At 39.5% G+C, this 72,089-nt stretch overlaps 2 protein-coding genes across 4 annotated transcripts in view; both read right to left on the bottom strand.

Moving 5' to 3' along the window:
- The window catches only part of DLGAP4 (DLG associated protein 4), a 230,203-nt gene extending 227,299 nt beyond the window's left edge, over nt 1-2,904 (bottom strand). The window contains exon 1 of one of the 3 annotated variants that reach the window (XM_051979244.1): nt 2,676-2,904. The gene's annotated coding sequence lies outside the window, so the exon portion shown is untranslated. The remainder of the gene's footprint in view (nt 1-2,675) is intronic. The other 2 variants (XM_051979243.1, XM_051979242.1) reach the window with 2 other exon arrangements.
- A 40,201-nt stretch (nt 2,905-43,105) lies between these two features.
- Nucleotides 43,106-58,846, bottom strand: AAR2 (AAR2 splicing factor). The gene is made up of 3 exons (XM_051979241.1): nt 57,725-58,846; nt 55,610-55,839; nt 43,106-44,622 (listed from the first exon to the last, which is right to left on the bottom strand). The coding sequence occupies exons 1-3, from the start codon at nt 58,470-58,472 to the stop codon at nt 44,446-44,448; spliced, it is 1,155 nt and encodes a 384-aa protein (XP_051835201.1). The 5' UTR covers nt 58,473-58,846; the 3' UTR covers nt 43,106-44,445.
- Nucleotides 58,847-72,089: the final 13,243 nt, after the last annotated feature.

The raw sequence follows: 72,089 nt of genomic DNA, 5'->3' as shown, positions 1-72,089 counted from the left end.
GCTGGTCTTTATAACTATCACCATCACCATTTCAGATGTATCTCTCCCTCCCTCCCCTTTTCACACACAGCCACAAAAACATACAGAAAAGCATATAGAGAATAGACATACAGCACATACGCACTTAGGGATATAAAAGCATATATGTAAAGACACTTAGATACGGTTAAAGATACACAGAGATATATGCAGAAGCATGCAGAAACACACACTAAGAGATGCACACTACATAAGTCCCGATACATGCATAAATCTACCACCACATACACTTATAGAGATATACTGTGTCCAAATCTCTAGTATTTCCAGCACCTGCTGGAAACAGATTGATCAGCCCCTCAGTGGCTGCTCAGGATAGGTCCCTAGGGCTATTTTGCCACCTGTGGAGCAACCAGACCCTTAACCCCACATCTCTCCTTAAGTTCTAATGATAGCAACAGGCCCCACATTCAAGAGAATTGATTTCTTTTGCTATGTCATTTCTTTGCCATCCAAAGGGATCCAGCAGATTCAGCTCTGCCCTGTCCATGGTATCTATAGACCACACCCCCTTGCCATCCCTCTTCCATAGTCTGCAACCCCCTTTGATACTAGAATGGCCCCAGGCTCTAGAAATATTCTTAGGGTTCAGAAAGAGATTCATCTACTCCTCTTCCCTTTACACATCACTCAGTCCCTTCCTTGGAATCTTGTCAGGTCTGGGCAGCAAACAGCATTGGGTTTTCTGAGTCAGTCAACCTAAAGGAGAGAGACTAGTTTCCAAAAAGGGGGAGTCAGGATGGAGAGAGCAGTCTTTTTCTAAGCTCCTCCAATATTGTACCCTCTTTGGCCAGCCAGGTCTAGGAAATCTTCCTTGGGGTCTCCAGTTTCCTCTCAGACCTGGAGCTTTAGGCCTATTCATCAGCAGACATCTCTGGCCAGACCTAGCTAAGTGGTGGTGGTGGTCACCCTTGTCTAGGATATCCCAGGGTCTAATCTTGGTAGAGTGGCAGCAGTAGAAGAAGGAGGGGAACTAACCATCCAATCCTTCCCATGGACCTAGGCCCATGGAGCTTTGGTTGGTGTGGGGGTGAAGGAGAAGGGGAGACCCTGTGCTTATATTCTTTCTCTCTCTGTAGCTTTTAAGCTGTGAGCTTAATTAGACAGGAAGGGGATAACTAGAGTCATGGAGAGAAAGAAAGAGAGGAGCTTCTCCTTAGCCTTTTTCCAACCTCCCTCAGGGGATATAGCAAAACCTGCCCCTATTGTGGAGAGGGGTGCCCAGATTGAAAGACTCAACATTCTGATGAATGGGTAAGCCTGGCCTGGAGGAAGAAGCTGGAAGGAGAAGCTACAGGGGACCCTTCTACATCGATACCTTTTTCAGAGCCCAGTGCTCATTATCCTCCTCTTGTCCCATTTTCCTTAAGAAAGAGAGGACAACTTTCCTAGTGTGGTTGAATGCCCCCCATATTAGCCAGTGAAACTCAATTTCTCCAGCCTCTTTATCACCCTTCATTCAAGTGTTCCCCTCTCCAATCCAATCTCTCTTCATATTAAATATTAGTATTATACAGTCTCTCTTTTTTGTTTTTAAAGCCCAACATAACAGAGAAAGCCAAGATAGATGAAGAGAAAGGCATAGGACATAGAGGCTGAAGCCCCACACAGCGAGTCACATGTCCAGGTAACACACGTCCCCCTCCCCCCCAGGAACACAGAAGCCTCCGGCACATCTGGACACATCTGGACATGCAGCACCGGGGCCTGTACCTCCTCCCCCCTTAGTCCAATCCTGCCTTTGAGGAGGGACCCAGGCGTCCAAGAAAGCCCTCTCAGGCCACGTGAGCCCCCCCCATCCGTCCCTCCCGGAAAGGCGCCCCCACCACCAGGGCCCGTCCACGTGCATTTCGCAGTAAATTCCTCCATCAGAGGCCCCTGCCCCCCATCCCCATCCACATTGGTCAGAGTCCTATGTGCAGCCTGCACTAGGGGCCTTGGCTATGACCCACCCCCAATCCCCTATCCAGGGAGTGTCCCCCCCCAGCTTTCTCCCCAGCACCTTTCCCCATAGCCACCAGGGGAAGGACCGGGACGCTGGTGGCTGGATAGTCCGAATCCCCCTAAGGTTCTTAGAATCTACGAAGAGGGGGCGGGCCGGGCCCGGTTCTTCCCGGTCCTGCCAGGATTGAGGAGAAGACTGTCGGGCCCCAGTCTTCCCCGGCATACATATGCACCCCATCAGGACTGAAGAAGAGGCTAACCAGGACCCCAGTGTTTCACTATCTCCCCTCCCTGGGAATGAGGAAGAAACTGTCCGGGGCTAAAAGACTGTCACCACCCCTGTGGGGCTACTGTGAATCTATACCCTGGCACAGTGACCCTTTCTCCCGGGATGAGGAAGTGGCTGCCAGGGGCCGCAGTGCGCTCCCCCCCGTCTCCAGGCTCTGTGAATTTATGAGGAAAGGGCTGCCCCAGCACAGTGACATCCTCCTTCCAGACGAGAGGGAGCTGCTCTGGTCCCTATCTTCCCCACCCCCCGCGCCCCCGCCCATGGATAAAGAGTGGACTGACCAGGCTGAGGCTGCTCCTCTGGAATGAGGAGGGGGATGCCCCGCTGCAGTGAAGCCGGCCTCCCCTACCTCACCCCTGCTACCCCTCATCCTGGTGCCTTACCCAGCCCCGGCCCGGCTCACCTGAGCTCTGCTCCCCCGGCTGCCTCCCCGGGCCATGCAGCGCACACGTCTCCGCGGTCCCGGCTCGGCTGCTGCGCTCCTGGTCCGGCTCCTGGTCCAGCTCCGGCTCCGGCTCTGGTTCTGGTTCCGGATCCTGCTTCTGTTCCTGGTCGGGCTCCAGCTCCGGCTCCGGCTCCGTTCCGACTCCGACTCCGGCTTCGGCACCGGCCCCTAAGCAGAAACAACGGTGGCTCCGGCCCCCGCCCGCAGCGCCCCGCACGGCCCCATGCCCAGAGATGCTGCAGGAGCCGCGGCCGCCGAGATCCCCCGAGAATACGGCAGGAGCGGCCGGGAGGGGCAGGTGGGGGAGAGCAGGGAGGGGATGAGAGGGGAGGGAGCGAAGCGCCGACCGGCTGCTCCCAAAACCAGGCACGGACCCAGGAGGGTGGGACTAAGTGTGTAGGGGCGGAGGCGGGGGCGGGGGGCGGCCACAGAGGAAACTGGGAAAGGGGGGGGGAACGCAGAAAACTGGGGCAGTGTGCGCCAGGCGGGAGGGGCCGCCAAGCGCTTAGTGGTGCAGCCACCTAGAGCCAGGCTGTCCTGCCCAGGCGCTGAGGGGAAGGAAAATGAGCACCAAGTTCCGACCATCAGCCGAATGGATCAAGAACCCGTCAGAGAAGGAAGAGAGACAAAGTTAAGAATCACTCGGGGGAGCTTATATGCAATGGTACTCAGTCTAGGTATGAATTCAGGCGCCTAGAGGGTCAGTCTGTTGCCAAAATACAGGGTCAAGGCTCAGTCTCGAGTAGGGATTCCTAACCTGTGGACCATGGATGTGAAGTTGAATGAATAAAAAAATACATCTTTATTTCAACATAATTAATTGGTTTCCTTTGTAATTCTCTGTATTTTATTAATTTAAAAATATTATTCTGAGAAACAGGCCATTGATTTGACCAGTCTGTCCAAGGGGTCCATGACACAGAAAAGATTAATCTCTTGTCCAGGACCAGAGTAAGGACTCAGGCAGGAACTTGGGGTTTGAAGAGTCTGCAGGTAGTTACATCCTTAAGATTAACTTATGTTACAGATCAGTCAGATCTCGGGCAACTGCTTCAAACTCTGTGAACATAACATATTTCTTTGGTCTCCCTCTAAGCGTTAACTGGTTGTGAAGATCCCTGTCCAGGGATATTGGGTCCCATTGCTTCCACTTCATTTGGAGAGAAGTCTGGTGGAGAAATAATCAGAGAACTGCTGGCAGTGCTTGGTACATAACTCTGGATAGAAGAGGCTCATAGATCTAGAATATGAACTCCAGGCATCCCTCCTCCCCTCTGATAATGGAATGCTTAGTTTCCTTCAATGCTAATCTCAAATTAACTCCTACAGGAAGTCTATTCTGATTCCCCCACATACCCTCTTCAGCTACTAGTGATCTCCTTCTGGAAATTATTTTGCATATATTGTGTATTTCATTTTCTAATGTACATGTTGTCTCTCCCAACTCACAATAGAATATAAGCTCCTTGAAGAAAGAAGCTAGTTAATTTATCTTTGTAAACCTCAAATGCAAGCATAGTGTCTGGCAGAGAGTAAGTAGTGCTTAATAGTTTACTGAATAAATGGATGAATCTTTTTTTCCCCCAGAGCTATTTCTTACCACACTTAATAAGTACTTACATAATACTTAATAAATATTTGGAATGATAAGGTCATAGATTTAGAGCTGAATGAGACCCTAAAGATGGAGTCAGATCCTCTCATTTACTGATGGAAAACAGCCCTCAGGACTTGTCCAAGGTCACAGAGATAGTAAGAGTCAGAGACTGAATTTTAACCTACATTTAGAAGTCTGAGTTTTCACCTTGACTTTGCTGCTAACTCACTGTGTATTTTGCTGAAATCTCTTCCAATTTTCTGTCTCAGTTTTCTTCTCTTTAGGATAAAGGGATTGACTCAGTCAAATTCATATTCTGAGGTTACATAAACATATAGATAGACAACCAAGTTTGTAAAAACAGGTTTACTGGGAGCTCTCCGTGGTCCTGACCAGTCCTCAGTAGCATCACCTCCTTGCTTTGACCCTTTGAGACTAGAATCAACATGACCATTTTCTCAATTTTGCACTTCAGTTCGATAATGTCAGGTTCCTTCATCTCCCCTCCCCTTGAACAAAAAATACTCCCCCTTTTCTGAAGCTTCTGCTTATCCTGCTGACCCACAGCACAAGCCTACTTTTCAACATAAAATATTATTTTCTGTATTCCTGCTCCCCAGCATATGCTAATTCTGTTCTTCCCATTCTTTACCTTCTCTCTCTGATCTCTTCACAACCTGGAAATCTCCCATAGACTTATATATTTTAGAGCCAGAAGGAACCTGAAGGACTATTAGTCTCTTTTATACAGTGAGAAATTGAGGACAAAAGAAAGGAAGAGACTTGCTTGGAGGGGGTCATACAATAAGTTAGTAACTTAGCCAAGTCTTCTGAGACCAACACTTTCATTCTCCACAGAATGTACTTATTGAAACTAAGCATTGTTTTAAAAAAAACCCACATCCAATTTCACCACCTTCTTGGAGTTTTCCCAGACCAAGATGATCTGAGCTATAAGAGATAGTGAGTATGACAATACCATTCACCTGGCCTTGAGTAACCTCAGTCTGATGTTCTTAATCTTCTTGTATGTGGACATTTTTATCTGATGTAGAGTGCAAGGTTGGGAACTAGGGATTACTTGTCACTAAATCTCTAGACTTATATCAGGGCTCTTGATATGGATGAAAGGTGCTCAGGAAATATTGAATTCAATCTAGTTTAGGACAAGGAATGTTTGAGTTTATGTTTTCTAAGCCTAGAACAATGTTTGGCACATAGCAGGTTCTCAGTACATGCTTTATTAATTGTTGTTTCATTGGTGAATTGGAAAGAGTTCTAGCTCTGGAATCAGAGGAGTTGGGTTAAATTCCCTACTCTGATGCTTACAACCTTAGTGAACTGTCATTTGATCTCCTTGGGCTTCATTTTCTTCATTTGTAAAATAAAGGTATTAGACTCAGTGAGTTATTCTTAATCATTTGTGATATTGTGAAACTCTGGCAACTTGGTCAAGCCAATGGACTTCTTTTCAGAATGTTTTAAAATGCAGAAAATATATGGAATTACAAAGGAAAGCAACAGTGCTGAAAAACAGCAATCAAAAATGTTTATTTAAATTTTTATGGGCCCCATGTTAAGAATCCTTAGATTAGATAGACTCTGAATCTCTTTTATATCTAAATCCACAATCCTATGATTGTCCAGCTCAAAGATTCAGGTGTCTGACTAATTATTCATCTAGGCCTGGAGAATGAAACTATAAAAGGCTTAGGAATTGGAATGAAGGACTAAGTCCCAGAAGTTCCTTGGTAGTTTTTCCTCCTTTTACTAAACTCCTGATTTCTTTTGACTGATATCTTCTGACTACCACTTTTCCTCAAAGGAAATTGGGAAGAAAACAGAAAGAGATAAAGCTCATAATTGGAAAAATTATAGCGGTCACCTGGTTTGATTTCCCAGGAATCTTCTCTACTAATGGTCATCCAGCCTCTGCTCAAATGGGCTCAAGGCAACTCACTACTGGATAGGTTTGATTGTCAGGAAATATCTTGTAACAAACTGAAATATGTCTCCAGAAAGACTCCTTGTCTTTCCCTATCCACTATCCTAGGTCTTACTTTCACCCTCTAAAGTCCAGACAGAACAATGTTGATCTCTCTTTCCATAAAGATCTTGAAGTTAGATGAAGTAAGCTACAATTCTTGCTAATAGCAGGCTCTGATTTTATGGTTCCCAGTCATAGGACTATAGGCATCACATTGGTCAAAAGCATTGGCCAGCATTGGAAAGTCATGGAATAAAGCTCTACATAAGATGTAGAGCTGAAAGTGACCTTAAAGATTACATAATTCAATTTTCCTCACTTTATAGTTAGGAAAACTGAAGTCCATAGAGGTTTAAAAAAAAACTTGACTAAAGTAGAGTAACTGGGGAGGAGTAGGAGATCTTGATCTGAGTCAGAAGTTGTCATTTTCCCCCTCTGTAAACATCCGATTAGAATTGGTGCAACTTTGCTGTTTATTCTATATTGTGAACAAGTGAATTTGCCTGGGTGCTTTAGTTTCTTCTTCTCTAAAAGAAGTATGATAATATTCATATTTCCTAGCTCTTAAGGCACGTGGCAAACTTTGAAGGGTTATGGAAAGGGAGGTATTGTTATTACTATTTTCATTAATAATTTATGAATAATAAAAATAACAAAAATGATAATGATGATGATGTTATCTATTTTCTTTCCCTGGTGTTAATGAGTAAAACTGAGCTCCAAGTCCTACTCTGCAATCTGTTTTCTTCAGTCTTTAATTATCAACAATAATTGCCTAAGGTCAAAGTTTATAGAGCACATTAATATGTATCATCTCATTTTATCACTACAATAGCACTATCAAATAAGCAGATTGTTTCCATAATCTTTTACTTTATATCTGAAGAAACTGAGGCTCAGACAAGGAAAGTGACTTGATAGTGAATTAGTGGCAGATCAGGAACAAGAGAAAAAGGAGACAAGATGGCAAAATAGTACTAAAAAGTACAGCTGAATTGTTGGTGTTGTGAATGAATCCAACCATTCTGGAGAGCAATCTGCCCAAAAAGTCATCAAATTGTGCATACCCTTTGATCCAGCAGTGCTACTACTGGGCTTATATCCCAAAGAAATACTAAAGAAGGGAAAGGGACCTATATGTGCAAAAATGTTTGTGGCAGCCCTCTTTGTAGTGGCCAGAAACTGGAAACTGAGTGGATGCCCATCAAATGGAGAATGGCTGGGTAAATTGTGGTATCTGAATGTTATAGAATATTATTGTTCTGTAAGAAATGACCAGCAGGATGAATACAGAGAGGCTTGGAGAGACTTACATGAACTGATGCTGAGTGAAATGAGCAGAACCAGGAGATCATTATGTACTTCAACAACATTATGTACTGTATGAGGATGTATTCTGATGGAAATGGATATCTTAGACAAAGAGAAGATCTAATTCAGTTCCAATTGATCAATGATGGACAGAATCAATTACACCCATAGAAGGAACACTGGGAAATGAGTGTGAACTATTTGCATTTTTGTTTTTCTTCCCAGGTTATTTTTACCTTCTGAATCCAATTATTCCTGTGCAACAAGAGAACTGTACAGTTCTGTACACATATATTGTATCTAGGATATACTATAACATATTTAATATATATAAGATTGCTTGCCATCTAGGGGAGAGGGTGGAAGAGGGAAGGAAAAAAGTTGGAACAGAAGTGAGTACAAGGGATAATGTTGTAAAAAAAAATTACCCATGCATATGTACTGTCAATAAAAAGTTATAATTATTTTTTAAAAATAAATAAATAAAGTACAGCTGAGCTGCTTTGAAAAGATCTAGAAAATGCAGCAGTATGAATTCTGATGGTAAAAATCAGTGAGTCATTTTTTTCCAGTTCAGGTCAGCACAGGGAGAAAAATAAAGAGTTCTGTGGACACATAAATTTCCATTCAAATCCAACTTTAAAAAATAGAATTAAAATAGAAAAAACCCTCTGGCAAATTCCTTATCAATTGTATAAAATCTTTGATTATATCTTATACAATGGGGATAAAAAAATTAAAACTAAAAAAAAAATCAGGACAGCTAGATGGTGCAGTAGATAGAGCACTGACTCTGGAATCAGGAGGATCTGAGTTCAAATCCAACTTCAGACATTTAACATATACTACCTGTGTGACCCTAGAAAAGTCACTTACCAATTGCCTCTTAAAATCAATAAATAACAAAAATCAAGCTATTCAGGCCACAGGAACAGATGCCATCTGACAGTTTTGTCACTCACTTCCTAATTCCAAGCCACAGACCCAGGATGGACTGAGGATGGTACCTTTACCTTGGGTAAAATTCGGGAGTAAGGAGTGGTAACAGTCCCTGGGTTGTATACTGAGAGGAACAAGTTCAGAGCAAGCAGCAATATTGTGACTAGGACCCCAAGAACAGAACAGGGTTTCATTTCCAGCTGCCGGCCCAGTCTGAATCCTGCAAAGGAATAACTTGGGTGGTAATCCCAAACTAAAACGAAGTTTTCAGTTTTGTCACTCAGAACTGGCAGAGCTTCCTTCCTAGCTGCTTGACAGTAGTAGTTCAGTCCAGCAAAAGTCTGTTTTTGCTTAGACTTAAACCCAAGCCAAAGCCCAAATCAGTTGTTTTTGCTATAAGATGGCTTAGAGTTTCTTCTATTTTTCAGTCATTTTATATTAACATTCTATTTGTATTAATATTTCTTGTTGTCTCATGGATTTGCTGGTTTCTATTTGATCAATTCTAATTTTCATGGAATTATGAAAATAATCTCAGCCTAAAGGGGAAACAATCTGACCTTGCACTGGATGGACCACTTTCAGAATTCTGAAAACTTATAGGTCCCCAGCTTGAGCTGTTTCTGAGATCTTGGAATAACAAAACACACAACACCTCCAAGAAGTCAGCAAAAAACCAAAAACCAAAAAGTAATCCCCCTCAAAAAAACATCCAAACAAACAAAATAAAAAAACAGCCTAAATCTTCTTTAGCAAAGTGCATAGAGTTTGACCCTAACATCAAGTCCAAAGTCAGGAAGTTGACAGGAAGAAAGATAAAGCAAGCAAAAAAAAGAATCCCAGCTAAAATGTTATGATGGTGACAGGGATGATCAAGAACCAAACTTAGAAGAGAAGAGAATACCTCCAAAACTGTTACAACAAACATAGCTTGGGCAAAAATTCAATTAGAATTTCTGGGAGAGATGAAACAAAAATTTAAAGAAGTTTAAAATATGTTTCTATACATAAAGTGAGAGTACTTTACAAAAATTTTGGAAAAGTCATGAGAGCTATGGAAGAAAGAATTGGAAAGGCAATAAAAAGCTTGGCACAAGAGGTATAATACCCAAGTGATAAATTCCATGAAAATTAGAATTGATCAAATAGAAACCAGCAAATCCATGAGACAACAAGAAATATTAATACAAATAGAATGTTAATATAAAATGACTGAAAAATAGAAGAAACTCTAAGCCATCTTATAGCAAAAACAACTGATCTGGAAAACAGATTGAGAAGAAAAATTTTTAGAATCACTGGACTACCTGCATATTATTACAAAAAAGAGAAGGGAGACCACAGATATTATATTTTAAGAATCATAAAAGAAAACCAGACCTTTTAAAACCAAAATGAATACTTCTAGGAACATCTTAACCCAAACCAAAATTTGAGCCTTTAAGTCAAAGAAAAAATATTTCAAAGAATCTGGTGGAAAATTCAAGCCCTGAAAAAGCCAATAGTAAGAACTGCACATTATTTAGCTGTCTCCACTATGAAGAAAAAGAAGAGCTTGGAATATGATAGTCCAGAAGGCAAAGAATATAGATTTATAGTCAAGAAAAAGTTTCCCAACAAACTGAGTATAATCCTGCTGAGGAAAAAAATTGAATTTGTAATTAAATAGAGCATTTCCAAGTATTCATTATGAAAAGAAGAAAGCAAGATAAAAACTTTGGAATTAAAAACATGTGTCAAGAAAAACAAAAAAGTCAAACATGGATGAACAATCATAGAAGAGTAAACAAGGATAAACTGCTTATGTTCAAATATGGGGAAATGATATATGTAGCCACTCTGAACCTTATGAACTCGGGGATCATAAAGGTACAAGACTTGGGAATAATTTCATTGTCTCTTGATGATCTTAAGAGAAGAATGAAAAGAAAAGGGAAGAGGAATAAATTAGGAGGTGAAGGGAAAAGTTTAGGGAAAATCATCTCATATAAAGTGAATATAAAAGTAGGCATCCATACAAACAAGGAGGTGGTGAGGAGATATGGGGAAGGAAAAGTTCAAGATACTTGAACTTCACTCTCATTTAGTCAAAGGAGGGAAAGCTATGCATACAATATAGTATAGAAATGCATTTCATTCAAGAATTAGCAGAAAGGGGAGATGAGAGAATTAGAAGGAAGGTAGACTAAATGAAGAAATACTTTTTTTTTAAAAAATAGCTTTTTATTTTCAAAGTATATACAAAGATAGTTTTCAACATTCACTTCTGCAAAACCTTTTTTACAAATTTTTCTCCCTCCCTTCTTCCTGCTCCCCTGGACAACAAGTAATTCAATATATGTTAAACATGTGCAGTTCTTCTATACATATTTCCACATTCATCATGCTGTAGAAAAATCAGATCAAAAAGGAAAAAAAAAAAGATAAAGAAAACAACAACAAAAAAACCCAAGCAAACAATCCAAAAAAGTGAAAGTACTATGTTATAATCCACATTCAATCACCATAGTTCTATCCTCCTTCTAGATGCAGATAGCTCTCTCTATCACAAGTCTATTAGAATTGGCCTGAATCACCTCTTTGCTGAAAAGAGCCATGCCCATCAGAATTGATCATTGCACAATCTTGTTATTGCTGGGTATAATGGTCTCCTGGCTCCACTCATAAAGGAATACTCTTAAGCAAAACAAATTTTTTAAGCTTTTTATTTTCAAAACATATGCACAGATAATTTTTCTTGCATAACCTTGTATTTCAGATTTCCTCCTACTTCCCTTCCCCACCTCCTCTAGATGACAAGCAATCCATTGTATATTATACATGTTAAAATATATGTTAAATCCAATATGTGTAAACATTTATACAATTTATTTATACAAGTTTTATACAATTTATTTATTGTTTTATTTATACAATTCTCTTGCTGCACAAGAAAAATCAGATCAAAAAGGAAAGAAAATGAGTAAGAAAACAAAATGTAAGTGAACAACAACACAAAGAGTGAGAATGTTATGTTGTAATCAACATTCACTTCCCACAGTCTTCTCTCTGGGTAAAACAAACTTTGTTTAAGAATACAAAGGAACCTGGAGGCGTGCCCATCGATTAGGAAACAGATGGAAAATTATGCTATATAGGTAATAGAATATTATTGTACTGAAATTATAAAAGAAGAACAATTTATACAATGACAACAATATAGTAGAGACAAACAACTTTGAAAGAATTAGAAATTATGACCAACATTATGATCAACCATGATTTGAGAAGACTCATGATAAAACATTCTACCCACTTCTTGATAGAAAGATTCCAGAATGCAAAATGAAACATTTTTTACATGACAATGCAAGTATTTGTTTTGCTTGACCATGCGTGTTTGTAATGGTAATTTTATTTTTTCTTTCATTCTCAATTGGGCAAGGAGAGGGCTGGGATAAGAAGAGAAAGTGGATTTTTGCTGATAAAAAAAAGAAATATAATTTTATTTTTAATAGCATTTTATTTTTCCAACTACATGTATAGATAGTTTTCAACATTCATTTTGTAAAACTTTGGGTTCCAAATTTTTCTCCCTCCCTAACCCCTCCCCAAGACAGCAAGCAATCTGATATAGGTTAAATATGTGCAATTCTTTAAATATATTTCCATATTTGTCAAGTTGTATAAGAAAAATTAGATCAAAGGGGAAAAAACACAAGAGAAAACCAAACAACACCCAAACTAAACATGTGAAAATACTATAGTTCAAGATAGCCAGCAATGGCCCAAGATGAGGTGGATGACCTTGGTGTCTTCAATGTCTGACCAAGCTCTAAATGCTCTACAGCATCTATTTCAGCCATCACTAGAACAAATTGTTCTCATCTGCTTTATTCTACTGAGAAATGCTTGGGATAGACTCCCCCTCTAATTCACCTATAGGTTTGAGGTCTATTGGTTACCTCTAACCTTGTTTAGCTTATCCACTGAAACAGTCTTATTAGAGTATGGCTGCTGCACTTGTTACAGCTTCTTGGGGCCACAGGTGAGAGTTGGGTAAAGGTGGACACAAAGGTGAACTAAGAGCTCTGAAAAGGCCTCCCACCAGAGGTGGTAGTCCTGGAGCATAAAGAAATAATCGGATTTGAATGGATCAATAGATTGACTTAGTTGTTTTTCTAAGCTACCTAAATGAAACCAAAGTAGTTATTGGGATTCTCCAAGGAAGATTGTTATCTATGAGGCATGTACCATATACACTAGCAATACAATTAGTGATTAACATGTTGTCCCATTTATCATTATAGCCTTATGGGAGATGCAGGGTGGGATTATTATCTCTTATAATGAAAGAAGTGAGTTCTGGGGAAACAATATGCGCAAGGTCACAATGATGAGGCGGTGGTAGAAAAGCAGGACTCAAAACCAAGGCTTCTGATTGTAAGTCCAGGCCTATTTCTATTGCATCACACTTGCCTCCTCTACTCATAAAAGAATCAATTAACCAATAAGAATTTACTAAATATTACTATGCACCAAGCCCTGGGCTAAGTCCTAGAAATACAAACACAAAAGTAAACAGTCCCTCCTCAAGAATCTTATGAGGGAAAGACAGAAACAGAGACAGAGAGAGACATAGGAGAGACAGCGATATGGGATGGCGGAGGGAGGGAGAGAAAAAAAGAGGGGGGAGAGAGAAGAAGGGAGAGTGAGAGAGAAGGAGAGAGGGGAGAGAGACAGAGACAGAGTCAGAGAATGAGATAGAGACAGAGACAGAGAGAGGAGGTCCTTTGGGAAGGAGGCATTGGGAAAGGCTTCATATAGGTGCCAATTAAGCTGAGCTTTGAGGAAAAGCAGGGATTCAAAAAGATACAAAATTCCATCATGGGAGATAGTCAAAGCAAACCCAGAGGAACTGTCAGAACCCAAGCAAGCCTGTAGATCAGTGTCACTAAGTGCATGGGTGAGAAGAAGGAGACTAGTGTAAGGAGACTGGAAGGGAAACTAAGGTCCAGGTTATAAGGAACAGGTGTTTATAATTAATTTATAATTAATAATAATATATTATATTATAATTAATTATTGGAACCCAAGAAATAAGGAAATTATTGACTAGGGAAAGGATCACAGACCTGGACTTTAAGAAAAATCCCTTTTGCAGCTTATGGAGAAGAGATTGGAATGAGGAGAGGCTTGAGGAAGGCAGGACAATCGGGAGGCCACTGAACTAGTCCAAGTGAGAGATGATGAGGATCTGTAGTAGGGTGGTAGCTGTGCACGTCGGGGAGAAGACAGAGACAAAAGATTTGGGAAGAGAAGACCTGACAGCTGATGGGACATAATGAGAGGGAAGAGTTGAGAAGATATGAATGATACTGAGTTTGTGAACCTGGGGGACTGGGAGGATGATGGTGCCCTCAACAGTAACAGGGAAGCTTGGTTGAGGAGTAAACTTTGGTTGGGAGTGGGAAAGGGAACATAATGAGCTTTCTTTTGTGAGTGAAGAGAAGGTAATGTAGAGAAGAATGAAGTGAAAGGGATGATGAGGCTTGACAATTGATGGGATTCAGGGTTAGAGAAAATTGAGAAATTGAAGATGACACTAAAGTTGTGAACCCAGTTTGAAGGGATAGAGGTGATTTTAAGAGTGATATTGGTACACAAGCATTTATTAGGCACCTACTGTGTAGCTGGCATTGTGCTAGATAATATGAGCACAAAGAATCTAACAAACTCCACTTGGGAGGAGATTACATTCTAATAGGGGAGTCAGGTACATATGTACAATATAAATATCAAGTGAATAAATGTAGATATAACAAAGTAGTTAAATACAATGTAAGTTAGGAGGAAGGACACTAGCTGTTTTTCTTTTTGAAAAAGATAAGTGACATCAAAGATGATGTCTTGGCTGGCACATGAATTGGATTTAAGTGAGGCAATGTGGTATAAAGTCATCAGGCCTCAGTCTTTCTTCCTGAGTCATTGAAGCAGCAGAAAAGGCACTGACGCAGGATGCAGTGAAAACTTTGGCTACTGGGGGATAGGGAAGTTCAGAAGAGGGGTGGTTTAGAGGATGAGATAAACCCTTTTTGGGACATGTTGGGATTGAAACACCTATGAGATTTCTAGCTCAAAATATCCAATAGATAATGCAGGATAAGAGCTCAGGAGAGAGACTGGGACTAAATATACAGGTCTAGGAGTCATCTGCAAAAGGAGGATAATTAAGCTTGTGGATAGTAATGAAGTCACCAATCTGCTAGAGAAGACAGGAAGGAATGGGATCAAAGTTACACATAAAGGAATTGACCTGGGCAAGGAAAAACAGCCATCTCACTGTCAGATTCTATAGTAAAAAAAAAAAAAGTAAAATATAAAGAATCATATCAGGTTTTTGAGATGTAGAGAAAGGAAGAAAACAGTTTAAAGATGAATGGCTTTTTTTCTTAATAAAGGATAAGGTGAAATACTCAGCTGAGAAACATCAGATATGCAAGAATTGATGTAGAGTGAAGAAAGATGAGCCAAATAGAATAGTACATACCATGACCACAATGATATAAATGAAAACAACATGAAAACCCATCCAAATTCAGATTAAATGCAATGACCAATTGATTCCAGGAAATGATGAAATGGGGCATATTTCTGTAGTATAGACAATGGATGTAGAATATTGTCAGGTACAGTTGTAAAGACTTTTGCTTAGCTCTGTGTTCTGTGTCTCCCATAGTTGGGTTGCTCTCCTTCCTTTTCTCTATTCATAGAAATCTTTGACTTTCTTAAAGTCTCAGTTCAAACACCTCATGAAAAAAGTCCTTCAGTCATTTCAGTCATGTCCCTTGTTTTGCAACCCCATTTGAAGTTTTCTTGTTAAAGACATTAGACTGGTTTGCCATTTTTTACTACAGCTCATTTTACTGCTCAAGGAACTGAGGCAAACAGGGTGAAGTGACTTGCCCAGTGTCACACACTAGTGAGCATCTAAGGCCAAACTTGTACTCAGGTCTGCTTGACTCCACGACTACCACTCTATTCACTCTGCTACCTCACTGCCCTCTCAGTTCAGTGTACCCTGTCCTTTATATGTGTTTGTTTGATGCATATATATATATATATATATATATATATATATATATATGTTGTGTTTCCCTATATAAACTCCTCAAGGACAGGAACTGTTTCGCTCTTCCCTTTGTATCACTAGTGTTTAGCAAAGTACCTAGCTGGTACATAGCTGGTGATTAATAAATGCTTGCTAATTGGTGAGACAACTTAGCTACTTTTCTTTGTCACAAAGGGTGCTTTTTTGAAGGAGGAAGTTTGGAAGAGTGCCATTAAGTGTAAAAAAAAAAGTTTGATACATTTTTAAAATTAAATGCAGCTTTTAAACAGTGAGCATAGTGACTTATCTCTGTGATCTTGCTCCACTGCCCTGGAGGCTGAGGCTGGTGGGTTCCTTGAGCTCCAGAGTTCTGAACTGCAGTATTAGGCATCTATAAGAGCAGCACCAACATGAGGAGCTGTTTGGACCAAAAGACCACTAACTTGGTCATGGAAGGAAGTGATGAAATGACCTAGATTAGGTACAACAAGTCAAACTTCGTGTCAATAATAGTTGGCCTTAGTTTTGAATGGAACTCATGGAGACTTACATGAACTGATGCTAAGTGAAGTGAGAACACTGTACACTGCAACAACAAGATTATATGATGATCAATTCTGATGGACATGGCTCTTTTCAACAATGAAGAGAGCCATCTGCGCCCAGATAGAGGACTGTGGGAACTGAGTATGGATCACAACATAACATTTTCACTCTTTTTGTTATTTGCTCGCTTATTTTTCTTTCTCATTTTTTCCCCTTTTTGAGTTGATTTTTCTTGTGCAGCATGATAAATGTGGAAAGGTGTTTAGAAAAATTGCACATGTTTAACATACATTGGATTATTTGCTATCTAGGAAAAGGGGAGTGAGGAGAAGGGAGTGAGAAGAATTTGGAACACAAGTTTCTGCAAGAATGAATGTTGAAAATCATCTTTACGTTATTTTGAAAATAAAAAGCTATTATTGAGTGGAACTCATGATCACATAAATGAGGGATATATAAGGAAATATGAATATTCACTCCAAGAGAAGATTACATAGACTGAGAAAAATCTGAAAAGGAAATCTTTCTGAAAATTAAACCATTCGCTCATATCTGACAAACTGAAAATGGGATCCTATATTGGGTGAACTGGCCCACAGTGCCTCATCCCTGCCCTATTTTATGTTTCAATTACATTCCCACTAATTGAGACTAAAAGATCAAAGATGGTCTGACCTTCAATCTCTTCTTGTAACACATCGTTGTTAATCCTTCACATCCACACAGAGATACTTTGCAATTTATGAAGTAGCTTCCTATCCCAACAACTGATTATAATAAATCTGGCATTCAAAGCCCTTCACAATATGGCTCCAAGCTACCTTTCCAGTTTTATCTATTAATCCCTTTTCCCTTCACACACACCAAGTTCAATCAAACTGAATTGTTTTCTGTCCCAGTTTCCTATCCTACCCTTTCCCAGTCTGTGTTTCTGAGCACATTGCCTCTCCTCACCACCATGCATAGAATACAATCTGCAATTTTTTATTAAGCATTTACTATGTACATTGGAAATATGAAGACAAGATGGAAACCAATCAAAGAGCTAACATTCCACTAAGGAGGTTCTCAAATGTTAAAATATATTTACCTGATTATTTCAGGAGGATGAGAAAACACTAACAATTTAACGGGATTAGGGCAGGATTCTCCCAGGAATTAGCATGAAGCAAACCTTGAAAGAGGCAGAGAGGAAAAGAAAGTGTATCACAGGTGCAAAGGTGCAAACAGGAGATGAAATGCTAAGGTCAGGAATAGTAGATAGGACAATTAGGATGGAATGCAGAGTTTATGAAGGAAAATAATTATAAATAAACCTCCAAAATTAGGTTGGAACCAGGCTTGATTAGAAAAGGCTTGAAATGTCAACAGTTTATCTGAGAGCAGAAGATCCTAACCAGGGCTCTGTGGACTTTTTGAGAATTATATTTCAATATAATTTGTTTCCTTTGTAATAATATGTATTTTGTTTTATTCAAAATCTTTATTTGGAGAAGGGGTCCATAGGCTTTATCAGACTGCTAAGGGGAATGGGGAAGTCCATGATTCAACAAAGGTTGAGACTTTGCAAGAGACAATATGGAATTACTGAAAGTGAGCCTCCAATGCCATCTTGTTCCTCCCATCCATTGTCACTTTTTCTTTTTTAAAATTTCTTCAGTTTCAAGTTCTCTCTCTCCTCCAGAAGGCAAGAAAAACAAAGCTCATTGTAAATATGCATAATTATACAAAGTGAATTCCCTCATTAGCCACCTCAAAGAGAAAAGGAAAAGAAAGAAAAGATGCTCCAATCTGCACTCTAGACCATTAGCTCTCTATCTGGAGGTGGATAGCATGTTTCATCACAAATCCTGCCACTTTTGTCACCCATTTTTAAAGTCAATTTCTTCCTTTGAGGTCCAGCTCAAATGTCACTTCTTCTATGAACCTTCATTGATCCTCCTCTCCCTTCCCCCATGAAAGTGATCGTTTCCTCAATGCCCTTTTTCTCTTGCGCCACTCCCTCCCCATTAGATTATAGATTGTTTGAAAGTGGGGTCTATGCCATATCTATTTCTGTACCTAATGTCCAGATCAGGTTCTTAGAAAGTGATCAATGCTGATGGAAAAAGTGAGTGAATGAATAAAGTATTTTTTTTCATCCATTATTTCATTTGATCCTTCACAACAACATTTGATCTTCTTGTGAAGAAGGGAGAGAGGGGAAGATTGATAACCAAACAAAAGATAGAGATAATAAAAGACAAAAAGGACAATTTAAGTTATATAAAATTAAAAAGCTCTTATACAAACAAAATAAATGCAGCTAAAACAAAAAGCTGTTAAACAGGAAAAAATCTTTGCATCAAATGTTTTTGATAAAAGTTTGGTAACCAAAATATATAAGAAATTGAAATAAATATATAAGATCCAAGAATAATAACCCAACATATAAGTGATAAAATTATAAGAAGAAAATTTCAAAGGAAGGATTGCAAATTACCAACAATCATATGAAATATTGCTTTAATTAACTACTAACAATAGCAGTACATAATGCCCATAAAATTGGCAAAGATAATAAAAGATAGGAATAGTCAATAGAGCTCTGGGAAGATAAGCCCATAAATATATTGTTGATAGTGATATGAATTTTTCTAACCATTCTAGAAAACATTTGGAATTATGTGAGAAAAATCACAGAATTCTTCATACCCTTTGACTCACCCTACTAAACATAAATTCCAAAAAAATTAAAGGTAGAAATAAAAGATCTCATATGAACCAAAATATTCATAACAGTACTTTTTGTAATAGCCAAAAAGGGGAATAAAGTGGGTGCTCATCAACGGGGGAATGGTTCAACAAATTAATATATGAATATAATGAAATAATATTGTGCCATAACGGATGACAAATATCTTTGAGAATCTCAATAAGATTTCTGTGAGCTTATGCCAAGAGAAATAAGCAGAAATAGGATATACATCCATATATATGTATGTATCTATAAATGTATACACACAAAAATATGAACATAATACATATGTGCATATATAAACATACACATATATACATACAGATACTCTATTACTCTCTCTCCCTCCCCTTCTTTATATATGTATAATTACTATGGTAATGTAAGTTCAAAGAACACTAAAAGGAAGCTAACTTCTGAGTAATTATAAAGACTGATTTTAGTCCTGAGAATAGATCATGAGACTTAACTTTCTCCTCTCAGTAAAGAGATAAAAGATGGCAAAGACAGAATGTTGCATAAAACTGGCACCTACATTGTTTTCATTTATTTTGTTTATTATTTTATTTTTATACAAGAAAAGTTTCAATGACAAAGAGAAATAAAGAAACAACTGAGGGGAATGGGGAGAGTAACAAGCAGAAAATACTATGATGTACAAGACAAAAAGTATCAATAACATTTTTTAACGTCAAGGCAAGTATTATTATCCCAGTTTTATAGACGAAGAAATTAAATTCCAGGGAGTCTACGACTAGACTACATATGACCATAAAATGTCAAAACTGGAAGGGAACTTAGACATTATCCTGTCCAGTGCCATGATTTCAGAGAAGAAGAATCTGTAAAAGTAGAAAATGATGTCACATAGTGAGAGAGGTACAATTGGGACAGATAGGCAAATTCAATAAACAAATTCAATTCTGGCAGTTTCTGAATGCCTATAATGCACAAAGCTCCACAGTGGTTTCACATGTGAATGGTCCACCTCACTCCCTTCAATGTTCCCTTTATTGCCAGGCCTGGTGATATTTTCTTTCCTAAGCATGAGTCTTCTCATCAGCCCTTTTAACTTTTATCTCCACCAGGTTTGATCTCTGAGTGACCAAAGCTGTTCGTGTTTGTTTGGCCCCTCAGGCTCTCATTCCATGAGGGACTTGAATGGTACCTGTCACTTCTCTTTTCCCTCTGAAGGCCAGGCAGCCAGAGGTTTGTCTCATTGCCCATGATCTGTTTAATCAACACCAGTCTGCCTATATGTCTCATATTCATGGACTTGTGTCTAGCAGTTGGTTCCTTTTATCCACAAGCTTGCATTAGCCATTTTTTGGGGGGAGGGGTTCCATCAGGATGTTTATCCCTTGGATGGAGATCAGGAGACATAGTAGGGACCATATCTCCTGCCATCTCCAGACAGACAAACAGACAGGACAGGAGATTAGAAGACTATAGGGTCAGAGACTCTTCAATTCTTGGATGCGGTTGCTCCCTGACCCTGGTCCCAGGGAGAAGCTGGGATCTCAACATCCAGCTCCAAGATCTCAGCATCCTCAGATCAGCCTTGAATCTGACTTGAATCAGTCACCAGCTGATTCTTTTGCCCCTCCCAAAGCCCAGGCTCCATCCCCCAGCTCCAGTGGCCACCCTGAAACCCAGTGCTGGATTATAGGAAGTAGAGGATTGGCCTTGATTCCGCTCGGAACCAAGTAGATAAGGAAAGGCTTCCCTTTAAGGAATGAAGTTTTAGCTGGCCTTGCTGAGCGTGGTATAAATCTGATCCTAGTGGCCCAATGGCTACTTCTCACACTATTTTCTCCTCCTAATGCTTGAAACTTCTAGGAAGCTTCTTAATGTACAGGTCTGACCTGTTACTTCTTGGTTTAGTGGCTCCAGATTGCCCAGAGAGCAAAATAGAAATTCCTTAGTGTGGTGATAAACACCCACTGTGATTTGCTGCAATTTGCCAGCCTAGTTTCCCTTTTCATAGCTTCTTTTCAAATATTCTATGTTTAGACAAATTAGAACTCATTGTCACCCCTTTTCTTCCTGCCTTCTCCTATCACTCATAGTGTTCCCTAGGTGCCTGAATTATTCTCCCTCTTTATCTCAGCCTTTTGAAATGCCTCTTTCTGCCCATTGATTAGGGAATGGCTAGAAAATTGTGAAAGGCAAGTATCTTGAAATGTTATTATGACTGAAATGATGAATATGTAGAACACAAAGAAGTATAGAAAGTCTTGTGTGAATTGATACAAAGTAAGATAAGAAGAACCAGAAAAACAATAAGCACAGTGGTTAAAACAGTAGAAGTAAGAAAAATTGCAACCAAATGTTATGTACTTATTTTTAATCACATTTTATTTTTTCCAATTAATCAAAATTCATTTTCTTTTCCTCTAATTTTCCCCACCCCAAAAGAAAAAGAAAAAAAAGCCCTTTTAACCAGTATGCATATGCAAACAAAACAAATCCAGCATTGGGCATATATAGGTATACACTGAAATAAATGCATACATATATGTATACATGTACAACTATATTTGTATGTGTATCAATAGATAATAGATAGATGGAAAAATAAATAGACAGACAGAGCTACAGTTTGAATTACATCACCTCTCTGTTAGGATGTAAGCAGCATGTGTCATCAGAAATCCTCTGGAATTGGGGTTATCATTTCACTGATCAGATTTCTTATATTTTTCAAAGTTGTTCATTTGGTTTTAAAATATATATATTATTGTTATATAAATTGTTCTTCTAGTACTGCTTACTTCACTCTGCAACTGTCCCCTTCACCATTTTTTTTTCAGCACAGGCCTATTCTATCATATTCATATATCACGATTTTTCAAGTCATCCCTTAATTGATGGGCACCACAAAAATACCTGCTATAAATATTTTTGTACATTTGGGTTCCTTTCTTCCTTTTTTGATCTCTTTAGGATACAAATCTTGTGGTGGTATCACTGAGTCAAAGGGTATGTTGATGGTTTGAGAACTTTGGAGGCATAGTTCCAAATTGTTTCCCAGAATGTTTGGACTAGTTCACAATTCCATTAATTATGCATTAGTGAACCTGCTTTCCCAAATCTCCTCCAGCATGTCATTTTCTATTTTTGTCATCTGTGCCAATCTGATGGACATGAGGTAGAAACTCAGAGCTGTTTTAATTTTCATTTCTTCAATTATTATTAATTCAGAGTACTTTTTCAAATGATATTTGATAACTTGAATTTCTTGCTTTGAAGACTACTTAATATATTCTGTGACCACTAATCAGTTGGAAAATTGCTCTTATTCTTATACATTTGAATTAGTTTCTCATATTTTTAGAAATTTTTATCAGAGAAAATTGAAATAAAAATTTCCCCACATTCACTTGTTTCTCTTCTTATTTTATGTGTATTGGTTTCATTTGTGCAAAATCTTTTTAATTTTATATAATTAAAACTGTCCATTATATCTTTTGTGATCCTCTTTATTTCTTGTTTAATCATGCACTCCTTCCCTATCCATAAACCTGACAGGTAATTTCTTTCTGTTTATGATATCATTTTTATGGCTAAATTATGTACTCATTTGGAGCTTATCTTGGTATAGAGGGTGAGATGTTGATCTATACCTAATTTCTGCCCACCTGCTTTCCAGTTTCCTTAAGTTTCGTTTTTTTAAATTAAACAGTGAGTTCTTGCCCAAATAGTTTTTGGTATATCCAACATTAGGTTACTGTGTTTATTTACTTTTGTATATTGTGTACTTAAACTCTTCCACTGATCAACCTTTCTATTTTTTTACCCACTACCAAATTGTTTTGATGATTACTGCTTTGTAGTATTATTTGAGACCTGGTGTTGCTATGCCCCCTTTTTCCTCACTTTTTTTTCACTATTTCTCAAGATTTTTGATCTTTTCTTCCTCCAAATGCATTTTATTATTTTTTTCCTAGCTCTGTAAGTAATCCCTTAGTAGTTTAGTTGGTATGACATTGAAAAAGTGAATTAATTTAAGTGAAAGGCCATGTACTTATGATGATCAAGCCTATCCCTAAAAAAGAAAGGGGAAAATATGCTTTTCTCCCTTCTTTTCAGGGAATGGGCAACTACCATGGCTGTAAAACACTGTACATGTCATGAGAATTAGTTTATGTGTTGGTTAAATTTGATAGACTTCCCCTCTCTTTCCTTTCTTTCTTTTTACTTTCTTTCAAGGGATGTTTGTTACATCCCTTGATGTTACAAGGGATGGCTTTTCAGAGAAGGGAGGAAGAAGAACATATTTGGAAAAGAAAATGTCAACAAAATATATCAAAAACAGTCTTAAACATTTATTTTTCCTCAAATTTCGATTCAGAGGCTATTTCCTCCAGGAAACCTCCTCTTAACTTGTCTCCTTATTCTGATCTTTGTTCCCCACTCCAAAGTGATATCTACATTTTGCAGAATTCTCTCTTCTATCATAGCTATTAACAATCCTGCTTTGCCTCCCCTGCTAAACTAGGAACTTCCTGAAGCCTTGGCCTAGATCTTATTCTACTTTACATTTCTCTCACTATCTTCTCTAATGGATACTTAATAAATATCTTAATGGTTAACAAACACTAATTGATGTGATACTTCTCAATCAACTCCATTTGTTCCTTTCTTATGTTCTGATCTAAGATCACCATCCTTGTAAAGACTTCTACAACACTTAGGAAACACGACAATGGCTTGAGATCCTGTTTTTATTGAAATATTTTGTGATATCTGGAATGAGAAAGGTCTGGGAGGGAGGGGGAGGAGAAGGGGGGAGGGCAAGGAATAGAGAGTAGAACAAGCCTCACTGAAGCCCTCTGACTCTTGGCTTTTGCTGTACTTCCTTTCACTTTCCAGCCTCCCCTCTCCTCTGCTCCCAGATCATTAGAATGGGTGTATTTTTATGTAATTTTTGAGGAAACCCGCCCTCCCCCACCTCACCCCATACACACTGTGTCTTGAGGAGTAGAGAGTATGTAATATAGAGTGCTGGCTGGGAGCAGCTAGATGGCAAAGTGGATAGAGCACAGGCCCCAGAGAACCTGAGTTCAAATTTGACCTTAGACACTTAACACTTACTAGCTGTGTGATCCTGAGCACTTAATTGTCTCTCAAAAAAAAAAAAAAAAAAAGCACTGGCTCTCTAGTCGAATAATTTGGGTTCGAATTTCCTCTCTGATGTTTGCTACGGGTGCGATGTTGGGTGGATCATTTATCTTCCTTGTATCTTAGTTTCCTCATCTATAAAATGACTGTGCCTCAGAGTTCACTTGCAGGTATAGTCCTATGAATCTATGTCAAATGAAGATCAGTTGAAAGAAATGATGCTTAGCCTACAAAAGAGAAGACCCACAGGACATATAACTGGTCTCATGAATATCTGAAGAGTTGTCACATGGAAGGAGTATGTGCTTTGTTCCTCTTGGTCCTAGGTGGCTCTAGGAGATGTGGTGTGGAAAGGGACAATTAAGGAGAGGTGTATTTCTGCTCAATAAGAGGAGTCTCCTAGTAATCGAATTTAGGAAAAGCAAGATTTATGAGCTACCTCAGGAGATAAAGAGTTCTAAAGATCTTCAAGAACCACCACTTACTTGTCATAGAGATAGTAGAGAAGATTCTTGTACAGGGATAGTCTAGACCAGGGGTTCTCAAACTTTCGTTCTCAGTATTTTCATATTGTTAAAAAACTATTGAGGATCTGTTCAAAGAGTTTTTGTTCACATGGGTTATATTTATAGCTATTTACTATATTAGAAATAAAAAATAATTTTGAATCTGTAGACCCTCTAAAAGGGTTTCAGAGATCCCGACAATTCTTTGGACTACACTTTGAGAACCACTGATCTAGACAAAGTAATCTCTGAGGTCCCTTTCAGCTCTGAGGTTCTGCATTTCCAAGATCCAAGGGCCCTAGCAGGGAGCACAGTGTCCAATTCATTGTAACTAGCAGGCAATTAATAAACATTTGTTGAATTGAGTGTAGTTAATAGGAACCTTTCCAAAGCAACACTGATAAAAAATGAATTACTTGACTCTTTTTACTTCCCTCTTCCTCATCCATTGTAATAATTAAAATCATTAGGAAGTTTTTCCTTATATCTAGCCTAATTCTGCCTCTTTCTCTCCACCACTTCTAATTCTGCCATCTGGAATCAAATTGAATAATTCCATGTATACACATGTACCTATATACACATGCAGGCAAGTATATATCAAGCAAATGCAGAAATTCACACAAGGGCTATATATACCAGTACATCTAATTCCCACCAAGGTGTCTTATTATCCTGCTTTTGGAAGGATATTCAGCCACTAGTTCCAATAGAGTCAGGATATCTTAAGTGGGTGCCATGGTAAGGAAAGATTTTATTGCCAGCGGGGTCCATGATGCTCAGAAGGATTCTCTCCAGAAGCTGATTGCCCAAGTTAGGTCTGAAACTTGGCCCTCAGCTGGGCTCTCAACTCACTGGGAAATCACTGTTTTGCCCTTGGAGGCCTCATTATAGTGGCATCTCCTGGCATCTGTTTGGGCTTAATTACAGGTTAATTAGGAAACACGGGACTGTGCTTTCTTCCTTTCTTCCAGCAATTTGGAATAAATTAACTGTGTCTTCTAGGGTTTGTGTTCTGGGAAACAGAGATAGAGGCGCAGAGAAGAGACTTACAAAAAGTTAAGACAAAAATAGAGAAACGGAGAGATCCATAAAAACTGAGACAAAGAAATACAGAGGAAATTAGTGAGATAAAAAGAGAGGAGGTGACCTTTGAACGAAATCCGGAAGGATATCGCCAGGCAGAATTTTGTGGTCGGGATCCGAGGGGAGGAAGGGTATCAGAACAAAGCTATGGAGGCAGGAAAGCTTTCTACATGTGCAGGAAATGGTGAGTTTTCCAAATTTGCTTGGCCCGCTGGGAGATTATGACTGAGTGAGCAAATGGATTTACATGTAGGAGGACCTTGAATGCCAAGCTAAGTAATTAAGTCTTTCTGCTGCCAGGCAGTGAGAAACCACGGCAGGTTCTTGAACACGAGAGTGATGTTCTTAGAGCTGTGGATGAGGAAGGTAAGTCTGAGTGCCCGTAGGAGGAGAGACTAGAGGGATATTTGTCAGCGCGGTTGTGGTTTCCATTAACCAAACCGCTGCCCTCTCTTCTAGTCTTACCTTCTCCCTCTCCCCCCTCTCCCGCCCCATAGACCCAGGCAATCGGGAAGCTGCCGAAAATCAATACTCGATACTGAAGGGAGCCGGGCCCTGAGGCTCCGAGGCCTCGGCTGTGAGCTCTCCTCAGTGCTTCAGGCTGGGGTTGCTCACTGCCCTGCTGACCAGCTTGCATCACCAATGGTCGGTCCCCAGCCTGGCTTTCCATTGAGCCTCCTCACAGGGATGAATGAAAGAGCTCATGAATATTCAGACTTGGCAGGGCAGATCCCTTTCAGCGAAATCCCATCACGGGGCTGGCTGGGAGGGAGGGAGAGACTCACTAAAAAGAATGCACCGAGGAACGCGATGTGCGGCGCTGGAAAACGGGGGCTCCGCCAGAAGCTGACACCACACACACGCACAGCCCCAAATAAAGTTCCTTTCACTGGGGAAATAATGAGGGGACGTGGATCCCACCCGAGGGTTCCTATAGCAACGGCACCGCGGTGTCGGAGGAGGAGAAGGCCTGGGAGAGATAAGAGCTGCGTAGGGTCTAAGAATAGAGGCAGAGGACAGGGATGAGCAGGGCGGGGCTGGCTCTGTTTAATGAGACCCGTCAAACTTGAAGCCCGAAGGGACCAAGGGGAGCAGGAGGCGGAGCTTGCGGAAAGAGGAGCCCGGGGCTGAGCTGTTGCTGGGGCGGAGTTTGCCATCACTATTTCGCGTCACTACCCAACGCTCTCTCCAAATGCACCCATTCCCCACCCTGGGCTGTGGCATTCCGCTCTCCTTCCCCCCACCCATCGTCTTGCGCCCCCCAGAGGCCGCCCACCAAGGCCCCTCGAGAACCTTTTGGAGATCCCGGAAAGATCAAGCTCGGAGGCTCTTTGGAATCTCCTTCATTTTAGGGGAAACAGGTCTAGAGAGAGGATAGGACTTACTGACTGTGCTGAGAATAGAACCCAAGATTCCTGTCTCTCAGACCAGGGTTCTGAACTCTGGACCAGCAACATCCTTTCCTCTCTCTCTCTCTACCGCCCTCTTCTACTTTTTTTTTTTTTTTTTTTCTGTTGTCGAGTGTTAAATCTAGGGGAGTGTGTGAGAGCACAGGGATTGTTTCTATCCCGTTTGTCCCTATCTCGGCCTCTCTGGGACATTGATGGGCAAGGATGGAGATGGAGAGGAGGGGGAGTGTGACTTGGTTCCTTTCAGGACTTGGGAGAACAAATCCTGCCGACTGAAAGTCCTGCTGACTGAGGGGAAATTTTCAAACTCCTTTCTGATGCTTACTAACACTGGACAGGACCTTTTCTCTTTTTAGGCCTCAAGTTTCCTTATCTATGAAATGAGAAAAGCTGGACTGGCTGACTGCTGAAGTCCTTTCCAGCACTAAATTTGTGATCTTGTGATTACATAGTCAACAATGTTTTTTGTTTTTTGTTTCCAGGACAACTGCCTTCATTTACTAGGTTCTGACGGAGGGACAAGCCTTTCTTTCCCTCTCCAGGCCTTTAGACTATCCATCCATCCAACTGGCTGGCCTACTCTGAGAGTAAAGTGAATCTAGATTCCTTGCTCTCCTTTCTCCATGGTTCCCTAGCCTAGATTCTGACTGAGGGGTTGAGTCCTCCCAGAAGGCCATTTGAAAATGCAAGAAAAAAGCAATTTACTGGTCCTCCTCTGGATCTTTTAAGGGAAGAAGATCCTATTTCCTTATTGCTCCCTTTCCATCATCTTTATCCTTCTAGCTTATAATAGAAAAAAAACAACTGTTCTACTTCATTCTCACTGCCCACCTAAAACCCACTTAAATACTTGCTGAATGAATGCCACCCACCATTCGCTGGGACCATGGTCCTTAACCAGCTACTACATTCATTTAGCATGCATATATTAGGCAGAATTCTGTGTTGGGCTCAGAGAAAAAATGTTTAGGCAACATTAAACACCCTGCCACTGTAGACCTTCCAGTTTACTGGGGGATAAGATACAAAAAATAGTGAAAACATATAATATTAGATAACAAATGTATTAAGGAGCTATAAGGCTCACAGACTCTCAATGTTAGAAGGGATGTTGGAGACTATACAGACTAGGAACTTCTTTTTTTGGAGGTAGGAAAGAATTCAAACTCAGATATGAGATGTAATTTGTCTAAGATGGCACGGGTTATCAGTGCCAGACCCAGGAAGAGAACCCAGGTCTTGGGATCCAATGCTCCTCCTTCATTTTCTCTCACTAGTTTAATAAAACTGCTCATCTTCAATATTGTCTTCTAATTACAATGTCCACTTCTGTCGTTATCACCCTTTCTTTCTAATGAACAGACCATTAGCATACAGAACTGGCCCTGCAGCTACTTTCCAAGCTGCCTCAGCCTTTAGTAAAAAGGGATTTGGATTTGGTTGTTATTGTTGCTTCAATTTTTAGACTCATTTTTAACTATTTGTTTGTAGGAAATACTCTCCTCATAAATACTTACTTGGTTATTGTTACGACCTTTTCCGATACTGAAATAAAGATGGGACCAATCATCACTGTGTCTCCTCCAGCTGCAGAGAGGAATCCCGTAAGGGCCAAGTAATACACAGCCTCCAGGATCAGATCTGCAAATACCGTCGCAATGTTGACAGGTAAGGAAAACCATGAAGAGCAGAGTAGATGTGCCTTATATGTCAGGACCTTCGTCCACCACGGAGACTGAAAAGCAGAAGCCCACAGCTGCCCCGGTGCCCAATAAAAAGACCATTGTGTATGTTCTCCCTTCTGGACTGTGAGGCAAATGCAGAGTACCACAGAGGTTAAGTCAGCACATTCATTCACTTACTCATTCATTCAACAAGCATTCGTTATCAACACACAAACATGGAATAAGTACCTACTGTGTGCCAGATACGTGCTAGGTGCTAGGGACACAAAGACAAAACGAGAAAGTCTTTGCCCCGCTTCCCCTTTCTTTTTTGGGGGGAAACAACGTAAACAGATCAATACGGTTCCCTTCACGCGGTCCCCAGACCTGCCCCTCCCACCCCTCCCGCCAGGCCCCGCCCCCTCCGGGACTCTGGGGCCAGCAGCTGGAGAAGCTGGGGACCTCGAGCTCCGGGTGCTTCTGGGGCTGCCAGCAGCCGCCTTTACAGCCAGTGCTCTGGGAATTAAATTTGCATAATGCGAATTTATGTAAAGCAAGAGCTGTCTGCAAATATGAAATGTATACAAACACATAAAAAGTAATTTAGGGAGGCATTAGCTAATGAGGGAATCAGGATGGGCTTCATGTAGGAGAAAGCACTCAAAATGAGATTTGGAGAAAAGAGGGAGTGAGGAGAAAGTGCACTCCAAGCATAGGAGAGTGCCTGTGAAAAGGTAAGGAGGCAGGAGGTGAGTTGTTCTGTGTGGGACGAATCAAATGGACCAGTTTGACTTGAACACATAGTACATGAAGGAATATAACGTGCAAGAAATTTGGAAAAGTAAGTCAAGGCATTTTTAAGAACTTTAAAATTCAAAGGAGTTTGTAGTTTATCCTAGAAAAACAAACAAAACAAAGAAAAAACCCATCACTAGCGTTTCTTAAGCAGACAAGTTACTCTGCTATTTAGAAATAGCATAATTATGGGCATTTGTCACGCAACCAGATAATAGGCAAAAAAAACTTGAAGGATGATAGATGGACTATCTCATTTACCAGCTGGATACTATAGGTTCACGAATAGTGAACTAAAAACCTCAAAAGTTGGTGGGATAAGCCAATTGTTCAGATAAAAGAGAATGCCTTATCTTGGGTTCTGGTATCCAGCAGATCTGAACTTATGCTAATGTAGAGATAAAATGTGTATATTGAATGAACAGTGTCTCTAACTCAAGTGAATGCCAATTGATAGGTCATCACAAGAGGGTCTTTACCCAGAGAAATCTTAAAACATACGACTTGCTTCCACAACTAAATGTCCTCTACAAAAATGTAACTTTGTACCTTAAAATTGCATAGAGGTGTAAACTCATTCTGTTGACGCAATGCTTCCCTCTTTGAAGCTACTGAGCAGGTGTGGGACAAAAATCTTGTTTCTTTTTGCAGTTTCTTGGTCTCTTCTTCTATAAATACCCCCATGTCTCCCCCATTCCTCTCCCTAGATCTTAGCTTCCTGGCTACTTTCTATCTCTGCTTCCTTTCTTAGCCAAACTTCTTGAAAAAGCCATTTCTCTTTGGTACTTTCTTTTTCTCTACTCTCTCCATTGTTTAAAGCCTTTGCAATGAGATTTCTGACTTTTTTGAGAAATCACCAAGGATATTTTCATTGCCAAATCCAATGGCCTCTTCTTAAACTTTATTCTTCTTGACCTCTCTGCAGTCTTGGACACTGCTGACCACTCACTCTTGAATACTCTCTCCTCTGGGTTTTCATAACACTGCTCATTCCTGGTTCTCCTGCTTCCTTTTCTATGTCCTTCACTCATTCATCATTCATATTACACTCACCAAGTGAATTCTAAAGTTGTCTTGGGCCTTCTTTTCTTTTCTCCATTGTCAATCAATCAATTAACATTTATTAAGTATCTATCAGACACTGTGCTAAGCTTTCTTTCACATATTAACCTCATCAGATTCCATAGATTCAATGATCATCCCTATGCAAGTGATTCCCAGTCTATATGTCCACACTTATATTCTCATTTGAGCTTTTTATCATCAGTACTTATTGGACATTTTGATAGTATTTTTTCAATGACATATAAAGACAATTTTAAATATTAATTTTATAAGATTTTGAGTTCCAAATTTTTCTTCCTTCTCCCTCATCCTTAAGACATTAAGCAATTTGATATATATATATATATTTAATTATATAAAATATATTTCCATATCAGTCATCTTGTAAAATAAATAACCGAATGAAAGGAAAAACTACCAAAACAGTAAAGTGAAAATAATATGCATCGATTTGTATTCAGACTCCATAGTTCTTTTTCTGGATGTAGATAGCATTTTCTATCATGTCTTTTGGAACTGTCTTGGATCATCATATGCTGAGAAGAGCTAAGTCTTATTCGACACTTTGAACTAGATTTTATATAGGCAGCTCAAACTCAATATGTCCAAAAGAGAACTCATTATGTCCCTCTTCCCCCCAATCAAAACTCACCCCTCTATCTCTCTTACTGTTAAGGAAACCACCATCCTCCCATCCTTCCGGTTCACAGCCTTGGTGTCATTCTTTAACTTCTGAACTCCTGTTATGTCCTATCCGCTGCCAGGTCTTGTCTTTCCAGTATTCCTTGTCTCTGTCTCCTCCTTCCCACTCCTAGAGCTACTACCACATCATCTCTCATCTGGACTAATTCAATAGCCTCCTATTTGACCTCCCTTACTCAAGTCTCTCCTTCCAATCCATCCTCCATACAGCTACTAAAGGAATTTTCCCAAAATTCTAGGTCTGATCATATCCCCTTCTCCCTATTCAATAAACTCCCTATTATCTCCAAGATTACTTACAAACTTTTTGCCAAGCCTCACTCTGCTTTTCCCATTTTTCTTCTAGCTCCCTTGTGAGAGCCTTTTTAATTTCCTCCATGAGATTCATCTGTGCTGAGGAACATATGATCTCCTCCTTTGGGGATTCACCTGGGGACTGTTTGTTTTTAGTCTCATCAGGATTTAGAGTCTGCTCTCTATCTGTATAGAAGCTGTCAAGGGTTAAAGTCCTCTTCAGTTTCTTACTCATTCTGTCTAATAATCAAAGACAAACTAGCCAAGAAACAGAAGAAAAAAACCCTTGAATGGAGCTGCTTTCTTTGGGGGAGGGGCAGGGTAACAGTGAGGCACTAGCAGGACTGTGCTGCGCCTGCGCTCTGAGATCCGAGAGCATGCTGAGACACTGTGGGGGAGGGGTGGCCAGGTCCCGAGAGACTCCAGCTGTTTGGGGTTGTATTCTTCAGCCCTGGTGTTTTTAGCTTCTCTGCTGGGCTGCTGACTTGCTGCCAGGGCAAAGTATCCAGTCCTGTAGCAAAGCTCTCCCTGCAGAGACGGCTGCGATCACGCCCCACCCCCTCTCCACTCTGCTCGGCTCAGAGCCGCTTTCCGTGCTCTCGCTGTCGCTGCTGCCCGCAGGCTGCTTCTGATCTAAAAACCGTCCCCGCCTTCGCGCAAAAACAGACCTTTCCTGACGAGTCTCAAGGATGGTTTCTCTTGGTAACTAGTTGTATGTTTTTTTTCAGTCGAGCATTAATTCAGAGGCATGAAATGAAATGGATAGTGAGAGAAAACGCGGAGCTATACAGCTGTGTGCCTCCTCTCCGCCATGTTGGCCGGAAGTCCCAATTACTTACAAACTTGATGCAATGGATAGAGTGCCAGGCCTTGAGTCAAAAAGATTCATCTTCTTTAGTTCAAATCCAGCTTCAGATACTAACTAGTTATGTGATCCTGGGCAAGTCTTTACCCCTGTTTACCTCAGTTTCCTCATCTACAAAAGGAGCTGGATGGAAATGGCAAAGGACTCCAGTGTCTTCACCAAGAAAACCCCACCTGGGATCACAAAGAGTGGGACATGATTGAAATGACGAAAGAACAACAACAAATTTTAAATCCCTGCCTTTGGTATTTAAAGCTCCTCAGAGTTTGGACCAGTTTCTCTTTCAGTCTCCTTATACCCCACTCCCCTTCACTCCCATGCACTCAGTGATCCTGGCCCATTGACCTGCTTGTATTCAATATCTCTGGACCTTCTGCCTTGGCTCTGGCTATCTCCTATGGTGGAATTCTCTTACCTCTTCATCTCTACCTTTTGGAATCCTTGCTTTCCTTCAAGATTCAGCTTATTTGATACCTTCTATATGAAGTTTTTCCTTATTCTCCCCCCCCCCCAGCTACTTGTGTTCTTTCTCCCCAAGAGACCTTGTATATCTCCTCTCTTCCTTCCTCCTGTCTTTCCTCTGTCTCTGTTTCTCTCTGTGTCTTCTATGCTTCCATTCCATCCCCACAAGCTCCTTGAGGGAAGGAATTGTTTTATTTTTGTTATTGCATCTCTAGCACTTAGAACTATGTTTTGTACATAGTAGGTGCTTAATATATGCTTGCTATTTAAATGGTTCTTTTACAAGTAGAGGAAACAAATGTGCTATAGTAGAAATAGAATTGGACTTGAGTTAGAAGGTTTGACTGAATCTTGGCTCCATCTACCACTGCCTTATTGTTGTGCTGTATGTTGCTTCCCCTAAGCCTCAGTTCCTTCTGTAAAATGGGCACAATAATCTCACTATGTTTTCCTCATTAGGACATTGTGAAGTGCATACATGATGATAGATGGGACATTGTATAGATCACCATAAAACACTGTGGCACAGGCATCATAGACTTTTTCCTAAAGTGCAAGTCTGATAATGTGAGCTTTCTACTCAGTCAATACTAGGGACTCCCTATCACCTCCAGTATCAAATACAAAATCCTCAAAGCCCTTTATAACCTAACTTTTCTCCAGCTTGTACCACCCGCCCCCCCACCCCCGCAGTTTTTCTAGTCATCTTATACCTTATCATATATGCTTCCAACCAGTGCTCCTTGCCTTCTGGTTGTTCCACAAACAAGACACTAGATTTTTCAGCTCTAGGTGCTTTCTCTAGCTATCCCTCCTGCCAAGAATTCTCTCCTTCCTCATCTCTACCTTCTGGCTTTCCTGGCTTCCTTCTAGTCATCTTCTATAGGAATCTCTTCCCAACCCCATTTAATTCCAGTGCCTCCCTTGTTAATTATTTCCTACTTATAGTTTGTTGGGATTTTTGTTTTTTGCTTGTTGTCTCCATTAGACTGTGAGCCCTTTGAGGGAAGGGTTGGCTTTTCCCTCTTTTGGTATCCCCATTCCTTAGCACAGTGCCTGGCATATAGTATATTCCTAATAAATATTTATTGACTGTCAAAACTCTTCCTTGAAGAGACCACATAGCTCTTTTGCTTTCATTTATGTAACTGCTCCATATATCAATGATTGGTATTACCTGACTGCCTAACTTTGGCCTTTGGATCCCCAAGGGTAGAATCTTCTCTGTTCAGACACTGTTCCTTTCTTACTAAATAATTCCTAACAAAGTCTCATTTTGTCTTTTCATTATTTCTCTATTTTCCTTCTCCAGTCAGAATAAAATAAAGTTTAGAGACAACCACTAGCCTTCTTTCCCCTATGCCACTCTCTGTAGCAAGCCCTTCAGGGCAGAAATCGGTTGTCTTAATTATTTTATCTCACTCACAGTGCTTACTTACCACAGGGCACAACACATAAATCCTTAATAATACTTGTGGATTTGACTGCTTTGGAGATAGCTGTGTAATGGAAAACTAGCCTAGGAGACAGAAGACCTGGGTTCTAATCTCAGCTCTGCCCCTAAATCACTTCAGGAACTTTGAGCAAATCCTCTCCTCCCATCTTCATATTTCTTCAGTTACTGATCTTTCAATAAAATGTGGCTGCGAGGATGGATAATTCCCTCTCAGCATTGACAGGCTACATAGCCTGTGTTCCACAAGTCCTTCCAGAAGTAATACTATGTCTTTCCATCCTAAATCACTGTAACTATTCCAAATCTCAGGTTTTATTGTTCCCAGTCCCTTATGAATCTCCACCTCTCATCACACCCCATTCTCTCTAGAGAGAGCTTTGTGAGACAGGAGGGGAAGGTATTGATTTTCCCTTTATGGTTTGATTCTTGGATTTCTCTGAGACAGTTGCAATAGACAATACCTTGAATTCTTATCCTCCTTTTCTAGGAAGACTCAAGTTGCCTCAGTGATACATTCTAATTTATTCTCCTAACTGCCAATGGAAAGATTCAGGTTCTGGGATCATTGTATTTAGTTTCACCAGTAAAGAATTGAGAACACAGCAGGTATCTTGTCCAAGATCACACAAGTGAGTCAGTAGTGGGAGAAAGTATTTTAGAGAATGAGTAAAGATTTGGTGTTCAATCGTTTGGGCGATTTTAAAGCCTCCTGACCCCAAATGTGGTTTTCTTGGCATAGATACTGGGGTGGTTTACCATTTCCCTTTCCAGCTCATTTTATAGATAAAGCACTAAAGCAAAAAGGTTAAGTGATTTGCCCAGAGTCACAAAGCTAGTAAGTGCCTGAGGCCAGATTTGAACTCAGGAAGACTCATCTTCTTGACTTCAGACTGGGCACTTTATCCAATGTGTCACCCAGCTGCCCCTAGTAAAGATTAGCTAATATGTATAAGGATTTGCAGAACTTGGGTCCCTGATGTGAAATAGCTACAGAAAAGCAAAACATACTTTTCTGGTTAGAATTCTTAAGCAGAGTTAAAGACAAAGACAAAGAGCCTTAATCAATTAGACTTGAAAACAGAATGGCAAACAGAAACACAATTTGTGAATTTATGCCCAGGTAAAGAATTAAAAATAAGATAAATCGGGGAAATGGTAAGATTGAGTTGTCTAAGGAACATCAACTCGCCTACCTCCAGCATGGTGGGGAGATGGAGGAAATGCAATTTGAAGTCTTAAGTAGTTATTGAGGATGTGACATCTGGGCTGTGTGGGTGAGCTGCAACCACAACATGGGAATGTCGGCTGCCGTGATGAGTATAGGAAGTGTTGGGAAAATCCATATGGGGGAAAGTAGGGGGGAAAGATTCAGAGATAGAAAGTAGGAATAGAAAGGGAGGAAAGTAGTTAAAGGAAAATAAGGGGGGAGATGAAGAGAGAAAGTGTAGATGAGAAAAAATATGGAAAAGGAAGGGGTAGGAGAAAAGGAAAGATGGGGATGGAGGAAGAAAGGGAATAGGGAAAAGGATGGTTGGAGAAGGGAGAAACAGAGGAAGCAACAGGAAGGGAAAATCTCATCCTCTTGGAATTAGTTATAAATCATGTAAATTAGAAAGGGAAAGGATAAGCGTTTATATAGCACATGAGCCAGGTACTATGCTAAGAGCTTGTCAAATAACATTTGATCATCACAATAACCTGATGAACACCAATCCTGTGAAGTAGGTGGTGTTATTATTCCCATTTTGCAATTAAGAAAACTGAGACCAAGGGAGGTTAAATGAAAGCCCAGGTTCACACAACTAGTAAGGTTGGATTTGAACTTGGGTCTTCCTGACTCCAGGTCCAGTTCTCTCCATTGCTCCACCTAGCTGCTGCAGTCCAAAAACAGAGGTAGAGGAAAAAAAATGTTGAATGTATAGTTGCAGAGGCAGGGTTCGAGTCTCAGCTTCTGCTCTTTGCTTTTTTGGGCAAGTCAGGCTCCCTTCATGGAATTCAGATCTGGAAGGTGCCTTCTTCAGCTTTAAATCCAAGTGTGTAATAATATTAAATAAAATCCTGGGCCAGCCTTGTCCATTCCTCAAAGTCTCTGAGCATTTCTGTCCTTCTAGGATTTCTGTTAGTCCTGTTATCAAGTTATTCTCTACCAAGGGCTCTGAAGCCAAGTCCAGTGAAATGTGTACTCTCATGGATGATGTGAACTGAACTGAAGAACTGAAGAAAGCTTCATTGACAGGTATGTCTGTTCCTGTCAAAAGTCTTTGTGCTGTCTAGTCCCAGAATATTACAGATCATCTGTAGGATCAGAACTGTCCAAATTACAGTAAAAGAAACTGAGGCAGATTCCCAAGCCATGTTGTTTGTCCTTCCTTCTTGAAAACCATGACCTCAGGGAGGTGAGGTCAGGACTTGCAAGTGAATTGGATTTAAGGCAGGGAGGACTGTGCAAGATCACCTGCCTCGCTTTCCCCTGCGGAGCCTCTGGCTCCAGTGACCAGATACAGATCAGGATGACTGGAGATGGCCCTGGATGCAATGGGAAAACTTGGCCTTTTAAGTTCAGGTCTTTAGCAAGTCTCAGTTTGACTGAGGCAAGGCCCATTCAGTAATTAAAGCTAGGTAAAAATTGAAGCAAAAAATGGCCTCTTTTACCTAACCAAAAAAAAAAAATCAAATGTCAATAATACTTTATTAAAGAGTGTGCCCTCGGATCTTCCTCACTCTCTGAGATGTTGCCTTTCCCCAGGGGTTGACTTTTATAGGGCTTGATACCCAGCCACTCAGAAGAGGCAAAGTGAAATGCAGTCTTATTAGTTGATAGAATAATAAGGTCTACCTGACCAGGAGGGTCAGAAATGATGCCTCAGCATAGGCAGTCACAGAATGGGAAAGAGGGTGGTCCAGAGATACAAAATTAATTTGGAGGACTTTCTGTAGCTTTAGTACAATCCATTCACACTGGGCTTGGTCATGCACTTCTTACCCAAAAGGATGGAAGTCCTCTGGTCTTCATTTTTGTAATTTAGGCAAGTGAACTTTATAACAGGTTAGTGAACAGTAAACTCAAAGCTTGTTTAAAGTTTGTGGTCTACTATAAGAAAGAATATATCTTATCTAATTATTCCAAAATATATGTAAAATATATATTATTATATTTCTATATGATATTAGTTAACTAGACTGACTAAATGCATATTACTAGATGAATATATCATTAATATTTGCTAAGAATCATTACCCCTATGGCATCACACTTTAACTAATTAATACTAATTGGAACAAGGGTCCAATAAATCATTCTTTTCACTCCAAGTTCAGCAGGTCCAACCTTCATTCTACAGCTGTGAAAACTAAGGTTCAGATAAGGTGACTTGTTCAAAATCACAATTAGTGGCAATGTGGGCAAAGAACCCACGGTTTCCAATTCCCAAGGTCAGACATACTATTACACCTTAAAGAATAGCTAATCAGTTCTCTTAATAAGCATTTTCAAATGATAGGGTCTCTCCACAGCTGCATCACTTAATTTTTCTCTTTTCCAAGGTAACAGCCCTCTATTTCCTTGGATTTTTTCGTATATATTCTGATAGGTTTTAACCCATGTATTGTTTAGTTCTTATACAACTTCTCTCTAACAACTACTAAGGCAAGTACTGAAGTAATTAATTTTGTTTTTTGTTTGTTTTTTCAGTTAAGAAAACCAAGACATAGAAAGGCCAAGAGACTTTTTTAAGGTTACCCAAAAAAGTGAATGACAGAATTTCATGGGCTCCTTCCATAAAACCAGCCTGACCATTCTTCCCTTCCAAGGTCTCAAGTAGACTTAAGGAAAGACTTCACGTCCAAAAGCCAAAATGGCCTTCCACCTGACCTGAGAGAAAGTTTCTGGCCTTCATCTTGTATGGTAGGAGCCCAACAGAAAAGGTGGGAAGAGAACAGCAGAATCAGGCTGGTCTGGAGGTTAGAAAGGCACTGAAGGTCAAAGTCACAGCTGGGCTCCCAGCTCAAGTATGGAATTACAAAAGGCAGCCTTAAATACACACGTGGTGCTGAATAAATTTGCATCCTAAACCACTGATATAAACTAAAATAACCTAGATGGATGGGGCAGGTGGCCTGGGAGACAGCTTAAAATGATCACTGTGAGCTCATCCAAGATGAGCAGAGAAAGGACAGATATATTCTCTTCACACCATTGTCCTGAATAGTCAGATAACATGCATGGACACATACAGACAATTAACATGTGCACATACAAACTATTTAAATGTATTAGAATATTATAAATCATCAGAATGTCAGAGCTGGAATAGACCTTAAAGACACCTCAGCTGAAATTGAACCCCTGAGGAGGCCAGTGCCATAAAACAAATTAGCATACAAAGTTAAAATTAAAATCTCCAAACAGTTTGTGAGAGGAAGTCCAGTGGAGAGGACTCAGATCTCTTTGGGTCTTATCCTGAAAATTGCCCCCCTAAACCTTAACTCACTGCTTGCCTCTGTTTCCCCTCAAAAGAAAAAAGAAAGAAAAGACATATTTGCTACCCTTCTGACTTTAATGAATATGTCAAGGCTGGACTTGTTTCTATCACAGGGGACAGATTTAATGATGACTCACTAGCAGACATGTGGTAACCAATCATTGTCCTTCCCATTCATTCAGACTGGGCATTGCTCCACGTGGTCTGTGCTCACATTCAAACACAGTAACTATTCTACAGCCAGACTATTGATTCATCCCTTTTCTGGTTTGTAGGGATCCGGTCTATTAGTTGGACAATTCACCTATTGCCCATGACAACCAAACATAATAGCATGAGATAGGCTGACTCTAGTCTCCCTGCTTTCCATTTTGTGGGGACCTCTTGTTTTGGCCTTTCTGGGGATTCTCAGCTGAAATAGAAAAATGGAATCAGTTTCAAGCAGTGTAGCTTATTCTCAGATTACTCCCCTGCTCTGGAACTAACAAGTGCTCCCCATTGCCTGAGAGATCAGAGATCGATATGGGGAGACCCCGTAAGCCTGTTTCTCAATAGCTTACTTCTCTAACATATCCAAAGACTTCCATTTGACGGATGCTTAAAGGGATTCAGTGGCAGAATCTATGCTTTCCCATCAAGGAAGAAACCTGGCACCATTATATCCTCTTGTATATATCATTAAGGTCATTAAGTCTGAAGGTCTAGATATATCCTACAGGTTAGAGACAGGATTTAATTCACTAGCTAGTGAAAATAAAACAATGAAGAGGTTGGACAAGGCAGACAACAAACATCCCTTGAGGAGCCAAAAGACCTAAACCTAGGATTGGGTACGGGCACTTTCCCAGAATGCCTTGTACATCCTTGAGAGAGACACTTAACCTCAGGTACTTATTTATAAAATGTATAAGTACTTTCTCTGCCTCAACAGGGATGCTGAGAGATAAATAAGATGATTATTTTCTCCATTGAAAAGACATGAGACAAGAGGAAAAACAAATCGATATTAAGTCAAATTAAAAACTGAAGGGACACAATCTGTATCAAAATTAATTTCAGCCTTCATCATTTCAAGGCGCTTTGCAGTTTGAGCCTTTTAAAACCTAACAATGTTGTGCTAATGCAGCAACTTCCAACTCTGGCTCCCTCCATAACTAAGCGGACAGAAAGCCCAAAAGGGAGGTTGCATCATACTCCTGATTAGGCCTGCTAAGGAGAACAGAATAAATAAATGAACACAACCATTTGGCACCATTGACTATGGAGATGATATACAAGGCAAAGCCTGCCCCACTGGGAGCCTGATAATGAAATAAGCCTCTTAAAGCCCCACAGTGACAACACACCCATGACTGGGCAAATCTTTCAAGATGTCTCTGTGGGACTATACATTGAAAGTTATTTTTAAAAGCCTAAGACAACTATCATCAGCCTCACACATATGAATTTTGGTTCACAGTGGTAGGAAATACAACTCTTGCCTGTCTGGTAGAATGGGCTAGGGCACAACCAGAGCTGCCACCATGCAAGTCTGATTATATTCAATAACCATTTATTGGCAATGTACTCTGCAGTGGTCGTTATACCTGGAATTGTATTCAGTTCTGATACCAAATTTTAGAAAGAACATTATCAAGTTGGAGCATGAGCAAAGAAAGGCTATTGGGAAGCTTAATTTAAAAAGAACCAGGGATCTTTTTCTATAGTTGCTACTAAAACTACAGAGGCACCATAGTGACAACTATTTATTATTACCTCATAGCTATAGCCTCAAAAACGGCCCCAAAGCACCAAGAATGTTTTGAAGCTTCAAAACTGCCAGTGGATGTGCTTGACCAAGCACAAAGTTTGTGGGGAAAAAAATTATTTAGGATGTGTATGAGTTTGCCCCTTATAAGATTGTTAAGGTTCTTTAAGATAAAAGAAATCTTAAGTTTGTTTAAAAAAGAAAAAGGATGTGAATTTTAATAGCTCAGCAGCTTTGGACCTCAGCAATGTCTTGCCTACCATGAGAAAGGCTGTTGCAAAAGATTAACACTCTACCCTGTGTCTCTTTCCTACCTAATTAACAAAGACTTAACAAAAAAAATAAATTAAGTAATTTTTAAAAATAAAAGAATTGGAGATGTTTGTCTAGTGGGGAGAGCCATTAGTCAAGGTATGAAGGGTATTGCTACCATAGAATACTTCATAGTTCAGTCCACAGTCCAAGAAACCAACTCTGTACTATAGTGAAGAATCCTGGTTTTTAAGTCAAAGGATGTAGATTCAAATCCCAGCTCTGCTAGATGTGTTACTTGGCACAAGCTTTTTGCCCTCTGGACTTCAGTCTCCTCATCTTCAAAATGAAGGACATAGATTCAACTGCCACTAAAAAATTTTCCAGCTCTAAACCTTATGATCTTTAACTATCAGAGACTTACAGAATTCTACCTTTGGGAGAAAACAGAGAGGTTTATTGTTCATTCAAGAGCTTGTTTGATGGATGAATCTACTCTATATATCAAGTTCTCAACCTTCTGAGATCCCTTCCAACTCTGAATAGCTATGATTCATTTTATGCTTGGCCCACCACATACACACCAAAAAAAAAGAATGGTCACTGTTAAAATTCACATTATCTTCAGCCCAATAAGCAGTCTATAATGAGGTACTGAAACTCTCACTACCTGCTTGACACACTATTACTTCCAATTTTCAGAGTTAAAAAGTGGTACAAATAGAAGGACCTCGAACTTGTAAGCCCTGGATACAGGAAATAAAGGTGAATTTGGTTCTGTGTAAGCAGATGTGAGATTGGGACTCTTGGGAACCTCCACACACCCTTCTCCCTTTGGTGAGACCAAAGATGTTTATCCCCCTCACCCAGGACTATGAAGTTTCTTTATTTAAAGGCCCACAAAACAAAGTTTTTGTTTTTACTATAGTCTGTATCTAAGGGATAGTGAACTGGTCTCCTATTTAAAAAGTTTGAGGACCCCTGCTCTAGGATGTCACTGAGCAATTATTCCTTATTTTGGACTATTCCAACCAGCACCCAACATAAAAGCAAGCACACAGTGGAGTGAAAAAGGCTACAAATTGGATTTATCAAGCTAAATAAGAGAGTTCAATGGGAAGGAAGTATTCAAAAGATGAATGACTCCAAAGACAGGATCTCTCAAAGCAGATATAAACTAAAGGAAAAGCTTCTGAGACTCTCTGGATACTTAGGGGAAGGTTTTCATACCATCTTTCCAGCCAGAACCACCATCTACCAAGGCAGGCAATCCTAACCATCCTTCTTTCCTTTAAAGCCTACACTACCTGATGTGATTTGTTTTCAGTATACCCACTACACATCTACTCTGCATTTTCTCCCCATGATGCAGTAGGGGCCAGAATCTATTTGACCAGAATCTGATAAACTAAAGAGAGCACAGCAGACTGCTGAGCTTGAGGAACATTAAATAATGTTTACAACAGAAAGATGTTGGGAAAATCGTTGCTCATAGGTAGGAGAAATCAGTTGCAGGAGAGCCATTCTGTTGGCCAAATGTTATTAAATTCACTTTAATAAGGCTTGGGAACAGTCATCATTTGTCACAAGGCAGCTGAGTGGGTCAGAAAAACAGTCCTTCTGTTGATTGTGCTAAAAACATAAACAAGCCAGCTTTACAAATACATCCACAGGATGTTAGTTTTGTGAATTTCTTTTCAAAGCATTATTTACTCACTAGTTTCACTCCTGTAATAATACAGGAGTAATACAAAAGGGAAAAAAGCAAATGCTCATAAGTTAAAGTATTATTTAGAAATGCAAGGCAGGGAATATAATTCTATTGGATATATTTCTAACTTAGCTCCTGATGTATGTGCTCTTTGCCATCCATAAAATGAGTTGGAATAATAGATCCTAGCTTTTTAAACTATTTTTTTAAGATCCCATATGAGATCTCATAACTGAATGTGGGGGTCATGAAATAATGATTTGTAATGTTTGATTTGTACACCTTTTTATATACTTATATACCTGGGGTTTCGAAGAAACTCTGGAATAGATCACCTCTAAGATTGCAGGCAGTTCTAAAAACTTCATGTCACTTATCTGTGCTCTGCCTCAGTTTTCCCACTGGTAATGTGAAGGAAAGGAAATTTTGGTTGCTATCTTGGGCCGAGTAGGGCTAGGAATAAGGGACTCTCTTTAAGTGCTGCAATAATAGAAATGCCAAACCAGACAATGGTCTAGTCTGAAGCAATGACATTACGTATGTAGAGACTCACACGAAACAATTTTATTCTCAAAGAAAAGATTTAATACATCCAACCTTCTTATATAGCAATCTCCAAGGAAACAAGTGGAACTAAAAGTTCTATCCAGTCAGGATTCTCATTCAAAAGCTGAAGCACCAGAATGTGTGTTAAAGAAAATGGTAGCGGGGGCTTGTTCTGTTGTACAACAAGACAAGGTGAACAGTTCAGGACAGTTTCCCTTTAAGTACAACATTTTGCTTCCAGGTTATTGGCACAATCTTTGAGTTCCACTTTATGTGGATGTTTCAGTTAATCAGAAAGAAGCAAGAGGAAGGGGAAGAGGCAAGAAAAAAGGGCACTAAGGTCTAGGAAAGTTAGGTAAAAATTGTAAACTGTTCAGAGGTCCCAACATGGGCCACAAAGCTTCCATAACATATGGAAACAATTACTGGGGGAAGGAGGAAGTTTGCTGCTTCTTTTTTGCTGTTGAATTACAGCAACACCAAAAACCATCATGAGAGTCTTCCTTCACCAGGTAGTTCCAGCGAAGCTCATCAGTTCATGTGACTGGGGTTCTTATTCCAGAAGGATCAGAAAAGGATATTTCCAAGGGCTGCATCAGGAAATGCAGGTGGCCGTTTCAGGTCAAGCCTCCCATGGTAACTGTCCCACCAGGCCCACTGAAATTAGATGATCTGACCCCAGAACTAGTGGAATGTAATATAAGTAGAGAGTGAAAATTACTCTAGACCTCAAACACTGCTGAATTTTCTTCCATACCTCATATACATCTGGGTTTCCTTAAGAGACGTCTCATTTCTGAACGTGAAACAACAAAATTAAAATTTAACAGGCCTAGTAATCTTCTCACCTGTCACTACTACCCCTCTTCTACCTGCCCCAACTTGAACAACTTCTAGGGAAAATAACAATATCAAATACTAACAAAAGTAGTGTTTGCAGTTTCTGATTTTTTAAGTTTATTAGTTTTTTAGTTTTATATTTTTTAGAAAACAAACACCTCAAAACAAATGACTCCAAGGAAAACCTGCCAGTTCAATTTCGTTGTTCCTTTAGAAAAAGTTAAGTTGTTGCTCAAGCAGCTTTGAAGGTCTTACATAAGATTTAGTTTGGGTGAGCGTCAATCAGGCCAATAAAATACCAGACTTTGGCAGGAAGTGGGAAGGGGCCACATCAGAAACCCCAGGGACCCAGGTTATTAGACATGGGCACCTTATTCCAAACTTATGAAATGGAATCAAGAGATAACAGATCTTTGGCTCCCCCTCCCAGTTTAAAAGGACACCCACAGAAAGGAGCTTCAAATGCAAGATGATTGGTCTCTTGGGAAGAGGGTAATTATTTGCTTAGTCTCAGAGCTAGCCTGTCACTTCCAAGTTAACACCTTCTGGAAGTTCCACTACTACTGGGGCACAGTCATCTGGCTCAGTCTCAAAGTCCCATTTGAATTTCTTAGTCAGATGAGCCTTGAACTTCTCTGCCTTCCGCCTCAGTGTCTCATCAACAGTGGTGCTGCAGATGTAGGAAAAGAAAACCTGAAGGGAATAAAAGAAAAAAAAGTCATTCCTTAGAAATGAGATCAAGCAGAATGGGGATGTGGAATTTTCCCTGCTGGGCTGATCTCTCCCTGTAACTGGTGGATTAGCTGCTACTGGCTGTTGTCCAGAATACCTGCTGTGTTCTATCCAATGAAAAAGAAGAGAAAGGAGAGGAGGAGAAAAAGGACCATAATTTGGATAGATGTCCAAGACAGAGCCGCCCCATACTAAAGTGAGAAGGTCTCACCTTTGTGCTTTTTAGTGGCACATCCAAATTAAAGATGCTTGCTACTAAACGGACAATGTCTTTGGAGGAAAAGCATATGGCAAAGGCCTGGAGCCACACACACACAACACCCCCCCCCCAAACCCAATCAGTAGTGCAGTTACAGGAAAGCAGATTTTGGATCAATATAAGGAAGAATTCCCTAACAACAGAACTGCCCTATGAAGTAAGTGAGGGTTCAAGCAGAATCTGGGACATCTCACTTAGGGATGTTACAGAGAGGATTCTTGTTTTCAGGGTAAGGCTTGAACTAGATAAACTAGGTACCTTGCAACTTGAAAATTATCAACTTCCTTTCCCAATTATTAATGCAACTAGTGATAATCTTTCTTTTCCTTCTTTATTTCAATATATACAGGGTTTGTTTGTTTGGTTTTTTTTTTTTTTTTGCTTGTTTGTTTTAGGGAATGAGAAAAAAACGTTTTATGAATTTTCCTAGCTCCTTAGCCTTCTTTCTATTAACTGTCCTATGTACCAGGTAAAGTATCATAGGCCCGAATAAACATTCCCCCTTCCATTACTCCTAATCAACAAATCCTCTTTATATCTCATTCCTGAGTCCCTTTCTCCTTTACCAGCAGACATAACAACAGAATCAAAGTAAAGGTCGACTGGTCTTTGCTTTAAATGATTTCATTCTGAGGAAGCTAGGCCAAAGGTTACAGAGAGAGGGGGAATCATAGAGAATTAAAGGCAAGAGCATAAAGAGCAGCCAAAACAAATGCCAGATCAATAATGAATTGGGGGGGGGAGGAGGGAAGGAGGGGAAGATTTGAAAAGGAAGGGGGAGTATGGTTCTCAGAGCCATAGGGCAATAGGGAGACTGAGCTGCTAATCTGAAGGCACCTAATGGAATTGAGTGTCATACTCGAGTCTCCTTTTACAAGCATCTCTGTTTACAGGGACTCACCTTGGGTTCCTCCTGAGCTCCCAGAGGGACAATAGCTCACTCTTACATAGCAAATGAAAATTCAGTGGTAATGCTGGAGAGATTGAGACAATAATAGTTCTGAGGACAGCAAATGTTGGGCAAAATGTGGAGTGGGGGGAGGGGCCTAAAGTACCCTACAGAGTAAAATCATGAGCCTGAATCTGGTAGCAATTAGTAACAAGCAAGTGGAACAAACTGGATCCCTATCCACCTGCCCCCAAGGCAACATTAACTAGAGGCTGGAAGAAAATACAAGCCAAACACATCCTTCTGTTCTAATGCCAACAATCCTAGATAATTAAAAATCATTTCATCTTCCCTTTTCTCATTTGATCCTCAAAACAAATCTTTAAGGCCAGGCAAGAGAAGAGTTACCATATTCATTTAACAGATGAGGAAACTGAAGCTCAGAGTAGTTAGTTAAGCAATTTAGGAAGGTCATACAACCAGTTAAGCAACAGAACTGAGACTAATGAGTTTTACTTAAGCTACTAAAGAAAACAATATAATACTATTACAAATTTTTTGAAAATTTTGAAGATAATATGTTGAAAAACAATATCCTTCCCACCTTTTGCCAGGAAAGTAATCGAAATTGGGAAACATAAATATATGCAACATTTTCAAATGTCTTTTGCAGATCTAAAATCACTTTTTAAATTTAGAAACATAAATATATATTCTATGTAATTTGATTTATTGTCAAAGTTTGGCATAGTTAGGGATGTGAACAGAAAAGGAGGGGCCTCTGAGGAGAATACAGTGATTAGAACAGAGAGTTCCTTATTAGAACTTGATTTTCTTGGTATGGGAACTTCCTCCACCAAAAGATTTATAGCCTTTGGATAGTTACCTGAGACCTATAAGAGATAAAAGACTTGTAGGTTTGTTACAAAGCTTGAGTCAGATATGGAACTGAAATTCAGTCAATCTTACTCCCAGCCCAGAACTCTTCACTGTATCATAATATTCTCTTTGGTCACTGACCCACACACATCTCCATACTCATAGTTCCCTAACTTGGCAAATAAGGGGTGAGGAAAATGGTTTCTCAAATTTCTTCTTAGGGGCCAAATTTAGTTATAATTTCATGCCAGAGCATTCAGCTTCAACTACTTTGTTATTGTTTCTCTATTTACATAGTTGTAGTCACTGTACACACTGTTTTTCCTGCTTCTGTTTACTTTGCTCTGCATTAATTCACATAAATCTTTCCATGCTTCTCTGCATTAATTATATTCATTGTTTCTTAAACACAGTAATATTACACTTATGTATCATAATTTGTTTAGCTATTCCCCAAATGAGAGACATCAACTTTAAGACTTTATTATAAAGAGTGTTGCTATGTGGGACAGTGAATAGAGCACCAGCCCTTAAGTCAGGTGGACCTGAGATCAAACTTGACCTCAAACACTTAACACTTCCTAGCTGTGTGACCCTCGATAAATCACTTAACCCCAATTGCCTCAGGGGGTTTTCATAGCAAAAAAAGTTTTGCTCCAAATCGGTGTATATTTGTTTTTTTGTTGTTACTGACCTCCCAGGAGCATATGCTATCAGTAGTATTTTTGAGTCAAAGGATGTGATCACTTTCTTTGCATAATTTCAAGTTATTTTCCCAAAATGGTTTGAATCTTGTACATTAACATGATGCATTAGTGCGCCAGTCTTTCTACAACCTCTCTGACAATGACTACTTCAGTCTTTTGTCATTATTATACCAATACAAACTTTAGGTTCAATGTCTGGTTATTAGGCACAAGCAAAACAAAGCTGTGGAGTGAGGAGATCAGGAAAGGCCTCTTGGAGGAGGCACCATTTGGAATGCACTTTGAATATAATGATTATAAATCAAAGTATAGTGGTTTAAGCCTGACTTGGTTATGAAATTTTTAGTAAATCAAACTTTTTCTGCAAATAAGAACAATAATAACCTTCTGGAAAAATCATTTTTAATATTCCACCAACGATTTTTCATCTATTTTGTAAGTATTTATATGTACACATATTGTACTGTCTGACAGAATCAAAGTTCCTTCAGGGTAGAAATTTTTTCCTATTTGTCTTTATATTCCTAATACCTATCACAGTGTTTGTACACAAGCAGGCTTTTAATAAATGCTTGCTACTTGATTAAGCAATAGGAAAGCCAAGTGACTAAGGCAATACAAAGTAATTCTTTAGTAGACTTTTGACTAAGCTCCATTCTCCCTACTGCTAGATAACCCAGCTTTGATTGTTAAGAGTTCCTAGCTAAATTCCACAGGGGCATTAAATGTGAATTTAGTGCTCCAGGAGTTAACAACTTATAGACAAGATTAAATTTGATAAGAATGTATTTGAGTTCAATTTAAACTCTAATTTAAATCCTAAATCACAAAGACTAATTTTATTAATGTTTTAATGTATTCTTAAGATATAACCCTGAGAAAGGGACCTGTATGTGCCAAAATGTTTGTGGCAGCCCTGTTTGTATTGGCTAGAAGCTGGAAAATGAAAGGATGCCCATCAATTGGAGAATGGTTGAGTAAATTGTGGTATATGAATGTTATGGAATATTATTGTTCTGTAAAAAATGACCAGCAGGATGAATACAGAGAGGACTGGCGAAACTTAGATGAACTGATGCTAAGTGAAATGAGCAGAACCAGGAGATCATTATATACCTCAACAATGATACTGTATGAGGATGTATTCTGATGGAAGTGGATCTCTTCGATAAAGAGAGCTAATTCAGTTTCAATTGATCAAGGATGGACAGAAGCAGCTACACCCAAAGAAAGAACACTGGGAAATGAATATAAACTGCTTGCATTTTTGTTTTTCTTCCCGGGTTATTTATACCTTCTGAATCCAATTCTCCCTGTGCAATAGGAGAACTGTTCGGTTCTGCACATATATATTGTATCTAGGATATACTGTAACCTATTTAACATGTAAAGGACTGATTGCCATCTGGGGGAGGGGGTGGAGGGAGGGAGGGGAAAAATCGGAACAGAAGTGAATGCAGGGGATAATGTTGTAAAAAATTACCCTGACATGGGTTCTGTCAATAAAAAGTTATTTAAAAACAAACTAATTAATTAATTAATTTAAAAAAAGATATAATCCTGAAAGGCCCTTAGTATTTGTGTTTTTACTATTCAGATAAAGATGTGCATATTTAAAACAATAATTTATCCTAAATTTTCTGCAGATTAAGTTTGTCACTATGTCTGAAAACTGTATTTGAAGTGGGTCTACAGAGATCATTTAATCCAACCCTTATCTAAACAAGGATCCCTCTACAACAACCCCTAGTGGTTATCCTTAAGAATGTAAAGAATATCCAGAAAGAATGTAAAAAGTCTCGAAGACTGGGGCTGCTCTTTTTTGTCTTCTAGTCCCAATACGTAGGACATTGCCTAGAACATAATAATTAATAAATGCTTGTTGAATAGGTCATTTTCTAATGGAAAACCTTGAGTGATGGGGCACTCACACTCTCAGGAGGCAGTTCATTCTACTATTGGCCTGTACCAAGTGTTAAGAAAGTTTTCCCTTACTCGTAATGGGAAATGCTGACCATATCCAGAAAAAGAGATTGAAGCAGATTGCAAATCAAAGCATATTATTTTCACTTTTTTTTTGTTTGTTTCATGAGTTTTCTCTATTTTCTTCTTCTTCTTCTTCTTTTTTATTGAGTCACATAGCTAGGAAGTGTTAAGTGTTTGAGACCAAATTTGAACTCAGGTCCTCCTGACTTCAGAGCTGGCGCTCTATCCACTGTGCCATCTAGCTGCACCTGAATCTTCTTTTATAACATAACTAATGTGAAATTATTTTTAATTTGACTGTACACATACAACATATATCAGATAGCTTGTTGTCTTGGAGAGGGAGAAGGGAGAAAAATTTGTATCTCAAAATCATACAAAAATGAATGCTGAAAACTATTTTTACATGTAATTGGGGAAAAACTACTTTTAAATGAGAAGGTTTTTTTGGTTTGTTTGTTTTAAGTGTTATGGGCCAGAACTCTGAACTTGAAACAAAGGATTCTTACAAGATACTAAGTGGAATTGATGAGACAATGGTTATTTAGTTTAGCATGGTGCTTAATAGTTCTCTAGTTCAGTATATGTATTTAATACTTAATACTACAAGTATTAAGTTCTACAAGTTCTACAAGTTTCTACAAGAAACTGGGAGTCATTCTTGACTTTTAACCTTTCCCTCACCCCATGTTGTCACTTGAAAAATCTTATCCTTCCAATTCCCATAACATCTCTTATATCTTTGCTTTCAGACTTTCCATACTCTACCTCACTGCCAAAATAAATTTCCTAAAACACAAGTCTTATCCTCTGAATTGCTTCTTCAGAAATCTTCATATGGCTCCTTATAGCCTTTGTGACAACTACAGACTCCTGAGTTTGATATTTGTTCTGCAAGATTCACACCTATGATAAGAGAGCATATAATTTCGGACAAATTCAGTCAGATTAAAGGCAGAGAAGACAAGAGAACTGGAGGCATGAGCTTAAGCTCTCAGAGAGAAGGAGAGAGAGCTACAGAAGACAAGCAGACAGGAACAGCTTCCTGGCACAAGCCCTGGGATTCAGAGACAAATTCACTTCATCTCACCCCACTGGTTGGTCTCTTGTATTTCCTCTGCTGAGACCAAGGCCCGTCTGAAGGACCTCCAGAAAACTAGCTGAGGCTCCCAGCTTATATATTCTATACTGAGTATAACCCAATCATTATCTCACTAGGAAACCATTATTTGTTGTAAGGTTAAATCAATCATACTGAATTTAGAGAACTATTAAGCACCATGTTAGTTAGTATCTTATAAGAATCCTTTGTTTCAAGTTCAGAGTTCTGGTCCATAACATTAAAGGAAGAAATTTCTCCCTTACTATTTTCTACAACTACTACTGTTACTAGTTCTGTCGTATGAGTCTAATGGACAACCTAACTTCTTTTGCCTGTTATCACTTCATATTTTGAAAGTAAAGATGATCTGTAAAGAAATTATGCATTTCTTGTCTCCTATCTAATCTTCTTATCCAGTAAGCTTTTTTATTATCCCTATGAAGTTTCTTCTCTTTAGATTGAACACATTGTTCCAGATTCAATCTATTTCAGCAAACAATTTGGTAAGTGAAGACCTTTCTGGAATCTAATTCTCTAGTCAGGCATGTAAAAGATATGAATGGCATATATAAAAAGGTACAGAGGTATATAAACTGCTGAGTTTGGAGAACAAAAAGTTGATTGTTCTGGGAAGAATGCTAGGTGTGTAAAGGAAAATCATGTGAATTAAGTCTGGAAAAGTAGGTGAAAGCTAGGGTCCAAATATCAAACTGAAGAGTCTGTAGTTGTCACAAAGGCTATAAGGAGCCATATGAAGATTCCTGAAGAGGCAAATCAGAGGATAAGATTTGTGTTTTAGGAAATTTATTTTTGCAATGAGGTAGAGTATGGAAAGAGTCTGAAAGCAGAGATATAAGAGATGTTATGGGAGTTGGAAGGATAAAATTTTTCAAGTGACAACATGGGGTGAGGGAAAGGTTAAAAAGTCAAGAATGACTCCCAGGTTATGCAACTGATCAATAAGGAAGATGGTAGGTGTTCTCAAAGGAAACAGAGAAATTTAAGAAAGGAAAGTTATTAAATTCCTCTTCAGAATAGTGAGCTAGAAATCTCTACAAGATTTCCAAGCAGAGATGTCCAACAAACAATTGGAGATGGGGGATTAGAGCTCAGAAGAGACATTAGGGTTGGATATATAGACTTTTAGAACTCATCTGAAGAAAAAATATAACCAAACTAATGGAAACCTATCAGTTCAATATTGGAGAAGATTATATATAGAGAAAAAAGTCCTGAACAGATCCTTAGGAGACACCCACAATTAGGAATCTAGATGTGAATGCACAAGGGTGCAAGTCATCTAGATAGGATAAGAACCAGGAATGAGTAGTCACATAGAGGGAAGAGAAAGTATGCAGAGGGAAGGAAGAATCAACAATATCGTGACTACAAGAGCATGAAAGAAGAGTGGGTCATGAGGAAATTGAGCAGTCAGTTTAACAGCAGAGAAAGTGAGATGGATGGGATGAGAGCTAAATGAGCCAGAAGAGAAAAAGACCCAGAGCGAGATTATAAATCATCAGCTTGGAGTGAACAAGATTTGTAGACTCTCCTTTACTTCTTCTAAAAATCCCAAATGGAGATGGCACAACTCCAAGAGATAGTCATATCTAAAACTTGACCATGCTGGGATGTGGCTGAAGTGGAACACAAGTTTTAAGGTTAAAGAACTGTGTGTTCAGAGGAATCAATGACAACAATATTTAGGTTCTTGATGATGAGGACAAGGGATAGAGTAGAGACAATGAAGGGTGCTAAAGCTATTGACAAAAGTGGAGAATGACCAAAGATTGACAGTTCTAGCCTAAATGTCTCAATTTATGAAGATGAGGTAATGTATTTGTGTTAAAGGACTGTTCTAAGGTCACAATAGCAAGTCAGTGATAACACCTAGTTCTGAATTTAGGCTCCAAATTAACAAGGTAGTATTCTATTTATGACATTATGCAAATAACACTGTTTTGTTGCTGTTTTCACATCAATACAACAGAAGTTTCTCTTTAAATTATTTCTTTCACATTCAGTCACCAACAAATTTTTACTAAGTATCTACTATATGCAAAGGGCAAGTGAGTGGTTCAGTGGATAGAGTTTTGTGCCCAGAGTCAGGAGGATCTGAGTTCAAATCCAATCTTAAACACTTACTAGCTGAGAGATTATGGTCAACTCACTTAACCTTGTTTACTACAGTTTCTTCATCTGTAAAATGAGCCAAAGAAGAAAATAACAGTATCTTTGCCAAAAAAACCCTCCAAGAACTCATGAAAAGTCAAGCATGACTGAACAACAACAAACCATATGTAAAGCCCTGTGCTAGAACTACTGAATCATAAGGCCAGTAAATATGTCAGTTTTTTCCAAGACTATATTAATATATATAATTTTTCATTGAAAAATATAATTTTTCTATAAACACTAAAAATTGGGGAGGGAAAGTAAGGGGAAGGAGTAATTTATTGTTTTCCAAATAAATATACCAAATTTCCTCAGTTAAAAGTCAAAGGAAGAAATTTTTCCAAACATCAGCTTTATAAACCCCACCTGGGAATCTAGAAATCCAGCTGGGCTCTTTCTGCTTCATAAATCATTGCTGGCAAAAAAGATCCTACAATTAGAACTCAGCTGTCTGTTGTGCTGACAATGCCCTAGAGAGCCAATGACAGGCTGGCTTTAGCATGGTTAAACTAACTCTATAATTTTTTTTTATTATGTTTAGGAATGGGAAGAAGGTCTCAAAGAGACTGAAGCTAAAACTACCTCCATCCAGGATGTTCTGGTATCTATAAGGATGATCAAAGTTCAAAGGAGCTTCCTCATGGAGACTAGTAACTTTAAAAGGAATCTTTTCTCAAATAGCTGCATGTTCTTTTTCTTCCTGAGAACTTTCCCTCTTCATTTCAGTAAAATTTATTCAAGCAGCAATTTTAAGAACCTCTGGTTCTTTCTGGCTTAGCTTCTTAATTAGTCACCCTCTTTTAGTCCCTCCCTCTCTAGTCATCTTTGCACATGCTGCTACAGTAACCTTCCTAATGCTACTCTTTGGTCATTTTATTTCCTTGCTCAAAATTTTTCAACAGCTCCCCACTGCTTATCAAATAAAATCCAAATTCTTGGCCAAGAATTCAAGGCCCTATAAAAACTGGCTCTGATCTACTTTTCCATGCTTAGTTTAACACTTGTTTTCATAAATACTAAAATCTAGCCAAATAGTCCTACTTAAATGTTCCCCTGAACATATCTTGAACACTTCGGTACTACTTTCACATACAGTGTCCTCTACACTTAGAACGTCCCTTTTCTATCTCTTATTTTAATTTCTGTTAGCTTAAACCCTAGCCATTGTTCCAGGTTTAAATGTAACTTTTATCATAATAGCTTCCTTTATCTATCCCCCAAACACTCTTAGCACCTTCTCTCTTGCTCTCTATATTCTACTTATTATTATTCTGTCATTTATATCTTTTTTTCCCTACCAGATTATGAGCTTTTTGAGGACAGGGACTACATGTTACCTATATGTTTTTTAAGCACCTACTACATGCCACTATTCAAGGCATTGGGGATACAACATAAAATCAAGATAGTTCTTTCCCCCTTAACTTGTGGGATACAACATGTTCACAGAGAAATAAAGGATAGAAGCAGAATACATATAAAGGGATAGGGGAAGGGAGCCACAATTGTAGGAACCAGGAAAAGTTTCATAAAGAAGTTGACACTGAAGTTAAAACTCCAAGGCAGATGAATTTCCAAGAGATGGAAATGAGGATGGAGAACATTCTAAATGTATGAGGAAGAGGGTGGAGAAACAGTGAAAAAGCATGGAGGCAGGAGATGGAATGTCATGGATGGGGAACAACAGTTATTAAACTATTTGACTGGAACATAGATTGTGTGAGGGGGAATCTTTGCACACAGCAGGATTCAATACATATTTGTTGAAGAGCAATGTTATGCTGATTTTAAAAACTTCTCAAAATGGTTAAACCAAGGTCAATTCATGAGAAATACCACTCATTTCACTTTCTAGTTATAGATAAAATAGTAAAAAAAAAAAAAAAATAGAGTACAGAATAAAATAGTATAAAAATAAAATATGGTATAAAAACAGGCTCTCTTTATAATAGTGAGTAGGTTTAGGCATAGTTCAAGAAGGCTGTCACTATCATTAATACAAATTTACAAATCTTACCAGGTATTCAACCTGCCAGGGGTTATAGCAGAAGTTTTGAAAACTTTTCCCACCCCAAACCCCTTTTCACCAGAGAAATTTTTATGTGATCCTGGATACATAGGTATAGGAAACAGGTATACAAAAACTATTTACTGATAATAAATCATAATTTTGTAACCCCCACATTCAGAACTACAATTTAAGAAGCAAAAGGGATAAAGCAATAGTATTAATGATAATCACCAACCAAGTATAGGGATTTCTAAAGCACCTTTAAACACAGGAAGAAGTAGTTCACTAGGGAAAAGATAATGGAAACTAACAATCTGCAAGTCTGTGCAGCTTCTAGGCCTAAGAAAATAACTGAACCACATAATGGCAGAAACTAGTTACAAGTACATTAAGAAGACTGATCTGTTTGAAAAAGGAAGAAGCAGCACAAGATGAAAACTATACATCACTTGAAGTATCTCTTCTAATTACAATTCATAATGAAAATTTAATTGCTAAGTTAAAAGGAAATTTCCTTTCTTCTGGATGAGAACCACAGAAGAAGCTGGCATTTTATTTGAAAAGGAAATCAAAGTTACTTTAATGTTCAAATGATAGAGGCATTTCACTGAGAATAAATTCAAAACCCAAGCCTGAAATATAAAGTTAAAGCAAAATTACTGTTTTGGGTTGAATACCTAAAATGTGTTGGAGGTGGGGGAAGTAGAAGAGGAGAGTGGGTGGGCATGAGTCTGAGGTTTTAGGATACTATCCCAGTTCTTGAGAAGTGGAAACACAAAAACTTTTTTGTCTTTAACAGAATGTTTGAAAATAGAAAGCACTTAAATCATAGGGTTATAACAATTATTTTGGAAGACTTTATTTAAGAGTCCATTTATTCTCTCATCCAATTAGAGAAAGATGCCTATTAATTGCTGACCCACCTGGAAGAATAGTTTACCTGTAAGGTGCTGGTTAAGAAGTTGTCTTGAGAGATGATGTCCACAAAGAAGTCAGCAGGGATCTCGGCAAGCTGATGATACAAGATGGAAATAAGGCGGCTGTAGAGGGCGCTGTACTTTCCAATGGCTTCTTCTGCTCTGCACAGGAGGTTCAACAGCTGCTTCCAATGTTCAAAAGCATCATATACGTGCCCAATTAGGAAGCAGATAAAAGCAAACTGCAGCTCAGCTGATGAGTCCCAGAGAAAGGAAATACAAATCTCAGGAGAAAGTTTGATAGCTAGTAACTAATGTAAAATTTCTATAATAGTGAAATTATTCAAGATATAAAATCACCCAGTGCCAGAGCTGAAAAGAACTTTAATCCACTCCTCCTGTTTGATGGAGTAGGAAACCAAGGACTGTAGAGACAAAGTAACTTGTGCAAGATGTCCCAATCAATCACTGACAAGAGTCAGGGATAAAACCTGGGTCTTCTGACTTTGCAAAACTCTACAATCTTCCCTCACTAAGACCAACCAAGATCTTAGAGACTGAGAAAGAGATAACATGAGCCATAGTAGAGGACACCCTGTTTATGCTCAAATAGTTCCAGCTAACCCCTTTAATCAGAACCAGGAAAGCAATGCCTACAGTCTCTACAGCTTCATCTCAGTTTGTTGTTAGTCCCCTAAAGTATCTTTCACACTGAATACATGACCTTAACTGACTTAGAACTATTAAATTTTAGATCTTCTATGTGGAAGAACTTGGGGGAGACATGAAATCACAAGTAAGCAAGGAAATGCTAAGGAAGACAGTATTGTATGTTCCCAAAAATCACTAGACTGAAAGTTAGAGGACCTCAGTTCAGATCTTGATTGTACCATTTATTTTCCACGAGAGCCACCAGCCCTCATGTCCTCCTCTGCTTCATTTTTAGCTCTCTTTTTTCTTTGTCTTCCCCCATTATAAGGTAAGCTCCATGAAGGCAAGTACTTGAATTTGTATGCCCAACTCTTAGCACAGTGTCTGACATACAATTAGCATTTAAATGTTTTAAGCATACAATATTCCACTTGAATAAATTCCATAAAACTGAGAACTAGTTCTTGGTTCACTGACTATACAACTATACTAGCGCTCAAGAGAGTGTTATAATCCTGTGATAAGGTTCACAGAGTTTTTCATGCAAAATTTTTCTCTTCTAAGCAAGTTAAAGGAATAAAATTGTAAAAAGGAGTAGATAATGCAAGAGGAATATCTCTTATTAATTGACACCTCTCCACATCTTATGGTCATTTTAGGGCCAGTTCAAATGCTAGTTCCTCTGTGAAGCCTTCCCAAACTTGGAAAACTACAAGTTCATTGACTAATGATGTGGCATGTTAAGCTCTAAGGGACAAGAGATTACATACTCCAATCCTTTATTTAGGTTTTTATTAAATTTTTTTTAATAAATAAAAAATAAAATAAATTTTTATTTACTTTTAGTTAATTTATTATTTAAAAAAATAAAAAATAAAATAAATAATTTATTCAGAAACCTGGTCTCATAGTTTCTTGTACTCCTTTGTATTCCATTTGTAGTATAATTATCTGTATACATTTTAACTACAGTATTATATTGCCACCTTTAGGCGAAGAGATTGTCTTTACTTTTTATTTTCTACTGTATTCCGTACCTACTATATGCTTAATGTTTGTTAAATTTAGAAGAGGAAAGTTAAATAGTATTGTTGGATAAGCTCTAGGGATACAGGAGACCAAGTTCAAAAATAACCTTAGGCAAATACTTTCCTCTCTCAGGCAGAATCATCTGCAACATACAGGAGAAGACACGAGATCTCTCTTAGGCGTGTCTGTCCCAGGTCTGTCCTGACCGTCTACAATTCCTTATGAGGAGCTACAAAAGTGTTAGGGTCTCACAAAGCCACTTCGCAAAGACTATTAGGGCTCAAGGAGGACCTGCTTCATTTTACGAAGGAGACAACTAAAACGCCAGGCTGGTTAGACTGGTCCAAGACCGAGTGGCAGGGCCTGGCCTCAGGAGTCCGAGCTCTTCTCCGGACACCACCTGGACTGTCAGGCTCCCCTCTGACCTTGGGGCCAAAAGAGGAACAGTTCATACGTACCCAGGACATCCTGGGGATTGGTGGAGTACTGGCTGTTGATCACGGTCTCGAGGGCGTAGCTCAGGTCCATGCTATGCTTGGTGATCTCGGCCGGGCTGGCGCCGTCGGGGTAGGTCTGCTTGGGTAACTTGGTGAAGCGGATCTCGGTGCCGGCCTTCTGCTTCATCTGCGGCAGACGGGCCAAGCCCTCCTGGTAGCTCTTGCACTCGGCGGCGCCGGGCGGAGGGCCGCGCTCGGCGCGGTCCTTGGTGTGCCTTAAGGGCAGCACGGGCAGCACCTCGGAGAAGGCACAGATCTGGCCGCTCTCGGGCTGCAGCCGCTGCACGGCCTCCTCGCTCAGGCAGCTGCTCAGGGACACCCACTTCTTCAGCAGGTCGTAGGGGTAGGGACCCAGGAAGCGATCCAGCTCCTGTAAACTGGCCCGGGCCGCCTCCAGCTGCTCCTCGGGCGGCGGGCTCAGGTCCAGCTCCTCGCGGGCCGCGTCCCAGCGCAGCAGGCGCAAGCCCCGCGGCCGCAGGGTCACGAAGAAGCCGGTGCGCGGGCCTGTCTCGCGGACCCCGGCAGGGCTGCGGCCCGCCGCGCTGTAGTGCACCAGGTGGACCCCCGGAGGGATCATCTTGACGCCGCGGAAGCGCGGGCCCACCTGCCACGAGCTGCAGTCGATGCCGAACTCGGTGCCCTCGGGCACGTCCAGGGCCACCACCGTGGCGCCCTCGAAGAAGAGGCTCCGGGCCAGCTCTGGATCCATCGCAGACGCCAGGTCGCCCTCGGAGGCCGTCCCGACCCGAGCTCCGGCCGCGGAGCCCCCGGAGAACTGAGAACCGGTAGCCGGGGCGCTCCGGGAGATCGTTGCTTACTTCAGGCTGACAAATTCTCTTTAGCCGCCGCTATCGCGGCGCGCCGGAAGTGCGGTCGGTTCCTCCCGGGATGGGGACGCGGGTGCAAGGAAAAGTGCTCCCTTCCCACCAGGGGCTAGCGAGAGAGGAGTTCCTACATTCTCAGGTTCCGCCCTCCGCCCCTCGCAAGGCCGTTACATCCCCACTCCCCAACTCCCCAGTGTGTTTGACCCTAAAACTCAAAGCGGATCCTGGGAAGTCCTGAGCCGAGCATAGTGCCTGGCATATAGTAGTCGCTTAATAAATATCTACTGACTGACAATTGTTTATTATAAAGGAAAGCAAGAGATTGATGTAGCTATTCTGATCAAGTCCAGTGATCCGAGATCCTTCTGGAGGCCATATGGTGAAAAGTACCGTCCACCTGCAGAGAAAGAACTGATGGAGTAAGAGTGCAGATTTAAACATAATTTCTTTTTCTTGCCTGTTTTCTCTCTCTCACTCTCTCTCCCCAACATGGCTAATATGGAAGTGTTTTGCATGATTTTACATATATAAATGGTATCACATGTCTTCTCGTTGGAGAAACTCAATTTTTAAATTTCAAAAAGGAACTTTAATTTGAAAAAAAATTTTAAATCATTTAAAAAGTGAATGTTACAAATAAAATATTTTTAAAAGAAGAGAAAGCCCTTCATTTAGGGATTTGCTCCAGGTTCTGTTCCAGAAAGATAGCCAGTCACCAAATCTCAGAATCACAAATCTCAGAGCTGGAAGGGACCTGGAAAATTATAAAGGGCTACCAGAATCTGATCGGCAATCCCCTTTACAATGGTGACAACCAGTGGCTCTCTGGCTTCCACTTGAAAACTTTTATGGACAGGGAATGCCTGTGAGATGCCCTCACAAGGCATCTCAATGTACTTTTAAAAAACTTTTATTTTTAGATAGATTTTCCTTTGGGTAAATCCACAATTTACCTCTCCTAATTCCTACAAAATGCTCCTAATTTTGCTTTTCTCTAAGGTCAACAATAAGATTTATGTCCCTTCCAGGAGGTGCTTGAGGCCAGGAGGCACCACTCCTGAGAGGTGCTTGAGAGGAACCTCCACGTGAGAAACCCCTTCTAGGAGAGGTATCTTGGACTAACACTCTTAACTAGAAATTTGGACTGATTTAGGCTAATTAGTACTCACCCTGTCCCATGGAGAGAATCTTTCTGTCATTTGCTCCTTTTCTTCCATACTTGATTGAGCTCATTCTTGTGGGAACTTCCAAGAATATAGATCATGACCATATACACCCTATTATTCTCTATCATTCTTGTCCATATCCTTCCATAAATCCCTCACAGGGTCTCTATTGGGTCACTCAATATGCTTAGACAGTAGTGGAATGGAATGGAATGAAATAAGCATTTTTAAAGTATCTCTTTTGTTCCAGGCACTGTGGTAAGCATTTTACAGCCTTCTCATTTAATCCTCACAGCAATTCTGTGAGGTGGATGGGGGAAGAGTTTTTCTCTAGTTCTCTCAACCTCACATGTATGCCAGCAAAAGCATTACCTTTTGATTATACCTCCTTCCATATGACCTGTCCATCTTCTCTTTCAGGAGACCATAATATATTTAATGACATTCTTTTTTTCTTCTTCTCTTACTTGGTTAGTTGTAAATTTTATAGATATGTAAAGCATCTTGCAAAACATCAAGTATTCTATTAATGTCAGCAATTATTATTAGTGTGTCACAGCCTACTCATGCTGATCATATGCCTCTCTATTACTTATCCTTTAATCTCAAAAAAGAATGTAGCAACTAATTGCTAGAGTGTGTTGCATTAAAATAATTAGCATTAGTAACTCCATTTTGCTTTTTCCCCTCCCAACCCTCCCTTCCCCTTCCCCCCAAGAGAAATCAGATGTCTCGATTCTAGAATCCTGTATTTTTCCTGCCTTTTTTTTTTACTCCCTCCAAATTATATATTAACTGTGAGAAGTCAAGCTTCTGGGTCCTTGACTACTGAGAATCTGGCATTCAGTTTTGCAACCACATATATTGTCAATACACTGTTGCCTGGATGTAATTACTCATTTCCTTAATTCTGACTCTAATGGGTGGGAGTAAGAAATGGGGTGAGAAAAAGGGAAAGGTCCTCATCTCCATCCAACAGCCCTTGCTATTGAGTTATTGTCTAGACCAGGGAGAGACTTGATAAAGCTTAAAAGTAACCTCATCATAGCTCCATTGAGGTCCTTTGCAATTTTGCTAAATAGAACTCCTGCAGAGACTCTAAGCTACGATAAGAATGAAAGATAATTATCTGACAATAATTCAAATTAGAATTTACACCGAAAGTCTGAAGTATATCTAAAGAGTTAAATGCAAAAGTTAAATTCCCTGCCACTGGGAAAGAAGTTGCACAAAAGCTAAAGGCCAGCAGAGAGCAGCATTGCAGAGAAAACAAATCATGACTAAATCTCAGCAAAGAATCAGGAATACGATATTAGGGAACAAGCAGTAACATTAAAAGCCGGGCTTGCAATCTTTCTCTCTTTCCTAATTCCTCTCTTTATATTAGGGAATTTCAACATGTATGTTGATACCCTCTCCGTACTCTAATTTCCCAGTTTATTTAATTCATATCATCCTACTTCTCCATTCTACCGTGGCTACACAGATGCTTGACCTTGTCCGTAACCCATAAATCTTTACTTCTATGTTCATGATCTCTAAAATTCCTTTTAAAAACTCTCTATTTTCATTTCATTTTTCCCCATTTCTCATAACCCCTAAGCTTATCTTCATCTTCATTATGGTTTCCATTCCCTCTACTCCTTAATTCTTTTCCAGGCCATCACTGGTTATACTTTCCTCCCTTTTCTCTTTTGAACTCTTGATGAAAACAAGTTCAGGGAGTACTAGTATCTTTGCCTTCGGTTTGCTGAGCTCTTTTCAGGACTGCTCATCCACTTTGGTGTATACCTCTCACCTGGGGCTCCAAGAAGTTGAAACATTGTGCAGTGGCCAAAGCCCTTGGTGTGGCAGATGGGCTAAATCAGGGTGAAGGTAACTTGGTGAGTTGGTGGGGATGTATACTCCAACCATATAAAGATTTTCCCTGGCAGAATGAGCAGGTGAGAACAATTTGTTCCAAAAGCCCTAAAAGCAACTGAAGCAGAAATTGTGGAATGCTTAGCATTTGGTCAAACAAGGAAAACATCACTGCATCCCATTCCCAATTATCTTGGATTTTGTCCTGCTACTGGACTTTGATGACTCTGGAAGACAGAGAGTACCACTGATAACTTTGTATAGTTTTTCTTCACTTAAATCCAATTCATGGCAGAGCCAAAATGTCTTTGAAAACAGAAGGCAACAATAAATAATTCCCTTGTTTCCTTGTCCTACTCACAATCATGACTTGTCAAACCCAAATCTCTTTTGTTCTTACAGGAAATCACAAAACTGTGCTGACATACTACAGATTTGAGTTATGTAATCTCAACTGGGCCCTCACTGCAGCAAGACATTTTATTCCTTCCTAATTGATTCACTGCCCACAATAGCTATTCAAACAGTCTCAATTTTCCTTAAATTTCCCATGACACCTTAATCCTGACCACCTTAGCTGAGTTCCTTTCATGTTTCAGTGAGTAAAAATAAAGCTGTTTGAGGGCTCCCTTCCTGCCAGACCCTCATCTTCATCTATAATCGAATATCTTCGCTGCTTATCTCCTCCTCCTTCAAGCAGGGCTTAGATAAAGAGATGGTCCTCTTTTCCAAAGGCAAACCTTCATATGCACTTTTGATACTGTTCATTCTCTCCCATCTTCTCTAGCAAACTGTTTCCTTTTTCACCTCTACTTTTTCTTTTATCTTGAATCTCTTCATATGTACTGGCTCTTTTACTGCTGCTAACAAACATATCCAAGTCTCCAGGCTAAAACAAAACAAAACAAAACAAAAACCTTTTACTTATCCTACTATTCCCTCTAATTACAGTCCTATATTCTCTTCTCTGGTCTTCTCAAATTAAACTTCTTAAGAAAGATATCTACATTCCACTTCCTGTCTTATTCTCTTTTAGACTTTCTATAATCTGGCTTCTGACCTCGTCATTCAATACTTGTAAAACTTGGACAGTAAACCAGCATCATGCCAGGAAACTGAATTGCTTCCCTTTGAATTAAATTAGGAAGATTCTGAAGATCACCTGGCAAGATAAGATCCCAGACACTGAGGTTCTTTCTGGAATTAAACTGCCAAGCATTAAACTCTACTGTAGAGAATACAACTCTGTTGGGCTAGCCATATTGTTCAAATACCAAATGGACACTTGCCAAAAAAAAATTTAATGGAGATTCATATAGAACAAGAGCTCACAAGGTGGTCATAAAAGCATCAGAAAAGAACACTCGCAAGGGGTCTCAAGAACTTTAGAATCAATTGTATGACATAGGAGACCCTGGCACAGGACCACCCAGCATGTTGTGCCCTCATCAGAGAATGTATTGTGCTCTATTAGCAAAGTGGAATTGAATAAGCTCAAAAGAAACATGAGATATGCAAAATTAAGAGAAGCTACCACAAAAGTTCATATGGAGTATTTGTGTCGACCTGTGACAGAGCATTCCAAGATGATATTGGTTTGATCAGCCACATTGGGACACACTGTAACTCAACTCTAATGTGATGTCATTTTGGTCCTCTTCAAGAACAAAGGACAGTAATCAACCAACCAACCAATTTCTAATAACAATCTAAACTCTAATCATTCAGCCATACTAATTATTCAATGGAAACAGCTTTCTCTAGAGTTACCAATTATCTCAGTGGCCTTTAATTGCAAAAGCTAATGGCTTTTTCTCAGTTTTGAGACTCTGTAACCCCTCTGCAGGATTTAACACTGTTGATCTTCTCCTCCTCCTGGAAACTCTGCTCTATGGGTTTTGTGACACTGTTCTCTTTTAGTTTTCTTGCCTGACTGCTCCTTCTAATTATCCTTTAAGAGTTCTTCACTCATACATACCATGCCCACTCATCATGGGTGTCCTCTAGGACTCTGTCCTGGACTGTTTTCCCTTTTCACTCTATACTATTTCACTTGTGATCTCATTTCCTATAGGTTCAATTATTTCTATAATCCTAAATCTATATATATAGTCCTAGTCTTTCTTGGTCACAAGAACAAACATTTATTACTTGCTTAGTAACAGTCCCTGAGTACAGGCATAGGTACAAAGAAAGGCAAAACAACAACAACAAAACCTCCCCCAAATCCCCTAAACTCTAGTCCCTTCCTTCAAGGAGCTCACATTCTAATTACTTTTCGGATATCTTTAACTGGATATAACATAGACATTTCAAACTTTACATATCCAAACTTATTATCTCCTTTCCCCACAATCCTTCCCTCAGCTACATTTCTATCACCACTAAGGCCTCCCCTATCTTCCTAGTCAACCAAACTCACAGCTTTAGCCTCTTTCTCAATATTTTTTCACCTCACCCATCCAATCAGTTGCCAAATCTTGCCATCTTTACCTTTACAGTGTCACTCATTGACATTCCTTTCACTCACATAGTCACCACTAATTCAGTTGCTTATCACCTCTCACTTGGACCTTCAGGTTGGTCTCACCCTACATTCCTCTATAAGATTGCTTTTTCTAAAGTATGGGTCTAGCATATGTGCAAAAACGTTTGTGGCAGCCCTTTTTGTAGTGGCCAGAAACTGGAAATTGAATAGATACCCATTAATTGGAGAATGGCTGAATAAATTGTGGTATATGAATATTATGGAATATTATTGTTCTGTAAGAAATGATCAACAGGATGATTTCAGAAAGGCCTGGAGAGACTTACATGAAGTGATGCTGAGTGAAATGAGCAGGACCAGGAGATCATTATACACTTCAACAGCAATACTGTATGAAGATGTATTCTGATGGACGTGGCCCTCTTCAACAATGAGATGAACCAAATCAGTCTTGTAATAGAGCAGTAATGAATTGAACCAGCTACACCCAGCTAAAGAACTCTGGGAGATGACTATGAACCACCACATAGAATTCCCAATCCCTCTATTTTTGTCCGCCTGCATTTTTGATTTCCTTCACCAGCTAATAGTACACTATTTCAAAGTCCGATTCTTTTTATACAGCAAAATAATTGTTTGGACATGTATACATATATTGTATTTAACATCTACTTCAACATATTTAATATGTATTGGTCAACCAGCTATCTGGGGGAGACGGTGGGGGGAAGGAGGGGAAAAATTGGAACAAAAGGTTTTGCAACTATTAATGCTGAAATATTACCTATGCATATATCTTGTAAATAAAAAGCTATAATAAAAAAAATTAATGGCTTATCTGAAAGTCATGACCAAAAAAAGAGCCCCAATATTCTAGAAACAGAGAGAGAAATACTGACTGAATCCATCGATCACTCTCAGAAAGAGATCCCACAAGGAAAACCCAAGGAATATTGTTGCAAAACTCCAAAACTACAATTTCAAGGGAAAAAAATAGCAAACTGCCAGACCAAAACAATTCAAATACCAAGAAGCAACACTCAGGATCTGGCAGCTTCTACAATAAAGGATTGGAGGGCCTGGAATACCATATTCTGGAAGGCAAATGACTTGGGGTTACAATTAAAAATTAACTACCCAGCAAAATTCAGAACATCTTTCAGGGGAAGTGATGGAGCTTCAGTGAAATAAGATTTTCAATCATTTCTATTAAAAAAACAGAACTAAACAGAAAATTAAATTGGGACTACTGTCTGACTAGGCAAAAAATCCTTTCTGTCATTACCAAGTAACTTAGAGGCAGCATGATTTAGTGAAAAAAGCAGTGGAGTTGAAGTCACAGGACCCAGGTTTAAACTTTATCTGCTCACTTACTACTTGTGGGACTTCGGGTTTCATCACTCTGGCCTTCAGTTTCTTCACCTGCAAAATGAAGCATCTATTACAAAATCTTCATCCTATACCTCTGTCTGGTATACTCCTTCCATTTTCTGAATCCTGGCTTTTCCCAAAAGATACCAGCTCTGGCCAGCCTGCTGTAAGTCTGGCCAGCAATCTTCATGGCCTCAGGAATTCTGGAATGGGATGAGTCAGCTTATTCCTCGTTCCTTCTTACTGCTTCTAGACTCGTATACTGCTGCTATCACTTGATCACCCTGGTCCTCACTTAAAGAACACGGAGTCTGTAAGTAGCCTCTAGGTGGCATGGTAGTTATAGCATTGGATTTAGAGTCAGGAAGGTCTCAGTTCGAATTCTACCTCAGATATGATTTATAGAGCACTAAGCAAGTCATTAACCTTACTGTGCCTTGGTTTTCTCATCTGTTAAAAAGAGAGAGAGAGAGAGAGAGAGAGAGAGAGAGAGAGAGAGAGAATGAATAGATTGTTCATAGTCTTCCTTTCCACTCTAGCCACTGCCCTCATATTCAGCATGTTAATATTCATACTTAAAGACCTATCACTATGGCCTCTCAGTTCATTAATCACTTTGATGCCTCTGTTATCTCTCTGCTTCAGCCAACCATAGGAGTAGTTACACCTTAAATTTTTTATTCAACCCAATTTACCCCCTGCACCTTTAAGATTATGATCAGAGAAGAGAATTTAAGAATTCGAAATCTCTTTCCCCTCTGCCTATCTATCTTCTCCTAAATTTGTTCTTTATCCTTGCCATGATTTCCTGTCCCAAGTCCCTCTACCCCTTCCTGGTCTCCCAGAACATTACTCTTGATCTGGTCTCCTTTTCTTCCCCTCACTGACTTGACCCTGTAATCCCCCAGTTTAATTAAGCACTGTCCTCTATGTTTGAATCTTTTCTTCCTTCCTTTGTCCAGTTGAGTTACCTTGTCTATATTTATCCCCCAGGTTATGTAGGGCTTTAAAGGTCAAAACAGGATTTTATATTTGTTCCTGGAAGTAAGAGGGCTCTGGAGTCAGAATTAAGAAGACCTGCCTTTAAATCCTGCCTCTGTTACTTATTAGCTGTGTGACCATAGACAAGTTATTTAATCATTCTATATCTTAATTTCTTTATCTTTAAAAGGAGAGTTTGGCCTTGATGACCTTTAAAGGCCTCTATAGCTTCAACTCTGTGATTCTATGACATTTTTATAAGTTTTCTCTCTTGTTCCACTCTCAAGATAAGTATATTCTCTCATCTTCATCTCAGGATGTCCCTTCCCCTTGCCAAAGCTAACCTTTCTCTGTGTGTTATTGATTCCTGAAATTATCCCATGACCTGTATATTCTTTTGTCTCTTGCTCCCCTTAGACCATGAGTCCATGAGCAGGTACAATGTTTTGTTTAAATTTTGCATCACCTTCTAGTACTTAACACAATGTGCTATGCACAGTAAACGCTTAGTAAATGTTTGAAAATTAAGTGATTTACACTATTGATCAGAGAAATGCACATTAAGACAACTCTGAGATACCACTACACACCTGTCAGATTGGCTAAGATGACAGGAAAAAATAATGATGAATGTTGGAGGGGATGCAGGAAAACTGGGACACTGATGCATTGTTGGTGGAGTTGTGAACGAATCCAACCATTCTGGAGAGCAATCTGGAATTATGCCCAAAAAGTTATCAAACTGTGCATACCCTTTGATCCAGCAGTGCTACTACTGGGCTTATATCCCAAAGAGATACTAAAGAAGGGAAAGGGACCTGTATGTGCCAAAATGTTTGTGGCAGCCCTGTTTGTAGTGGCTAGAAGCTGGAAAATGAATGGATGCCCATCAATTGGAGAATGGTTGGGTAAATTGTGGTATATGAATGTTATGGAATATTATTGTTCTGTAAGGAATGACCAGCAGGATGAATACAGAGAGGCCTGGAGAGACTTACATGAACTGATGCTGAGTGAAATGAGCAGAACCCAGAGATCATTATATACCTCAACAACGATACTGTATGAGGATGTATTCTGATGGAAGTGGATTTCCTCCACAAAGAGAAGATCTAATTCAGTTCCAATTGATGAATGATGGACAGAATCAGCTACACCCAGAGAAAGAACACTGGGAAATGAGTGTGAACTGTTTGCATTTTCGTTTTTCTTCTCGGGTTATTTTTACCTTCTGAATCCAACTCTTCCTGTGCCACAAGAGAACTGTTTGATTCTGCATACATATATTGTATCTAGGATATACTGTGGCATATGTAACATGTATAGGACTGCTTGCCATCTAGAGGAGGGGGTGGAGGGAGGGAGGGGAAAAGTCGGAGCAGAAGGGATAATGTTGTAAAAAATAACCCATGCATATGTTCTGTCAATAAAAAGTTATTTTAAAAAAAGAATTTCTGAATTAGAAGGGGTCTCAGAGATAATCCAGTGCAATTCATATCTGGTCAATAATTTATTCATTTTAACATGTCAGGTCTTTATTCTTATCCTTAATAAATTTCATCTTAATAAAAAAAAAAAAGAAGTAAATTAAGTGATTTACCCAGGGTCACTCAGGTAGTATGTGACTAAAGTAGGGTTTGAACCTAGGTCCTCCTGATTTCAAGTTGAGTGCCTTATTCACTATACAATATTGCCATTTGGACATGTATTATCTCATATTACTCTCACAAGTTCATGAGATAGGCTTTATACATTGTAGGGTTCTCATTTTACAAATGAGGAAACTAAAGTTGAGAATAGTTAAGTGAAATGGGCAGCTCTAAGAGATATTCACTGATTTTTACTGGAGGTCTTCATGCATTGGCAGATAGTTTTTTGGCGATAAAAGGAGCTTCCTGTTTGGGTACAGGTTAAGGACTCTTCCAATTCTGTAATTCTGTAAGGTTAAGTGATGTGCCGCAAGTTAAATGGCAGTTATAAATAGAAGGATCCTTTCCCACTTTAGAATTTTAAAGACTAGGATTCAGAGAAGGTACAGGATAGGCCCACAAAGGTATAGGACAAGTCCTAAAAGTGATTTTCAGTCCCTTTTGGCAATTCACAGGGGCAGGTAGGTGGCAGAATAGACAGAGTAGTGAGCTGGGAGTCTAGAAAACTCATCTTTTTTGAGTTCAAATCTGGCCTCAGACACTTACTAGCTGTGTGACCATGAGCAAGTCACTTAACCTTGTTTGCCTTAGTTTTTTCATCTTTCAAATGAGTTGGAGAATGAAATGGCAAATCGCTCCAGTGCCTTTGCCAAGAAAACCCAGTAAAAAGCCAAGAGTTGGACAGGACTAAAAAAAAATGAACAATAATTTTTAAAAAAGGGCAACTCATAAAGACTGATTGCAGAAATAAGCAAAAGGTACTGAAGAGATGTATGAAACCAAAATATCCCAGTCTAGAGGAGAAGTGTATCAAACTGGTTTTTACAAAAAACCCCAAAAGTAAGAGACATTTTGCTTCATTCTTCCAGGCAAAATCAAGATCAAATTTAGCGCTATTTATTTTTTTTCCTAAAATGAATACATTGGAAGGCCCTTATACGTCTATATACTTGCATCTTCTGGAATCAAAGAAAGACATTGATTTGAAATTCCAGAACTGAAAAATTCCTTAGAGAAATTGAATCCAAAACTATCATTTTTGCAGATGGGGAAACTGAGGACCAGAAAAAGAAAGGGACCTCCATATTCCTAAATCTATAAAATCCATCCTCTTCATGTTCTTTAAAATGCCTTATACCTGTCCTGTCCTTCCTGAAAAGCCATTATAAAAAGAAGTAATGAGGAGGGTTGAAATGTTAAAGCTGACTAATCTCTGAAGCAGAGAGTAGTTGTCCAGTCAGTGGTGAAGCACAGAGGACCTAACTCTAATTCACTAACAGGAATATTCCTTTCCTGGCTCATGCATTTTATCACTTACATTTCCTTTGGTATGGAAATGTGTTTTTCCCCTTTTATAAATTTATTATTAACTCCAATGAGGCCAATAAAAAGGGGATCTCATATTTAGAAGAAAATCTAAATGATCCTCTCTGCAATTCCTGCTAATGAATTTAGCTTATAAAAGGTTCCATCCTGGTGTAGCAAAGTCTTGGCCCAAAGCCACAGAACAGAAGATTACTGTCACTCTCCTGGCCTTTAAATTCAACAAACTTTGGTCAAGTAGCAACCTACTTTCTTAATCTTTGGGATAATAAAAATGAAAAATGCAGTAATTCCTGCACTTAAGAAACTTACAGACATTTACACAAATAACTAACAGTGTAGCAGAGAGGTCATTTTTTAAGGGGACACAGAATACCTGATTCAACAAGAAACCATTTGTTGCAAATGTCCTTTAGCAAAGGACCAGAGCAAAGGTGATTCATTAGAAGGGGGCTAGGAGCCAAACTCATCCTCATACATGCTCCATAGAACATCTTGCCTTCCCCACACTAATTCACACATAAACTTACTTAGAACATGATTAAGTGTGTACTCTAACAGAATGGCCTGAGGAATTCCAAGAGGGAAAGATATTTCCATGTTAGAAATACACTTATCAACAAAGCTCAAATTTCTATGGAGTTTTAAATACATCTCTTTTGATAATGCTATGAGAGAGAAGTAGTATATGTATAACCCCTGTCCCAAATCTCTTTGGTGTGGAACTCTTTTTCCTATTTGTGAAAATAAAGACCCTGTCCTGAGTGACACTGGGGGGAGAGACAGAGACAGAGAGAAAGAGAAAAGAAGAATCTAGCTACATCTATATCTATGTCTGAATTCTTACCTATTCTTTGATCACTGAATGAGTGTTGCCTCAGACAAACTGAGATATTGAAAAGACTAACTTTAAAAAAAATCATGGTCTTCTACTGCATTCAGGGCCACTGCCATCCTGGAGGAGAGACTGAGATTGATGACTGCACGATTCTGCCTCACTTAAATCCAATTCGCTTGCAAGTCCAGACTTTTCCCTCCTAATGTCATTGATCCTCTTCAAGAAAGAAAGACAAAAAAAGGAAAGACAAATAATAACAATCTATATTTATATAGAGAGAAAAAGAAAGGGGGGAAAATCTAGATCTAGATCTATCTAATCTATTAAGAGACAGAGAGACAGAGAAAGAAAAAGAGAGACAGAAGGAGAGAGAGAAAGAGGGAAGGAGGGAGGGAGGAAGGAAGGGAAGGAAAGAGAGAGACAGAGAATGGGAGAAAGGGAGGAAGGGAGGGAGAGAAGGAAGAAGGAAGGGCGAGAAAGGAAGGGAGAGGAACAGGGAAAGAGAGAGGGAGGAAGGGAGAAGGGAGAGAGAGAGAGAGAGAGAGAGAGAGAGAGAGAGAGAAAGAGAGAGAGAGAGAGAGAGAGAGAGAAACAGAGAGAGAGAGAGAGAAACACAGAGAGAGAGAGAGAGAGAGAGAAACAGAGAGACAGAGAAACAGAAGAGAGAGAGAGAGAAACAGAGAGACAGACAGAGAGAGAGAGAGAGAGAGAGAGAGAGAGAGAGAGAGAGAGAGAGAGAGAGAGAGAGAGAGAGAGAGAGAGAGAGAGAGAATGCTTTGGTTCTTATGCAAGTCTTCTTTGAATTTTCTTCAAGCTTCTAGTCACTTCAGGTGCTTCTGGCTTCCAGCTTTAAAAAAAGAGACGAAGAGGCTCACCTCACTTCAAGTTGCTGAAGAAAAAGACATAGGAAGACAAGAGAGGAGTTAACTGTCACTGTGTCTCTATGTCTTGCTTGCTACACTAGAGACTTCAGGGAATTTCCCCTTGGAAAGCTATGTGCTATGTGTGTATTGTACATTGTGGAATTGGCATTCAATGGGAAAGTGATCAAGTCTTAGATATAAAGCTTGGGATCCACCTTCTTCCAATAATGACAGCAATCAGAAATTAGCTTGAACCCAAACATTTCCCCTAAACTAATGTGAGGAATGGATGAGGAATTTTGGTTTCCACAGTCAGGAAAATTAAAACGGAGAAATGAAACCTAAATTAGAAAACTGAAACACGGTTTCAGTAACACAAGGACATCAAGGAATAATCAAGGGTGGAGGTTAGCTATCTTCCCCCAAAAGAATGTAAGCTCCTTGGGAGCAGGGACTGACTTTTGTAATCAGGGGCGGTAGCCTGAGATTTGTAAAGAATTTTTTGTTCTCTGCCTTTAGCACTCCTCTGGTACCTTCCTCTTTCCTGAATGTAAACTCCCTGGGAGCAGGGACTAGCTACGTAATGAGGGATGGAGATTCACTTCATGTAACTTCTGTAACATCCAATTAATGGGGAATTAATGGGGGAGGAACTTGCCCTTCAGCATAGGAAATAAAATCCTGTCTTTGGAGTTTCAAAGGTATGTCTACTCAACCAGGCACCCATTCTTGCAAGAATGTAAAATCTTTCCTGCATTCATCAGTGAGTCAGTGGAGTTCTTGGTAAGATATTTTGTTTCTCAATAATATCTAAAGGAGCAGTTGGATATACTTCTGGTCTGATATCTCCTCTCTATGAAGAGAGCAGAATGGCCTTCAGTCCCAACTTCCCCTTCCTTTTGATGACAAGAATGAAAATCTCCCTTGGAGAAAGTGTATAGGGGAATGTGGGGGGACAGGGAG

This window comes from Antechinus flavipes, chromosome 2 (genome assembly GCF_016432865.1).
Source record: "Antechinus flavipes isolate AdamAnt ecotype Samford, QLD, Australia chromosome 2, AdamAnt_v2, whole genome shotgun sequence".
Taxonomy (NCBI): domain Eukaryota; kingdom Metazoa; phylum Chordata; class Mammalia; order Dasyuromorphia; family Dasyuridae; genus Antechinus; species Antechinus flavipes.
Note: the sequence above shows the minus strand (reverse complement) of the source record. Positions and strands in the feature narration are given on the sequence as shown.

What these genes read in the sequence shown, in the direction of transcription:
- AAR2 (XM_051979241.1), bottom strand. Translation starts at nt 58,472, where the DNA reads ATGGATCCAGAGCTGGCCCGGAGCCTCTTCTTCGAGGGCGCCACGGTG. An exon ending in CAATCCCCAGGATGTCCTGG is followed by an intron (nt 55,840 to 57,724) that starts GTACGTATGAAC and finishes GGGACTCATCAG; the next exon opens with CTGAGCTGCAGTTTGCTTTT. An exon ending in TCTTAACCAGCACCTTACAG is followed by an intron (nt 44,623 to 55,609) that starts GTAAACTATTCT and finishes TATTCCCTTCAG; the next exon opens with GTTTTCTTTTCCTACATCTG.